We start from the raw sequence: 71,854 nt of genomic DNA on the forward strand, positions 1-71,854 counted from the left end.
TGCCCTCAGATTCCAGTGTGTTGATTTTGCGTCAACACATCTTTTGGCATGCCTGGTGGGACACAGAACATCAAGATGTCAGAGAAGGCAGAAGTGTCGGCGATCGATAAAGAGAAGTTGAAGGAAGAACACAAGGCAGAACTTAAAGCAATCACAGATGCCTTTGAGCAGCAGTGCCTTTTGTCCTTCAGCACCAACAGAAGTGGAGAGGTGATTAAAAAGTTCAATTTTCCCACTTTTGTACCATATGAGGAAGCACAGAAGGAGGATAGGATGATTCATCAGATGAATCAGGCGATTGGACATTCTTTTATAAATCATGCTCCACTCATGGCCAATCATATCCATAATGCTGTGGTCAAGACGCTACAAGATAGAGGGACACCTGGCTTTGTGGGACCAGCTTACTATCAAGGTAGTCAGATGGTCTTCTCTCCTATTGGATCGGCTCCTGGGACGTCACAGATCCATCCTCAAGCCCCAGCTGATGAGGGTGTCATAGATGCACAGCCAATCAGTACTGTAGCGTCAACTCAGGTTCCTCCTGTGTACACTAATTCTACACCAATGTCTACATATGCACAGGGAAACTTCATGACAGGATACCCAGTGGGTTGGAATCCGACTACTGGACTTGGTATGCCTCCGGAATTCATGATTCCATCTCCATCGAAGCAGACAAGTACATCGGCTTCTCAGCCGATGAATCAGCAAGACAGTGCGTTGGCTCCACAGCCGACCCAACCTCAAGATACCGCACCAACGTCACAACTAGCAGTTACACCGACTACAGTACCTTCACCAGCAAGCCCAAGCAACGTGTCGGCTCCATGGCCGACACCTCAACAATAGTATCTGGCGATGATGCTGCGACCCAAGTCTCCAACAGAAGTTCTGGCAAACAGATTCCCTCATGCCAACGGGGTCACATGGGTTTTCCAAGATCTTGCGACTGGTATGATGCGCCATGTGGATGTGCCTAATGTACCTAGCTTTGCACAGCAACAGCTTAGTCAGAAGATGGAGCAGAACAGTCATAGCAATGAGATGGTGCTGTACCAATCACCATCTAATCAATCCCCTCAGCAACCTACACAAGATCCATCGGCTGCTCAGCCGATGACCTTGCCAAACGTCCAGCCAGCATCGGCAACCTTGCTGTTGATTCCATCAACACCACAGGCAGCATCGGCTGGTGGCCAACAGATCGACTGGACATCCAAGATTGCTGAGGTTATGAGAGATCGGTTTGGTTTGAAGCCAAAGCAGCAGAATCTAATGTACAGAACTCCATATCCAGCTGCTTATGATCAACTACCATTGCCCCACAAGTACAAGCTTCTAGATTTCACCAAGTTTTCTGGACAGGAGAAAGTCTCCACAGTGGAACATATCAACAGATTCATTGTGCAGTGTGGAGAAGCAGCTCAACACGATGCATTAAAAGTGCGTTTGTTTTCCATGTCTTTGTCTGGATCGGCCTTCACGTGATTCACTACATTGCCAGCCAATTCCATCATATATTGGGCCGATTTGTAGAAGCAATTTCACCGGTTCTTCTATTCTGGTGTAGAGGATATGAAGCTGACCGATCTAACCAACTTGAGGCAAAGGAATGATGAATAGTAGGACATGCTCCGGGGCTTGCCTGAGAATAACACTAGGTCAGTGTTAGTTAGAGGCTTCTGGAGTCGGGTTCGGATTCTCAACAGCGTCTGCGAAATTCACTTGAGCTTCTCCGGGACCTGCTTCGGCTTCGGACACCAACTTGTATGTTCCGTCTGGTAGGTTCTTCGGCTCTATATGAATACATATGTATGAGACGAATATAATGCATTTATTTCTTGACATAGATGGAGATCAACCAAACTCAAGTTGGAGGGTGCTACTACTTTCTTTTTCATCCAGTTGGGCAGTCATTTATAAAGTAGGAATTTTATCTATATTACTCATAAAAGAGCTGGGGGTACTGCTTTTCTTTTATATTAGAACTGAAAAAGCATTTCTAATCAAAAAATAAATAATCCTCTAGGCTAGGGAATGTACGTGCTGGTAATGAAATTTTACCAGTAGGTTAGATTCCTTAAGATGAGCTTGTGGTAAAGTTTTCATAATTTATTGACCTATACAGCAAGCGCAAGAACTTAGATTCCTTTCCTAGGCATTTATCTAACTAAAAATCTACAGAGTAAACTACTTAGTTTCAGTGATTAAAATTTTATAGACATGTTCATGTACTGAAAACCAAGCGCTAGTAAAAATATGAGATTTTTCTAATGAAGGAAACTAGGGCTTTCGATTTACAAACTTTATTCATGAATAAATCAAAAGGACTAGTTATAAATTACTAAAAATTCCCAACATTTTTCTATAGCATCTATAAACAAAGTTAAGACTTTCATAAAAATTTCAGCTCAAGAAAACTAGTATAGAATCTTGTGGATTTAACTCTATTTAACACAAGCATAAACAAAGATCTAATGAAATATATAGCTCGACTTATCAAAATGTACTCGAATTTTTACAGTAATCTATTCATCTATGGTGTAGCACACTATCCAAAAACTAGCCTTATTTAATGGTTAGAACTTGAGATACATACAAATGTGGATTAAACTAATATTTAATCTAGAGATAAAACTGTTTGCCAAATGCAAAAGTGGATGTAACAAACGTGGTAGGTATTGTTGCAAGGATTCCAAAACATTTTAGTTTGCATTTTTCTGATTTTTGTACGATTTTATACGGAATTTACAAGTTTGCTGTTTTTTGAAAACAAAAGAAAAAGGAAATGAACTCTTGCATTTAGGCCCCTGGAAGTTTTGGTTCTTCTAACTAGAGGTCCCTGGCGGACATTGAAGAATAGAGGAGGGATTTCGGCCTGGTTTCCGGCGAGGTTTGGCCCTGGGGGCGAGGGGAAAGTTGGGGAAAAGAGAGAGGGGACTGAGCCGCACCTCTGGGTGTCCTTGGTTCGCGGGAAGAAGGTCCGAGGCGTCGGCTCCACAGGCGCCGGCAGACAGCGGCGGTCTGCTCCGGCGCTGCGGCATTCCGGTGGGCGAGGGCGAGTGGTGGAGGGGTCGGTGAGCTTCAGGGGGAGGTCGTGGAGCGATTCCCGGGCTAAGTTTAGACGAAGGGAGACCGGAGGTGGGAGCTCCGCGGGAGCAGGGCGACGGCGGCCATGGGGTGCCGCCGCGGCAGTGGTCTGGTGGCTCTGGGCGGTGGCAAGCGGTTCGGGGAGCACCGGTGGAGGCCAAGGAAGCTAGCTACGGGGACGTTTGGGCGCGAGGAAGGGTGGAGGAGGGGGCTCCGCGGCGGCCTAGAAGACGGCGGCGCCCATGGTGGCGGCGGCGGCCGTTTCCAGCAGAGGGGGCGCGCGGAGCATGTCGCTCGAGCTCAGGAACGAAGGAGAGAAGGGTGAGGATGGCTCGGAGCTCGCGGGAATGGTCTAGGCGAGTCAAGGGCGAGGTGCGGTCGGTCGGAGCGACACAACGTCGCCGTGGCGCTTCGGCGGCCATTCTCGACGTGCGCGCCAGGGATGGTGCCGCGTGGCGAGGCCGAGATGCTTCAGGAGAAACAGGGATGGGGCGAGGGCCGGGGCTCGGCGCGTGGCTGACGGTGCTGACGTGCGGCGGCGAACGGCGTCGGCACGGCGTCACGGCCAAAACAGAGAGGGAGGAGATGGAGTGAGGGCAAAACTGTAATTAACTCAAAGTTCTAAAGTTCAGTTTGTAAATTCAATTTTTCTCCTTCTTTCTGGCCTCAAATGAAAAACTTTTGAATACCAAAGTTGTTCAAAATTTCGAGATCTACAACTTTCGTTTTAGGCACTTTTTCATTTGCACACTGGTTTGAAAGATAAAAATTTAAACTTGAGTACATTTGAAAACATCGTATACGCTTCGGAAATCACATTTTTCTCCCATTTTTGTGTAGCAACTAAAAAAAAACTTTGAACACGAAAATTGTTTGTCTTTTGAAAACCTACAACTTTGGTTTTGAGCAAAAGTTCGTTTGAGCAATGTTTTAGAAATTATTTTTCTAAGAATATTTGTTTAAAATTTGAAAAGAATATAGTTTAAACCTTTAAAAACCTTGATCCAAAGGACTCATCATTTCATGAGCAAAAATTTCATTTAATGCTGCATGATTTGATTTTAATAACCCTGGATTAGCTAATTAAACACCTGGGGTGTTACAACCTACCCCCCTTAAAAAGAATCTCGACCCGAGATTCCGATGAAGGGGTACCTTAAAATTGGCACAAGTGAGGTCCGGTTCTACTAACATTTCCGTTTGTTCAACGATCTCGGTGGGAATCATCAATGTGAAGTACTCAACTGAATAGTTATGCCGGCACATGCATAACATGGAAAATAAATGGCAGGATCAATTTTACTACAACAGGAGGTTTTTCTTTCCTAGGCTTGAGATCTTATTCTCTAGCACAATAAAGTTTTCTCAAGATATTCTTGCGCAAGATTACTTTTATTTGAAGAAGTTGGTATTTGAAAGATGCACACTTGTTCAATGCCATGATGCATTATAGAAATGCATTCGTGCCACGAGACTGATGATGCAATATAACGACTTATGGTGCAGATGTGTTGTTGCATTTAGTTAATGCACCAATTGGATGTACATTTGCGATAATGCAATATGCGGATGAGATGACCCATGCATTGATAAATGATGCATATGGCGTGATACATTTGTCATGATGCCTGTTGAATAATGATAATGCACATGGTTATATGTTTGGTGTGCATATGGGCATATGGTGCACATATTGCAATGCAGGTTAGTGACCCAGAAGGATATATCAATAACTCACGGTTTTTGTTAGCCGAATCAGAACCCCAAGTCAACACAATATTCAGGTCACGAAAAAAATGGATTGTCGTGGTATTTCTTACACGTACCAAGATACCAGCGCGCTCCTAGTGGCACAAACGTATGGCTGCAGCACACACGAGGACCTAGGTCCCGTCGCGGCACCATTGGTCAGTGACAGACACCACGACAAGGTAAAAATATAGCAACCTAATAATGTGCATGGCTAGAAGGAAAGACGGAGGGCTAGGTGATAAACGCAAAACCTTTACCAGATGCATATGATGTTAATTGTAATTGAGCCCCATGATGCACAGGTTAAGTAATGGCCATGCAACAACCATGCAAGTAGTGATCCTACGTGTTATTCTAGTATTCTTGATTGCTGCTCTTTTTAGTTTTCAAGGAGAGTTATACGAGCAAGGAGGGTAATGAGATTTCCCTTTGATATGCAAAATAGGGGCTAGATGGTTTAGGAATAGAGAAAATACCCGTCATATCCGGTGCACCTTCAGGAAGATCGACAAGTGGGGTGCTTCTAACCCTTCCTTGTAAACTAGCCTGTCTCTTGCCCTTATTTTTGTTGTTCTGCATAGAATCTTGACCCTGTTTTGGTTGTCTAGGCTGGGAGCAGTCTCGAGCGAAGTGGTTAGGATTCCCACAATTGAAGCAACGTTTTATTTTGCCTGAACCACCGGGCGATTTAATAACTAAGGGTGCAATGACTGGCACACCTACTGAACCTTTCATGGGTGTAGTGCATCTACCAGGGTTCATCGGTTCCCGGACAGGCGAGCGAGTTCTTGCTCGTAAGATTGTATTGGCATTGATAGTTTTGCTAGTCTGCCTTCTATCACGTGGGACGAATTCTGTACAGGTAATTTCCCATCCAGTCAAGTCTATGTCGCTTGGGCCTTGCTTGAGAATCCGACGCTTTGCTTGGTGAGCCTTAAGTTTCATCGGAAGTTGTGATGGTGGCGTTAGGGAGTCTAAGTAAACATCACGTGTCTCCTTTATTTCTTCATTGAGCTCTTGATATTCTGTAACTAGAGGTTGGGGGACATTATACCCATCCCCTAGCTGGTGTTGTTGCTGTAGGAGTTGATAAATCTCTTGCTGTCTCTGAGCAAGTTGCTGGAGTAGTTCGGTCTGGGCAGCCACGAGTTCAGCCAGGTTGGACAGTAGTGGCTGTCCGCTATCACTAGCACTTCCCAACCCTGCAGGAGCATGGTGTGTCCCTTGCACCATCTGCAATGTATAATTTTTTTTTATTAACTAGAGAAATTTAATAGCAGCTAGAAAACACATTTTCGAACAAAACTTTCCACAGGATCAACTATAGATCAGGCCAATAAATTTTGTCTTTCCCAGATACAACAGAAAGGCAGATTTCTGGATAGATCTTAGGCGATCGAATGGACAGTGCTCTTGTGCAACCCTAGAATTTCCAACTGTCCGTACTCAATTTTTGGTTTAGTTTCAGTTTATGATCATGATGCATGCACGTCCTATATGTCCTCACAAAACAAAACAACTGCCAAATAGCTTTGGACTTGCGGGGTTAACGCTGGTGGATTGGCACAAATTACGTCTCTCCCTATATATATTTAACCGAATTCTATTCGTTCTTAACCTATCGAAATCGGGGTTAGCGTACCTGCAGGAAATTGACAACATATAAATATATAAATATTCACTACTGGACCCTTCGTGCCAGCACTCACGAACGGCCCCCATGTGTCCTACGCCACATAGGTAACACATATGTAGTTGCCCACATATTCACCCATACATTACCGTTCACTATAGAAACGGCAGCCATACAATTTTCCGCCGTATGGCCAACGTTAACATACGCCACCGAGATAGCGTATTCACGAGTTCCTTTACTCCCAATATAATCGACTGATGGTCGGTATATTGGCAGCAGCTCAAGTAGGCCACTGCTTGAGCACAGCGTTCGGTTCGCATCACCGACGGGAAGGTCAGTCTCCCTCAGCTGACTGAGTATACTTTACTCCCAATATAGTCAACCTGATAGTTGATATATTGGCAGCACCTCAAGTAAACCACTGCTTGAGGGCAGCGTTCGGCTCGCATCACCGACGGGAAGGTCAGACTCTCCAAGCTGACTGAGGATCCTTACCTTCTTACCTTAGCCTAGGTACGTCGTTACAGAATTTAAGGGTTGCTTGTGCACAAAAGTAAGGTTTGACATAAATATATTGTGCTGGAAGTCAGATATAAATAAACCATAAATAGATAGCCACCTAACAAAACTCCCATAATTCCCCTAGGGCTTTACGAACTATGCACAATCCTTAACGAACCAACGTATTTACAATTGCGATTTTTGTGATCAAGTTTTAAGAAAACAGGACTTTAAGGTTTGTCACACTCTCGGAACTATGCTTTGCAGCTCTGATACCAGCTGTGGCAACCCCGCCCAAATTAATCCGACTTAAGTGCGCTAACCATTACCGAAACAGTAACTAGGGTTAACACGCACTTAAAACGGAGTAATCCGGCAGTGCTGTCGGGTAAAATCCCGATTAAACCACTTGAACAAGATCGACAAAGCAGTCCAGAGAATGCAACATTCCACAAATTTTACAGCATAGAGTATGAAATTAAATTATTATTACAAACCAAGTTTGAATTCATAAAAAGACAATAGAGTTTAAGTGCGGCGGAGAAATGAAAGATATTCTACCGACGAATCAAGACGTCATGATGAAGCCCGTACATGACGTCAACCACATCCTCAGATGTACCACCTGAAAAACAAAGCCACAAGCAAGGCTGAGTATACTAATACTCAGCAAGGCTTACCCGACTAAGGGTATACTTACCCCTTTATCTAGACATGCAAGGCTCTTGGCTTGAGGGGTTTGTTTGCCGAAAAGCAGTAAAGAGTAGATCCTTAACTTCATATTTTAACTTTCAGTTTCTAGTTCAATTAACCATTCTAGGTGAGCATCTATCCAATAACATACATGGTGGAAAACAATTATCTTTCATCAATCATCCATATTCATCATCATCATGTTCCACATCTTACTCTATGTGGAAAAAGGGTTAAGCAGTCCCAAACCATGAGAAGTGGACGATTCGAATCGAATTTGTTAACCTGGCCAGGCAGACCTAACACACACGTATGGGAACCAAGTCACCCACACGACTTTTCCCCTTTCTTTCCGGGTTGTGGATTAGGGTCACCGTCCTCGACTACAGAGTACGACGACTCTGCACCCGCATGTGCGCGCATGAGAAACGACATTCAAAGAAGGTAGACCTAACACACACGTATGGGAACCAAGTCACCCACACGACTTTTCCCCTTTCTTTCCGGGTTGTGGATCAGGGTCACCGTCCTCGACTACAGAGTACGACGACTCTGCACCCGCATGTGCGCGCATGAGAAACGACATTCAAAGAAGGTGAGGGAGAAGTCCACTCGCCGGTCCAATCAGGTACTTAAGCTTACCGATTACTATATTTCTCGGCATGTGGTTAGTACTTTCAAAAGCTTAACCACCACTACCACACCCTAAGGCCTTATCCATTGTCACTAAACAGACGGGGCATCACAAGTACCACAGCCCCGCCCGTAGGCCTTATAGTTGTAGCAGGTATTAAACAACCAACTCCTATAATTCTTGCGAGTGACAGGAAATCACTCGACTTCTACCGAACAATTAGCATAGCCAACTAGCGACCTACACATACTAGTGATTAAGCATAGGTACCTAGGATCATGCAACTAAGGTTCCAATCAACTCCTGTAACTTAAATGCACAAGTATATCGGAACAATAATAAGTTGCATAAATTTAGAATAGTAGGACATGCTCCGGGGCTTGCCTGAGAATAACACTAGGTCAGTGTTAGTTAGAGGCTTCTGGACTCGGGTTCGGATTCTCAACGGCGTCTGCGAAATTCACTTGAGCTTCTCCGGGACCTGCTTCGGCTTCATACACCAACTTGTACGTTCCGTCTGGTAGGTTCTTCGGCTCTATATGAATGCATATGTATGAGACGAATATAATGCATTTATTTCTTGACATAGATGGAGATCAACCAAACTCAAGTTGCAGGGTGCTACTACTTTCTTTTTCATCCAGTTGGGCAATAATTTATAGAGTTGGAATTTTATCTATATTACTCATAAAAGAGCTGGGGGTACTGCTTTTCTTTTATATTAGAACTGAAAAAGCATTTCTACTCAAAAATAAATAATTCTCTAGGCTAGGGAATGTACGTGCTGGTAATGAAATTTTACCAGTAGGTTAGATTCCTTAAGATGAGCTTGTGGTAAAGTTTTCATAATTTATTGAGCTATACAGCAAGCACAAGAACTTAGATTCCTTTCCTAGGCATTTATCTAACTAAAAATCTACAGAGTAAACTACTTAGTTTCAGTGACTAAATATTAAAAACATGTTCATGTACTGAAAACCAAGCTCTAGTAAAAATATGAGATTTTTATAATGAAGGAAACTAGGGCTTTCGATTTACAAAGTTTATTCATGAATAAATCAAAAGGACTAGTTATACATTACTAAAAATTCCCAACATTTTTCTATAGCATCTATAAACAAAGTTAAGACTGTCATAAAAATGTTAGCTCAAGAAAACTAGTATAGAACCTTGTGGATTTAACTCTATTTAACACAAGCATAAACAAAGATCTAATGAAATATATAGCTAGATTTATCAAAATGGACTCGAATTTTTACAGTAATCTATTCATCTATGGTGTAGCATACAATCCAAAAACTAGCCTTATTTAATGGTTAGAACTTGAGATACATACAAATGTTTATTAAACTAATATTTAATCTAGAGATAAAGCTGTTGGTCAAATGCAAAAGTGGATGTAACAAAAGTGGTAGGTATTGTTGCAAGGATTCCAAAACATTTTAGTTTGCATTTTTCTGATTTTTCTACGATTTTATACGGAATTTACAAGTTTGCTGTTTTTTGAAAACAAAAGAAAAAGGAAATGAACTCTTGCATTTAGGCCCTTGGAAGTTTTGGTTCTTCTAACTAGAGGTCCCTAGCGGACATTGAAGAACAGAGGAGGGATTTCGGCCTGGTTTCCGGCGAGGTTTGGCCCTGGGGGGCGAGGGGAAAGTTGGGGAAAAGAGAGAGGGGACTGAGCCGCACCTCTGGGTGTCCTTGGTTCGCGGGAAGAAGGTCCGAGGCGTCGGCTCCACAGGCGCCGGCGGACAGCGGCGGTCTGCTCCGGCGCTGCGGCAGTTCCGGTGGGCGAGGGCGAGCGGTGGAGGGGTCGGTGAGCTTCAGGGGGAGGTCGTGGAGCGATTCCCGGGCTAAGTTTGGACGAAGGGAGACCGGAGGTGGGAGCTCCGCGGGAGCAGGGCGACGGCGGCCATGGGGTGCCGCGGCGGCAGTGGTCTGGTGGCTCTGGGCGGTGGCAAGCGGTTCGGGGAGCACCGGTGGAGGCCAAGGAAGCTAGCTACGGGGTCGTTTGGGCGCGAGGAAGGGTGGAGGAGGGGGCTCCGCGGCGGCCTAGAAGACGGCGGCGCCGATGGTGGCGGCGGCGGCCGTTTCCAGCAGAGGAGGCGCGCGGAGCATGTCGCTCGAGCTCAGGACCGAAGGAGAGAAGGGTGAGGACGGCTCAGAGCTCGCGGGAATGGTCTAGGCGAGTCAAGGGCGAGGGTAGGGCGAGGTGCGGTCGGTCGGAGCGACACAACGTCGCCGTGGCGCTTCGGCGGCCATTCTCGACGTGCGCGCCAGGGATGGTGCCGCGTGGCGAGGCCGAGATGCTTCAGGAGAAACAGGGACGGGGCGAGGGCCGGGGCTCGGCGCGTGGCTGACGGCGCCGGCGTGCGGCGGCGAACGGCGCTGGCACGGCGTCACGGCCAAAACAGAGAGGGAGGAGATGGAGTGAGGGCAAAACTGTAATTAACTCGAAGTTCTAAAGTTCAGTTTGTAAATTCAATTTTTCTCCTTCTTTCTGGCCTCAAATGAAAAACTTTTGAATACCAAAGTTGTTCAAAATTTCGAGATCTACAACTTTCGTTTTAGGCACTTTTTCATTTGCACAATGGTTTGAAAGATAAAAATTGAAACTTGAGTATATTTGAAAACATCGTATACGCTTCGGAAATCACATTTTTCTCCCATTTTTGTGTAGCAACTAAAAAAAACTTTGAACACGAAAATTGTTTGTCTTTTGAAAACCTACTACTTTGGTTTTGAGCAAAATTTGTTTGAGCAATGTTTTAGAAATTATTTTTCTAAGAATATTTGTTTAAAATTTGAAAAGAATATAGTTTAAACCTTTAAAAACCTTGATCCAAAGGACTCATCATTTCATGTGCAAAAATTTCATTTAATGCTGCATGATTTGATTTTAATAACCCTGGATTAGCTAATTAAACACCTGGGGTGTTACAGTCACTGCCTTCATTCAGAGATTCAGAGATGTCAAGAACCGGTGCTTTAATCTAGTTCTATCTGATCAACAGCTAGCAGAGGTTGCCTTCCAAGGACTCCTGCCACGCATCAAGGAGAAGTATGCTTCTCAAGAGTTCTACAACATCAGTCAGATGGCTAACAGGATGATAGGGGAGGCAAGACCATATGAGCAGATGAGGAGCAACTTCCAGAAAAAGGTTAACTTTGTTGACTGCTCAGATTCTTCTGATTCAAATGATGATCAGATGGTGGGATCGGCTGAATGGGTTCAGAACAATAAGAAACCAATCTCATGTCCTTTCGGTAATAAAGAACCTGAGAAGTATGGGTTCGATATTACCAAGGCTGACAAGATCTTCGACTTGTTGTTGTCAGAGGGATAGACCAAGCTGAAACCATATCATAAGATCCCGACAGATCAGGAGTTGAAGAATATCAAGTACTGCAAGTGGCACAATGCAACATCTCATGACACCAATGAGTGCAAGGTATTCCGTCAGCAGATACAATCGGCTATAGAGCAAGGTAGGCTCAAGTTTGAGACTCCTAAAAAGCCGATGAAGATTGATGGGCATCCGTTTCCAGCAAACATGGTAGATGTTGGAAGGAAGGGTAATGCTTTACAAACAAAGATGCTCACATCAAAATCTGCCAAGGAGTCTGGTGTTGTTGATCCCAAAGCACAGATAACGGCCGATGAAGCTAAAGGCAAAGAGCCGCAATAGAAAGAAGAATCGGCGGTGCCTAAGAAGAAGGTCACGTCTCAGATGCTGTTGAACAAATTCCAGCATGATCAGTACCGGGAAGAATCTGCCAGACGACATGAAGGATATTGGAAGTGTCCTTTCTTTGTGTACTGTTGGGAAGAAGGGTTGACTTTGCCGACAGTTGATAATTGTCCAGAGTGCAACGGCTTCTATCGTGGAGACCGATCGTACAAGAGGCCACGTTTCGACTAGAGGCCTTGAGAGCCAATCATTAGAGAGAGAGATGATAGACGCATCTCTATACATGATCGGCTGGGGGGAAGGACCATGCTACGTGATCCTGCAGGAGGAAGGATTTCTGCTAATGAGCGGGTTGAACAAGCTGCTACTGCTCAGGTTCCTGATGAGTACCCACACTGCAGAGATCCAGAGAGAGAGCCTGTTCATGATAATATTGATCGGCCTCGATGGTGCCCAGGAGGTTTGACCAGATCACAGAAGAGACGAGTTCAGAGATTGCGTCAGACAGAGGCACTGGAGGAAGAGGAAAGAAGAGAGGCTCCTAGGAGGGGAGTCAGATCTGAAGTCTGGCCTGTCAAGCCAAAGGCCGATGGAGGACAACAATCAGAGTCATCGGCTACATCTATCAATGTATCCTCCATGCTTCTACCGATCCAAGCAGTCGGTTCTCTCAACCGTTCCTATTGGATGAGTTCCTAGAAGATGAAGGGAAGTTGGGGCACGGGTTCACGTCGGTCGATGCATTGGAGGAAGTAGACATTGGAGATGGAGATAGAACAAGGCCGACATTTATTAGTGCTAGATTAGATCCTGAGTATAAACAAGAGTTGGTAAAGCTGTTAAAAGAATACAAAGATTGTTTTGCTTGGGAATATTATTAAATGCCAGGTTTGGATCGGTCTATTGTTGAACATCGTTTGCCTATCAAACCTGGATATTGGCCACATCAACAAGGGTCAAGATAGTGCAATCTGAAGATCTTACCAGACATAAAGGCCGAGATCACAAAGTTGATAGAAGCAAAGTTTATCAGGCAATGCAGATATGCTGAATGGATATCCAATGTGGTTCCTGTGTATAAAAAGAATGGGAAGCTACGTGTCTGCATCGACTTCAGAAATATCAACAAAGCTACGCCGATGGATGGTTACCCGATGTCAGTTGCCGATATGTTAGTGGATGCTGTTGCAGGGCATAAAGTGATCAGTTTCATGGATGGGAATGCTGGGTACAATCAAATATTCATGGCTGAGGAGGATATTCATAAAACTGCATTCAGATGTCCAGGGCATGTTGGTTTGTTTGAATAGATTGTCATGACTTTTGGTTTGAAGAACGCTGGAGCAACATACCAAAGAGCCATGAATTACATCTTCCATGAAATCATAGGCAAGATTGTTGAAATTTATATTAATGATGTCGTGGTGAAGTCCAATGGGTACCAAGAGCATTTAGCCGACCTACGCAAAGCTTTGGAATGTACCAGAAGATATGGATTGAAGATGAATCCTAACAAGTGTGCATTTGGTGTGTCGGCTGGTCAGTTCCTTGGGTTCATGGTACATGAAAGAGGAATCGAGATTAGTCAGAAGACTATCACAGCCATTAATAAAGTAGTGGCTCCAGAGACAAAAATTGAACTTCAATTGCTGATCGACAAGATTAATTTTATTCGGAGGTTTATTGCTAATCTATCCGGTAAAATACAGCCGTTCAGTCCTTTATTGAAGTTGAAGGCCGATCAGGAATTTGTGTGGGGAGAAACGCAGCAAAAGGCGTTGGATGAAATCAAGCAATATCTAACATCGCCTCCTGTGTTGGTTCCACCGCAGAAGCACAAGCCGTTTAAATTATATTTATCGGCTGATGAGCGTGCTATCGGATCGGCCCTTATTCAAGAGTTTGAAGGAAAAGAGTGCGTGATTTATTTCATTAGTAGAAGACTCTTGGAAAAACCAGGTATTCTCCTGTTGAAAGATTATGTCTTTGCTTATACTTTTCTTGTACCAAGCTTAGACATTATCTATTATCGGCTAAGTGTATTGTGGTAAGCAAAGATGATGTTATCAAATATATGCTCTCTTTGCCGATTCTGAGTGGGAGAATTGGAAAGTGGATTCTGGCCTTATCTGAATTTGATTTAAGATATGAATCGGCTAAAGCAGTTAAAGGACAAGTTATGGGCGATTTTGTTGTTCAACATTGTGGGCCAGAATTGGGAGTTGTTGATCTAGTTCCATGGACATTATTCTTTGATGGTTCATCATGTGGGGTTGGATCTGGTATTGGCATTGTTTTGGTGTCGCCTCGGGGGGCAACTTTTGAGTTGTCTTTTCCAATAGAAGCTACTGCTACCAATAATCAGGCTGAGTACCAGACTTTGCTTAAAGAAATTTGGCTGTTATAAGAGATAGGAGCTTATGCAGTTGAGATATTTGGGGATTCCATGCTGGTGGTTAATCAGTTGATCGGCATATATGAGTGCAAAGATGATATCCTGTGAGTTTATCATGAAGAATGCTGCCAATTGTTGAAAGAATTCAAGAAAGTAACCATCGAGTATGTACCCAAACTTTACAATGAAGATGCCAATCGACTGGCACAACACGCTTCTAGTTATCGGCCGATCGAAGGTGTGATGACTTTGGACTTGCCTACCGATGATTGGAGGAAAGAGATTGTGGAATATTTGAAAGATCCCTCCAAGAAAGTAAGCCAAAGAATCATATTTCAGGCGACTAAATATGTGTTGCTTGAGGGAGAGTTGTATTATCGGACGATTGATGGAGTTTTACTCAGATGCCTTGACAAAGAAGAAGCTAAAGTCTTGATGGGAGAGATACATAAGGGTGTATGCGGTTCACATCAATCGGCATATAAGATGAAATGGGTAATCAGATGAAATGGGTAATCAGAAGAAATGGATACTTTTGGCCAACCATGTTAGAAGATTGCTTCACTTATTACAAAGGTTGTCAAGGGTGTCAGAAATTTGGAAATGTGCAGAGAGCACAGGCATCGGCTATGAATCCCATCATTAAGCCGTGGCCATTTAGAGGATGGGGAATTGATTTGATTGGGCAGATATACCCACCATCCAGCAAAAATCACAAGTTCATACTGGTGGCAACAGATTATTTCACCAAATGGGTTAAATCAATTCCTCTGAAGACGGTGACATCCAAAGAGATGATTGAATTTGTGAAGGAACATATTATTTATCGGTTTGGTACTCCACAGACTATCAGAGGATTTTGAGAATTTGCTGTAAGTATGGGAATTTAACTATTAAATTCTTCTCTTTATTATGCTCAAGCCAATGGCCAGGCAGAGGCTTCTAATAAAGGGATCATCAAGTTGATTAAGAGGAAAAATTGAAGAACAGCCAAAGAGGTGGCATACGACTCTTAATAAAGCTTTGTGGGCCTACAGAATGTCTTGCCATGGGGCTACTAAAGTGTCTCTGTATCAACTAGTCTATGGACATGAAGTTGTACTTCCTTGGGAAACTAGACTTGGTTCCAGACGGGTTATGTTTCAAGATCAGTTGACAGCCGATGATTATACTGCACTGATGAAGGATGAGTTGGAAGACTTGGCTGGACATCGGCTGAACGCTCTCATCAGCATTGAAGCTAATAAAGCTAGAGTAGGCCGATGGTATAACAAGAAAGTTAAGGCCAAATCTTTTGACCAGGGAGACTTGGTGTGGAAACTAGTCCTGCCGATAGGAACAAAAGATCCCAAATTCGGTAAATGGTCTCCAACATGGGAGGGGCCCTACAAGATTAGTAGATGTGTTCCTGGGAATGCATACATTCTGGAGACTTTGTAAGGAGAGGGGTTTTTCAGTGCGCTTAATGGCAAATATTTGAAGAAGTATTACCCAAGTGTTTGGGTAGATGTGTGACTGATTGCATGAGGAGATCGGTTGGATTCAAAATAGCCGATACAGAAAGTGTATCTCCTTTAGCGCAAAAGTAAGAAAAGGCTTGATCGTGTTGCAATGCGTTCAAGAGTTTCCGTGGCCGATATGACATACATCGCCCTTAAATCAAAAAATCTAATCCAAAAATATATGGTTTAGGTTTGACTTGGTTTTCTGTTTGATTTTGAATCGCAAGAGGGTGTTGGTTTGTTCGGTGCGATTGCGAGAAAGAAATCAGTACAGAATTCAATGAAGACAAAAGGCAGGGGTCAACGGGGGAAGCCGATTCATTAATTGTATTTACAAAGAGTCAGAAAAGGCTATTACATGCTACAACCTAATCTGACTCGCATCCGAAGAGGTTGCTGATGACCCCCTCCAAGCTCACATCGACGACAATGGCATCGGCGCGAAGGCTGACATTGTCAACTAGTTCGTCGAAGGCGTTCCGCGCCTCTCCCTGCTCGGGGAAGACCGGCTCCCATTGCCGGTAGTCCGCTTCGGACATGTGGGAGATGACGGCGATGGCCCTGGCGGCGCCCGTGTGGACCCCATGTTCGGCGAGATCCGTAACACGGGCCAGGACATTCTGGAGGCGTGCGGCGACGGTGTTCCCCTGGCATTCACCGAGTCGATGGCGACTCGAGTGGCGTCCAGGAGATTCGGGACCTACGACTCCAGGTCTGAGAGGAAACAGATTAGAAGCCTGTAGAAGATTACTGTGGAAAAACGTGGTTGGAGAACTTACTGGCAGCCTTGGTGTCGGCATTGGTGAGTTGGCCGCGGATCACGACCTGATCCGTCTGCGCTCGGTCAAGGTCACGGCGGACCTCGTTGAGCTGGCGGAGGAGGTCACGGATGTAGTCCTGGGTACCCTCATCCAGGACCCGGAAGTTGGGGGGAGCTCCATGGCGGCGTACCTGCAGAGAAGAACAGATGGTCAAAGGCAAATTGGAAATACAACATTGGCGGAAAAGAGGACAATGTCTTACCCCAGACGGGGATGAAGCGGCGGAGGAGTGTTGGAGGAACCCTTGCCGACACGCTTGTTGTTGGCCATCTGACTCGAAGAAGGAGAGGAGGCTAGGGTTTTTGGAGCGTGAAGAATAGAAAGGCAAAGAGAGCGCTGGTCGATGAGGAGACTACAGTGCCGATGGGGCGATCTATAGCCCAAGGTGGGGAAGATGAATCGGTTGCGTGCACCGGCATGGTCTTTACTCTTGGGTCTAATCGAGGGACGCATGGGTAAAAAGACGGAAGATGAATTGGCAGATTCTCGTTGTGCGGACGAGAAGGTGAAAGGTCGAGGGCAAAGAAGACATTTTCACTTGCCACCCGCACGGGAAGCGAGACGGCAGTAAGTGAGAGGACCGTTCGGAAGCGTAATCATGACAAGGTTTAATTTCAAAGTAAAAAGGACGTTTTTACTCCGAAATTGGGGGCATGTGTTGACACCAGATTTTGGCACATGTCAAGGAAGCGTGTTGCAAAGGAGAAAAGGTTCCACACTGCACGATCGGTGCATTTGGAAGGACGGTCGTATGCCACGGTCAAAGATCTTGCTGACTGGAGAGGGAAGAATTGATCAGATAGTTTGACTTCGGTTTGGCAAGAGTTATCTTATTTTTAGAAGTAGTTTTTATTTCCTAGAATAGAACTATGCTTTGCCGTAATCGGCTAGGATTGTGTTAGCGTGGGGTATAAATATGAACCCCCGGACTATTGTAAAGATTGATACACATCCAACAAACAAAACTTCACTAATTGCAATTTACATTCTCGTCGGCGACTTTGCCATCTTTTTTCTTTCTGCGAGCTCTTTCAAGCTAATCAAGGACGTCTCACATTCGAGCGACTTGGTTTGCTGGTAAGTTTTCGTTTACCGAGTAAATCTGAGCTTTAGCTTCCGGGCGCATCGCTGTCGCTTCGTTCAGATCTATTCAAAATTTATCAAATTTATCTAAGCTTTGATCTCTGGGTGCATCGCTGTTTTCTCGTTTAGATTAATTCACAAACTACCCGGCTTAGTGATCTGTTTAATCAGCTGTAAGCTCCTTGTTTATCACGATAAACCTTGTAAAGCCGATTAGATTGAATCATAAGCTTAGCTTTGCCTAGATCCATACATTCGTGGGTTTGTACATTGTTACTTGGCACGTGTCGCTTTAGATCTAGCCGTCTAGTTGCTCATCGGCATCGGCAGCTCATTGTTGATCCGTAGTAGATCGCTTTTATTACACGCTCATCTTATACGATCTTTTGTCGCCTTTTGTATCGGCAGAGCCTTGCCGATACCCTGCGTAAGAGTGGTTCGGAAATCCAGTCAATACACTCTTGAATTTGACGGTTTGCTATTTCCTTATCAATTTACAGGTCAAATTGACTGGCACGCTTGGTCTGCATTCTGAGATTTGGCGAACGATGCCCTCAGATTCCAGTGTGTTGATTTTGCGTCAACAGCATGGTGACTTAGGTAGATTAGTTTCATGATTAATATATCTTTTCTGTAATTTAGCCGACCTCTGCATCGAATACAAGCCAATCAAAAGGGAAACGCCGGCTGACCAAGAAAATGGAGGGAAGACAGTTCGTCACAGAAGTGGATGCAGAGGGCTGTCCAAGTACTCCAGAGGCTGCTAGCACGAAATTTGTCAACCAATGTGGGGTTATTGTTTGGGTAAGAATTCCGATGACCAAAAGACTCTGGAAATCGAGCAAACTAGAAGAACAGCAACATGCCATGGCCCCACATCAGAAGGAAATGCTATGGACAGAACTCAAGGATATGTTCACTCTTCTTGAAGGAGTTGATCAAGAACTTGTGAAGAAATATGCCTTGAAAAAGATGGCCCTTGCATTTGCAACTTTCAAGAAGAAGTTGTTCACCAATTACATCAAGAAGGATAAGGAGCCAAACTGGGACGATCTTCCTCGGGTTAAACCTTACTAGGAGGAGTTCAAACAATACAAACTATCAGAGGAAGCCCAAGAAAAATCTGAACAGGCCAAAACGAATGCATCAAAGAAGAAGTACAGCCACCACCTTGGGGCTGGAGGGTATAAAAAGACAGTTAAAAAATGGCAGAAGATGGAGCAGGACCTTATGGATAGAGGCATCTGGACAACAACTTGGGAATGACTAGATAGATCCAAGTGGTGGTTATTTGCTAACGGCGTGACACTAAACCAATTGGATGGAACTTTGGTCGTGCCAGAGCATATGCAAAAAGTGTTCCGCGATCTGGTCACAGCAATAGATGAGGCCCAACAAGGAACATTCCGGCCTCAAAGGGAGAATGATGAACTGACCAGGGCATTAAAGAATCCAGAACACCCTAGACGAGCATGCGGCATCAGCGTGATCCCATGGAAAGTTGCTTGGGCCAGAGATAGCTCTTACAAGACTCATCGAAAGAGCAAAGCAGAACAGGAAGAGAAATTCCATGCCTTACAAGAAGAGATGAACAGGAAGGTTGCATCCTTGAAATCTCAGATGGACGCCAGGGTCAATATGGCAGTGCAGCTTGCTCTGAGCCAACAAAGGGGCACTGCTGGTCGCACCCGGATGTTGTGATAAGCCCGGCCTCTCAGCGAAGTAGCAGCTGTGCATCCACGGCGGCGCCCGACGTACAAGCTGAGCACCCCTAGATTGAGACACCGATGGTAGATGACCAGAGGTATCCAGTGGATGATGTCACCATGCCGACAGCATGCGAGCTACATGTGCGAGCAAAGAATATATCTGTTGATGTAGTATACGGGTCAGCCCTGCCACTGAGTCCTTCTACAACAATTCATGGAAGGCCGATACCCCCTGGCTACGCCTCCGTCACAGTTTAGAAGATAGTTGGTAACAATAAGGATCTTGAGCTCGACTTCATTGGAGGGGATGGAGAGAAGACATTGGGAGACGCACTCTATGGGATCGTTCTATGGCGCAAGGCCGACATCAAACTTATTGCAAATACAACGGCTCTCATGGATCCCAATGATCGTCCGCCTCCGCATCCTCCCTCACCATCGTCTCCGCCTGAGCAAAGGGCCACGAGTACTCCAACTCCTCCAGCACTGGAAAAACGAAAGAAAAAGAATTCATCCCTCCCAGCGGCTGGACCCAAAACCAAGAAGCAGAAAACGGTCCAGAAGAATACACCACCGCGGAAAAAATTAACCTACGAGAAGACCGCCGAGGAGTTGGAAGAGGAAACTGCTTGCTATATAAAAGAACAGTTGAAGCCTAAAGTCCCCAAGAAGAGGGAACCAATACATCTAGATGTCGCAAAAAAAGGTTCTCGGAGCCCTAGACAACCCACCGAAACCAAAAACTGTACCCTCGGACTACGATCGGACTCTGTTTAAAGCCCACAAGCAGATAAACAAGAAATGTGGCAAGACCATTCCTCAGCTTGCCACACAACAAAAAGTACTCTATCCCCTCCAGTTGCCGAGGATGCCAGACCTACACGAGGCGGAATTGCTTGCCGAAACAGAATTAACGCTAGAAGGGGGTTGAGGAGGGTATCCCTATCACTCCCATTGTTTCTCCATACGAGCATGGAAAACCTTTTGTCACTGAGGAAGAGGAGATGACTCTAGGTACGCAGATGTTCAATTTGCATAAATGATACCTACGAATGTCGAATGACGAAATGAAAATATTTTGAGTCAAGTATCGTGACCATGATTTCTTCCGCGGGGGAGGACGATTTCTGGGTGTACTTCGAAAATCTACATCACATATACCATCGACAAGCCCTCGACGCCTCTATCATCACCATTTGGGTTCTGTAAGTATCACTTCCTCTACATTAATATGTTTTGTTAATAAGCAAAATAAATATCTATGTGCACTATACAATTTCTATTGTATCGTTTAGTATGGAGATTCAAAGATGCCGAAAAGAAGGATGGCAACATCAGATCGGCTTCATGTCTCCATTGCTAGTCAACCAGAAAATGCTCAACGAAAATTACAAGGAAACGTGTCAAAACATGTATGATTCGCTGACTAGACAAAATTACAAATCCTATATAATGATACCCTACAACTATGAGTAAGTCCTGGTCAACTCAATCTCTTCTATATTTCTAAATAAATACTAAGTCTAATGTATGTATATATGCTATCTATATCTGCAGTTATCATTGGATTTTTCTCATACTTGCCGTAGAGAGCGGCAATCTTGTAGTATTCGACTCTATGAGAAAACAAAAGTCCGCAATCCAACATATCATAGACCCCTTGAAAAGGTAAGTTCAGTTTGCACAATCAAATTCTTTTTAAGTTTATAGCAATTATTGAATATGAAACTTAACTTTGAGCGCAGGGTGTGGAAAAAATTGTGAAAATGAAGAAAGGACGTGGTCAATGGAGGGAGAAACTGAACGTTAGAATGAACTATCTGGTATGTTGATTCACGAACCTTTTTCTAATTAAATAATCCCAAATTGTTCTGTGTAGGCATACACTAATATTTAGAAATATTGACTAATCTCAAATTTTTCTCATTATGTGTGCGAGACAAAAAACAAGGAACTGATTGGTGCGGGTACTATGTATGCGACTTCTTGCACATTATGACTCCATGTGGAAAGTCTACTACGAAGGAGCTACGAGTACGTACAAACCATTCGCAAGTACATTTTTCTAATTATACTAACGCGATGAAATTAATATAGCAATCCATTTTTTTCAAAATGATATATGAGTCGAATCACGAATGAAGTTTACTCTACCGATCGGATTAACGCCGTGTGCGAGCATCTCGCTGGATTCATTTTGAGGGAGATCCCAGATCCTAGAGGCAAGTTCTACCACGACGGTCACATCCATAGAGGATTCACATCGACGTCCTGAGAGGCCCAACAGTTGGACTATAAACATGACTTTTACATTTGTAAATATTTCTAAACATGATGCCCTGTTCTTTGTATATTTATAAATATATTAGTGTAGCCAATTAGCTTAATTATATGCTTGCATTTGACTTTTAGTTAGTTTCAAATATTCTATGAAACTCGAACACGACCAATGGATGTATAGTACTGTAGAGATCGGGTATGCTTAGCAATTATAAAAGAATAAATAATAATAAATAAAACAAACAAAACTGGATTGGTTAAAATAGAGATAACTCATTGGTACCGATTGGTCTGGTTCGAAAGACCAACCGGTACCAAAGGGCTGCCAGCTTGCGTCAGCGTGGCAGCCTCTGTGGTACTAGTTGGTCTTTCCAACCGGTACAAATGAGTGACTAAGGCACCAGATGAAAAACCCGGTGCCGTAAGCCGACCACATTGGTCTCAGTTTGCGAAAACCGGTTGGAAAACCGGTGCCTAAGACCCTTTCCAATCGGTTCCCATAGCCCGTTTTTCAGTAGTGAGCTACTATTTTGGTGTATATAATGCCACTCTTCTTATGTTTCTACAAAGTTGGGTTACATTTTTTTTGAAAAGGGAAGTTTTATTGGTCTTAGACAATTACATCAAGATGATACAATTATATAAGATCCATCCCGGACTTTGCATAACTACGAAATTGGGTTACATGATAGTTGCAATGCTAAATGCGCCTCCTATGAAATATATTTATATATTAATATATGGAACCATGAATTACTATGAACGTTGATATATATATATATATTCCAATTGTACTTCTTGTCATGCCTATGATGTTCAGACACCCCAAAACAAATGGACCAGCACTGGCCCAGCGCGCGGCAACGTCGCGCGTTCTTTCTAGTGACTACCGCAACGTCGATAGCAGGACGGCGGCCACGAGCAGAGAAGTCCAGAGCGCCCTCTAGAGGAACAAGAAAGAAGGGGATGACACGTGGAATATTTGTAGAATGAGTATATTAGAGTAAGCAAGCCAATATGAAGAGAAATTTTTTACAGAGTTAAAAGAAGAGTTAAATAAAGAGTGAAAAATAGTAACTCTTTTGAAAATGCTCCAAGTCAGAATCACTAATCAATTTAAAAAGGGAGAGGCTATGGAGGAGATCAGGAGAAGCAGCTGGGGGGACAGGATCGAAAAAGAAGATAAGAGATAAAAGGATGGATGCTGCATCATAAGAACTTAGACCATTTCCTTTCATATTTTTTCCAGAGCTTCCTGATGGGCTATGTTACGATGCCCCATACATACACTATTTTCACTTTTTCTTTGTTCATCCAATTTTTTATTGTCCCCATGACCAAAAAGAATATTATATATTAAAATTTTTATTTGGAAATTTGATTTCTCTGTGGGGAACATTTAAAACTCTGAATTTCTTTTCTCGATCTGAAAAAATGCAAATCTGAAATATCTTTGTAAAAGATATGTGCATTTCTCAATTTAATTTTGAAAAATAATAACAATAAGTTGCACATTGGACATACTAGGACATATTTTTTGACAAGGCAATTAGGTAGTCCATTAAGAGTTTAAGACATGACTTTTTATTATTGATGATAAATTATATGTGCGTTTAAACTTTTTCAAAGGGTGAGTGTTGAGGTCGTGTAAGAGCTTCTCCAAAAGATTAGCCAAAAAGACTATCCAAGTTTACCCTCTAAAATAGATTTGACAAAAAAAAATACTTGATTAGTTCAATGGACTCTGTAGACCAAAAGGTTGGATGGCTAGTGAGATGGACTATGTAAAAATAGAGAGCAAATGAGGTGGGATGGAGAGCCACTAAATTTGAAGAGTCATTTGGAAAGCTGTTGGATATATTTTTTTCTTAACAATAGTTAAATTTATCTTTAAAAATGATTTGACTAGTTTTTTTGGAGAAACTTTAAGAAAATGATCGCAAGTTCGCAACACACATCCTGACTTTTCTTAGCAAAAAAAGGGCATCCTGACCGTAAACCCCTGCGACGACAGAACAGCCGGAGGCGGCTGTGGGGAGCGGCGCGAGGATGCTGCGCTGCGCGTACACGCCGCGGCGGTGGGCGCACCGCCGCGGCGGCTTCGTGACCGGGGGCACCGGCTGGTCCAGGCCGCCGCCGCCGGGCCTCGGTCCCGCCGCGGGGGCGGGCGCCAAGAAGTCGGAGTGGTGGGCGGTGGACGGGGAGATGCACGAGATCGGGGACGGCGTGCCGCACCGCGAGCGCTTCGCCATCCCGCGGGATAACCTCCCCAACCGCCGCCGCAAGCAGATGCGGGAGCAGTTCATGCGCCGCACGCGCCTCGTCCTCAAGGACTCGGTAAGCCTCCCGAGCGCGCCTGACAGCGCTTCCGCACGCTCGGCCTCTTTTTCCTTTAAACCCTAGGACTTGCCGCAGTTTGTTGTCTGCCTACTTATTGAGTAGTTAGTTTATATGGGGAATTTAATCTAGGTTACCTTGACGCACTGATGAATCATGATTCAAGGTTATCTGGCGAAATGGGATCAATATGGGATTTACCCGTAGCTTCTCCATTTGTTTTAGCTTGGGTACAACGGGTGTACCCTTTAATTTCCTGAAACGATTTGAAGTCAATTGTTTCGGATTTTTTCCTTGCTCTTTTCTATAGAGTTTTTTTGTGGAGTTACAATGAATTCTGCTAGTTCGATTGCATTCTCCCGTGGCAAATTCACGGGGTATCAGTGATTGCATTGAATTTGGGGTATATCCTGTCACTTTGGAATGAACTAAATCAGTGCATCTTAGTGTTTTAGATGATGTGACCATGCTGGCAAGCGTTCTATAAAAGTTTGGAATCATAAGACATGCAAATTTTTGAGGCATGTCAACCGTGTTGCTTAATTGGGCAATGCATAGAATGAAAAGAACACAATGCGCTTCAATATTGAGAAACAATGGCCTTTTGTTAGAAACTCGACAAATAAGTTTACTACAATTCGTACTGTGCTTTAGTAGGAAATTATCAACCTGTTAGCGCATATTGTACAGCAAAAATAATGATGCTTTATTCATACAAGGGAAAGTGCAAACTGAAAAACATATTGTGGTTAAAACTCTGGGATAAGTTCATGCTTCATAGGTGGAAAAATCAAACTGATACATTAATTGCTTTGCTCTAATGCTAGAATTTATTGTTTTGGTGGCCTTTAACTATAAGCTCAAAATGGTGATCTTTGATGAGGAACCTAACCAGTGAGCACAAAAAATTTTCAGGAACACGAAACATGGTGCAGAAAGTACATGGAGCTGTACCAAGAACTTAGAGAAAACTGGGAAAGGTTGTATTGGGATGAAGGTTATTCAAAAAAGATTGCTGAATCTCATGCTAATTATGACTCTGCTGAAGAAGATGATCTTGACTTCTCACCATACAGGTAGCAAATTGTCAATAGATCTCTTTTGTTTTCCTTGCTTATAGTTTAGTTTGATTGGTTACCTTTTATATACCATAAACATGATTTCAGTTTCCACTGTAATCTTTTGATCATATCTGGTAGACTGTGCCCTCACAATTGTTTGTTGAATTGTTGCCAACTTCTGAATGTTTATGGATGTTTTTAGTTTGTTGCCCATCTGATTGGGTAATGCTATATGAAAAAATTAGTGCCAAGAGGATATTACATGCTTTGATGCTAATTCCAGAAATAGTCTCATTAGTGTTTTTATATTGCAGCAGGAGAAGGCAGTCCAATGTAGAACCAAACAAGGTACTTTCTCTCTGTAGTACTGATACATTTCATATTTCATTTCTTTATGCTTAGCGCCTGAGGGTTTTGTATCTTGTGCTATGGACTAAATATGCTGATGCTCGGGCTCTGGTCACATCCTTTGCTTATTGCTCACCATTTGTACATAAGCTGACTGAACTGTAGAAGAATACTAAGGGCCTACCTGGTGTTGCTTTTCTGTACTACAAAACTCGTGTGCGAAATCAGTTGTGAAAAAACTGGCACCCTATTTCGTAAATCGGACTATTGGTTTACAAATTCAATAGTTATTCTTTTTTTCTGTCACCTGTCTATTTTATTTAGCATCTACTCTCATACTTATAATGCAACTGATCTTTTGCAACGGGGCTTAGAGAAAATAGCTAATGGAAAACCATATACATCTAAAAGATGTTCGACCAACGATGTCATCGTAATCAATTACACTGCTATATGGAGCTGAAGTAATGTCTCATGCAATTATGGGGGACATTGATTATGGCGTCAAGTATAAGTTAACATAATTTACATAATGAATAGCATCAACAATAGCCGAGAGTTGTCTCTCTTCCATGAGTATCTAGGTCAACTACTGGCTACAGGCTACAAAGGATCAGGGTAGGTAGTTTACCTTTCCATGACTATTCAAGGCAGGAATTCACCACAAATTCTTAGCTCTTATACTTATCTCCTTGTTGACTAATAGACAGCAGGTACGGAGAAGGAAACATCATATGTGTTGTCTATCTGTTGAGTCTTGATCATGTATTAAAGGGTTTTAGTCTTACTGACCCATAGTTTCGCATTTCCAGATGTTAATTTTAGATAATTCTTGCTATTGCTTCTGATGCGTCATCATTTTGTTCTTTTAGAGATAGAAAATGCAGTCAACCTTCTCTGATAGTCTGGTGTTTTCTGGTATATAGCTTTATTAGTAAAAACCGGCAGCAAGCTTGACCATACAAACTAACATGTGGCATGCATCTTCCTCATTTAAGGTCTTAAGGATCGTTAGTGCAGCATTCCGAAGAAACAACATTTGACACATTGTTGCAGTATTCTTATGAGGTTTACCTAGTTAGAATTATGGAAATGAAGTAGTTGGGATACATGGGATTGCTCTCATTTTATGGCATATTGGGCCTAAGTTGGTTATGTACAGGGCCACACCCACATGATGGAAGTAAATGAATTATCATATGTATTCAGTGAATGAAATAGAGTCTGAATGAAGCGGATTCATTGAAAGCTCAGTTCATGAGAAAAAGAGAGAAAACACTGCCTTCGTTCCTATATCTTGTATTCATCATACTTCAGCCCCGAGGACTCTTTCCCTTTTAACAAATGTCTAAAACTTTGGATTAAGAATTGGTGGAAGCCCAGGCAATCCGAAACTTCCTTAAATGGCATTTGGGAGAAAAAGGATGAATATTAAAATTAGGGATGGATTTTAAAATTATGCAGGACATTGTACTTTCTGTTAAGCTTTATAGTGCTACTACCTGAACTGGATCGCAATCTGTTGTCAGTTCTCCAGTATCAGAGCTGTTTTCTTCTGTTGCATCAATCATGTTTGATACCAACAATAGATCAACTAGCTAGTTACTAGCAACTATCAAAAAGTGTTGTTAGCTATGAATTTGTACTGCAGGACCTTGGCTTCGGGGTGAACAAACAAGGTGAAACGTGGGAAAGGGTTACTCAAATTCGTGACAAATTTGAATATGATAGAGAAAGGAGAATGAGAGAACGGGGTAAGTTCATGATTGGTGCCTAATGATTTTTGTCTAATTTATTTTTTGTTTTTAAGGTTATGCATATAAAGCTGCTATGAGGTATTTGTACATTGTCATTAGTTTCATTAATGGCTTATGGTATTGTTTCTTGCAATAAAGTTAGTCGTGTTAAATGTGTTCTCCACAATGAATGGCAGTTCACACCCTTTTGACAACTAGGCCAAATGTGCTGTTATATGTAGTTCTGCATTTTATGTTCAAGTGGTGTTGCTTCCATTGAGCCTTCATCTGTTTGTGTTTTCACATTTTCTCATCTACTATCTCCCCATGTCTTGCAGCATTTGCTCCCATGAACATGGAGAGCAATTTTGGTCGGCATGACCCAAGATTTAGACGCCAGGATGATTCAAATTTTGCCCCCACAAACATCACTGCCAATCTTGGCTCACATGGCCAAACTTTTGGAAACCGCTCCGATCGAAGTTTCCAAAACAATCCAAGTTTCAGGAACCAGCGAGATTCAAGTTTCCAAAATGAATCAAGTTTCAGAAGCCACCGCAATTCAGATTTCCAAAACGAGTCAAGTTTCAGAAAGAACCATTTTCCAGATTTCCAAAACCAACATGACACAAGAAGCCAGAAATTTGATGACTAGATGATTGTAGTTGCCGTGAGCAAAGTGGGTGTTGATTTGCTGGCAACTTGAGCATGCTGATTTTCTTGGTTTTTGTGGTGGCCTGTGAGATATAGTAATTTATCTAAAATGGCTTGTGTGACATAAAGTATCTTCTATGGTAGTGCCTTGCATCAAAATAGAAAGGAAAAGATCTGTTGTAAACTTGTAATGTAGTGTGCTTAGGCAAAGCAGTAGCCTTTACATTGATACCATTTACAAGAAAAATAACTGCTTGAATATGATGCATTAGCGCATACTGCTCTATTCTTCTCTTCAGGTCTTCACGGGATCAGGACTATTCGGATTGGCGAACGGCAAGTCCTGTCCGCGGGAGCTATACATCACCTATGCTACAAAATTTGGATCCATTGCCTATGCGACAAAATCAGGATCCATCACTTGAAGAGCTCGAGTTGGTAATTTCGGCCCTTTAAACAGAATCAGGGCCATTAAACAGAATCAGCCCAGTAAGCTTCTTCCTCCTTGCGCTTGTGTCACCTTGCTTGCCGCTAATTAGGGTTTGGGAGGTTCGGGGTTGGGATTAGGGGTCCTTGGTTGCTGAGGTGGATTGTCTCCGGTGTGGCCGGTTGTAGAGAGGTTGCTGGCGGCAGGGTCATGGATGGAGGTGGTGGGGTTGTGGGCGGGGCGGTGAGGTGGCGGGAGCGGCGGGCTATGGAGGACAACCGGTGGCCTATGGTTGAGGTGGGGGAGTCAAGGCGAGCTAGGGGCGGGCCCAGAAATCGAGAGGTGGGTATTCAAGATTTTAAAAGGTACAGCTAAAGTTTGTAAATTACAATTATAATTTTCAAAATAAAGATCAAATTTATCACCAATCAGCTCATCTTGTGCTCAGCTAGATTTCGCTTAGACCTGCTTCTGCTTGCTCGCCCATGCACCACAAGGCACGGACTATTGGAGCGTCAGAGCTTTGAATGCCATGTCGTTCTAGCGAAGCAGCGACGCCTTGCCCTAGCCGTGTGCGCGCCACACCGTGCACGCTCGAGCCCTGCATCCTGCCTAGCTGAGGCACTGGCCTGGCCGCTACTCGCATCTCGTGCCCCGCCCAATTGCCAAGCCCATGACGCCGTCTATCTGCCCGGCCGCGAAACCATGTCCATTCTCGCGGCTGACGAGTGCCTGCTTTTGTCTGTTTGTTTGGTTTTGTCGTGCCCTCACCGCCGGGATCACTGATTCGAGGAGCTAGGATTGTGGTCTTGCAATTCGGGATTCGGAATCGAAGGATCGAGGGGACGCACAGGCGCTTGGTCTGCCTGTCAGGCTGGCTCACTAGCTACCTGATCGCTAATGGACCTGTGGACCGTCGGGTGGGGAGGGGTGTGACGTGAGCTGCTAGGATTTTTTAGCACGAAACAGAAACTAGAAGTTTGGAAACATATTATATTGTGTAATATTTGTATTTTTGAATACCCTTGATACAACATGGGCCTGCCCTGAGGGACGAGCAGGGTCGGCGCCCACAGCAGCCCCGAGGCCAGGAGCCCTCGAAGGTGGAGGTGGCTGGCGGCGCGAGGCCGAGCAAGGTGGTCAATGGTAGCAGCGGTAGCGGCTCCGAGGGTGGGAGTCCTCGGAGGTGGAGGTGGCTGATGGTGTGGGGGTGAGCTCTTCCGACGGTGGCAGTTGGAAGCACTAACAGAGGAGGAAGAAGGCGATGGATCCGGATTTCATCACCTTAAGTGATGTATTTTTTTTGAACGAACGGCACTCGACGAGTGCGTTTCTATTGATATAGCAGCAAATACAAGACTACGGCCCTGGGAGGCCATAGGCAGGAAACCAAAAAAGAAAAGAAAAACAACAAAAACTCGCCCGGTTGGATTGGGGCGTCAACACGGGTAACCGCTCAAATATACTCACTGGCCGGTTGGATTGGGACATCAACACAGCCCAACTCTACCCACAAGACGACAGAGAGACAAGGCTCAACCGCAGTTTCCACCCATCATCACAATCATGTGGTTATCGAACCACTGAAGTGTTCCGGCATTGATAGAGGAGCAGAAGGGGCAGACACCATCGCACCAAGAGGCCACTGCCGTGCAGGACCCAACGCCGCGGTGCTGCTGCACCCAACTCAGCCGCCCGACGACAAGAAAAACACCAAGTCCGGAGCAACTCAACGCGCGGGGGCCTCGCCACTTCCGCCGTTGGACGCCTCTCTCGCGTGCGCGGGGACCCGACCCGCCACTCAGCACGCCTCTCCCATGTGCGGGGCCTCCAACCCGCCACACGGCACCACGCACCGGACTCGTCTTAGGAATTGCCGTCGAGGCAGCAAGAAGAAGTGCCCCGCCCCCCTGGACCTGGACCAAGCCGCCAGACCACCGCCGTGGTTCGAAATCATCTCGTTTCTTTCCCCCTCGCACGAAGACGCCGCCCGCAAGCCAGAAGACCGAAAAAGTCACCCGTGCCGTCTTCCGACGTTGTACCGCACCGGTAGGCTCAGCTGCGCTGAACAAACCGCCGCGATCTGCTGCGGGCCAAGCCATCACCGGCTGTAGTCGCCACAAGCGCCGTCCTTCAACGCTGTCCCACACCGCACTGAGGTTGCCACGCAACACTAGGCGCCGCGGAACGCTGCAAGCAGCCGAACAACTGCCAGAGATGACATTCGGCCACCAACAGGGGAGCAGACATCTTGGCGTGAGGTAGACAACCCCCATTTCGCATGTCCAGCGACAAAATTGTCACCGCCGATCGAGGTAGCCGCGAGCAGCAGGCCAGCCATGCCGCCGAACGAACAGTGTCTCTAGAGACGACGCCTCCAAGGAGGTCACGACGCCCGCAGGCGCCGCCGTCGCTCATCCAGGAGCTGGACCGGGTTTTCACCCAGAGACTTGTGCAACAGGAATCTTGCTCCAGAATGACGCCCTCAACAGGGAGAGCGACGCCCGAAGGCGCCGCCGCCATTCCACCAGAAAGGATCTGGCGAGGGCTTTCGCCCGGAGCTCCGAAACCCCGCTGCACGCGTTCGCCGTAGCGAGCCGACACCATTGCCACGGCGTTCCCAACCGGGAGGGGTGGCGGCGGCGGCCGGGGTCGGAACCGCCCGAGTCGCCCTACGCGGGGGCGACGCGGGGGCTGACTAGGAGTTTTGAAGGGGACAATACGAATCTGCTCAATTTGTCAAGAAAGAAAGGGCCTTTAAGTGATGTATAATCACTCCCAATTCCTGTCAGTCCCACAAAACCATGCTGCAACTTGCTCCCAACATTGCATTTTGTCTTAGTATAATTGCTTTTTCCGGTGCCAGGTTACACCGGAGTTAAATATCCAATTCGTGTAAATAGATAGACTTCTTCAAGCTCCCATTTTTGTTCTTCAAATCGAAATATATGAGTTGAACATAATCAACCAAATAAAAATTTATCGTTGATAACAAAGTTTTATCCAAATATCCCTCCCATATCGTTGAACGCTCACAACACGCACGTATACTCACTCCTATGAACACATATACGCAAACTCTATCACTATGAGCATTTTCAAAGGACTGAGCACCGGCAGATCTGAATATTCCTGAAATCACCACTGGCACTTCGTTATTGTGTTTCCTCTTGCAAGTGGAATTCTAGCCCAACTCACATCAGGCGTAGCCCAACAATCCAACTCACTTAACATGCCTATTTTTCATTTTTATATTTTAAAAAAAGGACAGACCCAGTGCTGGTAGCTCGCACGTGAGTGGGGTCTGGGGAAGGAATAACCAAGGCAAGCCTTTCCCCTGCATGCAGAGAGGCTGACTCGAACCCAGGACCTTTTGGCTCAGTGGGGTGACTTTAACCACTGCGCCAGGCCTGTCCTTCTAAAATATATGCCGAATAGGGAAATTTTCAAAAATAGGTGCATGTCGCCCCCCTAATGGGCGACAAGGGGCTGTCGCCCATCCAGTTGGCGACAGGACTTTTACATTTAGTTCCTGGCGCCCAGGGCGCATTAAATAGTGAATTTGTAAAATTGATATAAAATCGTAGACAAATCAGAAAAATACAAACTCAACTGTTCTAGATTCTATGAAATAAGATCTACAACTTTTGTTACATAAAGTTTTTTATTTGATCAATGTATCTTGCTCTATTTTAAATACCAGTTTAATGCACTTTTATTTAAATATCAAGATCTATCCTTTGGATGCATGTCATCTTTGGCCAGAGTGTTGCATGTGGTGAGTATAGGCTTGTGTAAAATTGGTAGGGCCAAAAAAACACTTCTAGCATAAGTTTTTAAATTAGATCTTGCAATATATCTAGTTTAAATGAGTTATTTATCCATGCTGGTATGCTGAGTTTTAGGAGCCATAACTTTTACAGTAGCCTTATTTTATTTCCTAAGAGCTATAGAAAAAGTTTGGTAAATTTTAGATAAGCACAACTAGACCAAATGAATTATGACTAAGGTAAATGCACTAAATCAAGAAAAATAGTTCTTATACCTAGAAAAATCTGAAATAATTCATTTGGTCTAGTTGTGCTTATCTAAAATTTACCAAACTTTTTTTATAGCTCTTAGGAAATAAAATAATGGTACTGTAAAAGTTATGGCTTCTAAAACTCAGTATAGCAGTATGGATAAATAACCCATTTAAACTATACATATTGCAAGATCTAATTTAAAAACTTATTCTAGAAATGTTTTCTGGGCCTACCAATTTTGTACAAGCCTATGCTCACCATATGCAACACTCTAGCCAAAGATGACATGCATCCAAAGGATGGATCTTGAGATTTAAATAAAAGTGCATTAAACTGATATTTAAAATAGAGCAAGATACATTGATCAAATGAAAAACTTTATGTAACAAAAGTTGTAGATCTTGTTTCAAAGAATCCAGAACAGTTGAGTTTTGTATTTTTCTGATTTTTTTACGATTTTATATCGATTTTACAAGTTCACTGTTTAATGCGCCCTAGGCGCCCATTTAGATCCTGTCGCCAATTGGATGGGCGACAGGCACCCCGCCCTAGGGGGCGACAGGCACTCATTTTTTAAAATTTCTCAATTAGGCATATATTTTTGAAATTTTGTTTTTTAAAATAAAAAAATAAAAAAAGCCCACTAAACAGCCCATCGCGCAATGCGTTGGTCCAGATGTGAGTTGGGAAATAAACTTAGCAGGCCGTAACTGATAATAAGTTGCTCCTGCTGATCGGGCGAGCCAATACGATCGAACGGCCCAGAATCACCAGATCTCACTATAAAATGACAACCACGCGCTCCGCCCAAAACCCTTCCCGGCTCAGCCTCTTCCGTTGCAGCGCCGCCGCCGCCTCCATCTCGGGCGCATTCCCCACTCCTCTCCGCCGCCGCCGAGCTCGAGCAAGCCCTGCAAGATGGTACGCTCCGATCTCCTCTTGTTCCACCCCTCCGAGATCCGAATTTGTTCCTCCTTTCGTCGCCAGCGACCTCGATCTGATTACGCGATTGATTCCTTGCGCAGGTGCTCCAGAACGATATCGACCTGCTCAACCCCCCGGCTGAGCTCGAGAAGCTCAAGCACAAGAAGAAGCGCCTCGTGCAGTCCCCGAACTCTTTCTTCATGGTACGTCTTCTTATATCTAATTTGCTCCCGTCTCTGGTGAAAGCTAGCCCTTTTTTGTTCACCCTTTTTCTTGTTTCTCCGTGTATTAACTGTGAAATCTTCTTGTCGTGTTGCAGGACGTCAAGTGCCAGGGATGCTTCAGCATGTAAGTATGCACTGCGCGGTCATTGATTGTTGTACTCTTGTCGCTGTGGATTAATGGTAGTCTTCGTTGATTGAGTCTATTATACTAACTAGACCTACTCTGATGCTTGCAATTGTGTAATCCTGTCCATTCGAAATTTATTATTGTTATTGGCATAGATTTCTCCAAGCATAGATAGAGTGCTATCACAGTGAGATTTGGTGAAAGCTAAGTGACCTTGATACGTAAGGGCAAACGGCCTACATTTTTCTTCTTTTTTCAGCTTCTAAACTTGTGCATTTAGTGTTGGTATGGTTTGGCTAATTGGTATTGCTAGTCACTATTTTCTTATGTGCTAGTATAGGATCTGGCAGGGGTGATAATTATCCCTGTTTCACGTGATAAGTTGCTCCTGCTGATAGTAGCAAGCTCCTCTAGTTCTGTTTTTATTTGAGAAAAGTTGCATAGTATTTTTTTTGTTTATACTGACTTTTTTGAGCAAAGAAGCATTTTGTATGAGCATGTACTGTTTTGCTCTTAGGGGCTTGCATGTTGAAATTAGTTGGATATTGGCATCGATGTATGCTAAGTAGAACTTTCCTCATGATGTGCTAAATGTTCATGAATCTTGTTTTCGCTTCCAAACATGATTGCTTTCAGATCTCATGATTTTAACATTCATTTTGCAGAACCACTGTTTTCAGCCACTCCCAGACTGTTGTGGTGTGCCCGGGCTGCCAAACTGTCCTCTGCCAGCCCACTGGAGGAAAGGCTAGGCTCACGGAGGGCTGCTCCTTCCGCCGGAAGGGAGACTAGAATGTACTCTGGAAGATGATGTTTGTACTGAGCCAAGTTTTTCACTTGAGTATGTAGCCTTCAAATTTTGCGCTATGTGAAATGTTAGGGTCCTGAACTGCTGCTTAGGCTTTCAATATCTATTCCAATGTTATGTGCTGGATGCTACTCAATGTTCTGTTTGACACCTCCTTTGTCTAATTAGCTGGGGTTGTTTTGGATTATAATGAACACAAGTGGTGAAATTGTTAAATTATTGCTCTCGGTTGGCTTGCAGATATCTCCCTTGGTAAGCTAAAACTCTTTTCCTGGCTTTCCATTATTTGAATGCAATGTTTAGTTTAATTAATTTATGTTAGGTTATGCCTGTACTTTGCCTGATCATATCATACTTATAATAATGCAGCTATAATGGATGTTTGGTTTTAAATTTGTCTGATAGTTCTGATTGGAGATATAAGTTTCTAGGGTCTTGGAACTCTGTTATTTGAAACAAAAAAAATTAATGGATTCTGAGTTTGGCATTAATGGAATGCCAAACTTTATGGTGAAAAAATAATAATTGATTATTATTGTCAATGTTCAATGTTCAAAAAGTAACTGGCATTTGAAAACTGATGTGAGTTTGCTATCTTGGGGAGCATAGTCTTGTTGAACTGAAGTTATGTGATGTACAATCAAGGTTGGGCAAAGAGGATATTCCTTCGTGGTAGAAAAATGTATTGTTTTATCTGTCCTGAACTTTTTAATGCAAGTGCTAGAGCCTGTAGTGTCTGGAAATGTTTGACGCGGCACCCGGAAAGACATTTATTGAAAGTTGAAACTGAATGCTTTCGATGGTCGTCAATATGTCTTAAGATTTTGGTGTGCCCTAGCAACTGAAGGGCGAATGGGTGATGTTAGGACTAACAACTTCATCCAAGTTTTTGCAATCCACATTCCGTGACTGGAGGAAGGACGTCTTGACATCAAAAGGTTTGGTTAGCGTTGCAGCGAGTGATTTCATTTCAGTAACCAAAGGTTGGGAGAAGGGCGAGGTGGTGCCGAGGCTCATAAAGGTTGGGAGAAGGGCGAGGTGGTGCCGAGGCTCATAAAGGTTGGGAGAAGGGCGAGGTGGTGCCGAGGCTCATAAAGGTTGGGAGAAGGGCGAGGTGGTGCCGAGGCTCATAGGATCGACAGGATGAAGGACGAGTTGGGATGTTGGATTGAAATGGAGGGGAGGCTGGATCGTTTGTTTTGGTCAGTCCTCTTTGCCTGAATATCGAGATGACAAGATGGATTCCAATTCGCTTTTCCAAAAGAAGTTCTTTGCACAGGTTGCCAAGTAACCAGTGGGTCCTGATTGGTTGGTGCCATTTAGATGGCCGTCCATGGCTGCATGCAAGCTTATGAAACAGACCCGGTTCTTTGCGTTGATGAGCGGGTTCGTCAGTGCCTAAATCGCACGCAACACATCACAATTGTTCCTTGCTTCGTCGCCAATACAGGCACAAATCCATTCCGATCCTCGTGCCTCAAAACGACCTGCACGTACATGCTTCCTGCACTACCGCACTGGAATCTAAGCCAGCCGGCATGGCGTCACGGCCGTTGTCATCCGGGGGCGACGCCGAGGCGCCCCGCTGCTGGCGGCCAGCGGCCGCGGCAATGGCGCGCAGACGGCCGCGGCTCCGCCGACAACTGTCGTCGGCAAGGCGCTGAGCAGCACGGCCGACCTCGCCAAGCACCTCCCCACCGGCGCCGTGCTCGCCTTCGAGATGCTCTCGCCGTCCTTCACCGCCGACGGCGCCTGCAACGCCGCCAACCGCGCGCTCACAGGCTGCCTCATCGGCGACCCGGCGCCGCGGGACGAGAGGTACCAGCTGACGGCGCGCGACGTCCTGCACGGGCTGCTCTCGTTCGCGGTGTTCCTGGCCGTCGCCATGGTGGACCGCAGCGTGGTGGCCTGCTTCTACCCCGTCGAGTCCGCCTCCACGAGGCAGCTGCTTGCGGCCGTGCCCGTCGCCGGGGGATCGGTTTCCCCGTGGGCTCGTCGTCGGGTCGGGTTGGGTTGGTGGTGATCATGGCGTCGGGCAGCACTTCATTCGCCTGAAATCTCTGATGAGATGATCATCTCGAATATTTTTTACCGCTGGTGGCGGTACATCTGAAATATCTGTTTTACCGCTGGTGCCGGTACATCTGAATTCTGAAATTGATCTCTCTGTCTTGATGAAACTGAGTAATGTGTTTATGATGTGCACATGCTTTGAGATCCATTTTAATCATACCAAGATGTCATATATATGCATATTCATTTCAAAATGTATATGCTGAAAATTATACTTGGCCGTGTCTTTGGCATCAATAGAATAATTGTGCACATGGACTTGTAAGGACTCACATATGCCTTGGTTCTTATAAATAGTAGGCACCTTTCTCAGTAGCTAGTCACGACACCTACCCATTCACGATAGCCACTAGTATTTTTGCCTATTTTGATGGATGACGGACACAGAGCACAACTAACTCCATATGCATTTTGGACTGAGAGTGATCAGCAAAACATCTTTGGCATGGTTACGCTCTCGCGAGAGATGCGGTTCTATGTCTTGCGCAAGGTCGGGCGGGATAGGGTACTGCAGCATCACTGTAGCAAATCATCAATTAATTACCGTCATTAGATTCGTCGTGAAAAGTTACACCCATCCCTAAAAAGATTTTGCAAATAGACTTCATTTAGCACACCATGCATATAAGATTCTCTTTGTAGCGCTAGCTAGCGCTGCGGAAACAAACAAGGCCAATGTATTGGAAGATCCGGCATCTAATCGGAAGATCTGACAATTTAACATGTGATGCATGTTGTTTTACTGATACAGCCTATTCACCCTCCTCTGACATCCTATTTCATCGATTTCTCTCTCTTTTCCATCTTCCTCACCTAATCCAAATTGACCTGGTGTGGAGGTGGGGCGAGCAGTGGCACGCCCATATCCTGCAAGGGGCAGATACCTCTATTATGTAAGAAATAAATAACGAAGACATCGAAAATAGTGTTGCGAAAATAAAAACACCAATGATTTGAGATTAGTAATGGGTGCAGTAGCAAAGCGTCACTAATGTCTTCATTATGACCTTGTGCAAATATGTCCGAGATGTGTCTATACACAACACGTCACTAATCATAATCACTAGTTCACTACTACATTAGTGATGGTTCTAATTAAGACACGTCACCAACGTTGGAGCAAAACAGTGACACATATTGTTACCCTTGTCACTCTAACAGAGCTTGCCATCTAGCGATGCGGTTGCTTTAGCCACGTCTTCAATATTTGCCACTACTTGCATCGTGCTCTACCAATGGGCCCATCTCATCCATCCTCTCAGTCTCACCCACACCTCTAGGCCATGTTTGGTTAAAACCACGAAAACTTTTGCACAAAAAGACGAATGCATGCATGAAGTACTAAACGAAATTTATTTGCAAAACTTTTTTAGAAATGGGTGTAATTTTTCGAGACGAATCTAATGAGCCAAGTTTCATCATGATTGGCTACAGTGATGCTACAGTAACCGCGCTCAATCATCCTCTAATCGTATGGTCAAAAGTCTCATTAGCTAGAGCAACTGCTACAGTACCGCAGTTGTGGAGGTAATTTTGTAATTAGACTTTATTTAATACCACTAATTAGTGGTCAAAGCTTCATTTCTCTCTCATTAAAACTTTTCTACACTCTAACCAAACATGGCCCTATATAATCACCCCCACGCACCCACCTGCTGGTGCTGGTGGTGGTACATTTGAAATTTATTCATATTTATGTTCTGATGCATCTTGTAATGTGTTTGCGATGCACACATGCAAAGAAAATCTTTTTTAATCATAACAAGATATCTTATTGAAAATTCTTTTCAAAATTTACATTTTACCAGACCTTTTGGTTAAAAATTATACTCCATATCCCTGGCCATCAATAAAATAATTGTGCAATGTGTGTATGTTTCACCTACTAGTACTTCCATAAATGGACTTGAGAGGACTCATATATACCTTCGTTCTTATAATTAGACTCACAAGCTAGTCACCTCACCTCTTTCTCTACACATCCACGGTAGCGATGCCGGATAGAAAGCCGCACTAACTCCATGCATTTTGGAATGAGAAGGATCAGTAAAAACATTGTGCAATGACTCGCCTTTCTTCTGGGGTGGCAAATTCAAAAATATTCTTGATTTTTCCCGCTCTTTGAGCGGCCCCTATGTGTCGAAGACTATATGATTTCAGGGCCACGTATGGAGTCGTGCATGATTTTGACCTCGCATACGATTTGAGCTGTTTGATGTACTTTTAAGGAGATCGGCAAGTAATTTCCTCCCACTTTTGAAGGATTTCCCCAAAGCGAATCAATGTGTCGCTAGTTGAAAATACAGTGAGCGTCAAGGAATCCTCCTTGCAGTCGTTGCTGTGATTCATATGCAGGCTTTGTGCATATTTAAACGGAATGCCGGAATGGGATCGGCTGGAGGCTTTACGTGGATGGAGACATGGTAGAGCGTGTCGACTGTAAGCGGCCATGATAACTCGGCATGGGATCATGGATCGAAAATGCACTAATGTAAATCACTTGTGTCTTAGCTTTTGTGTGGTCGTGTGCCGCCGTTAGTGCGCTACCGGTTGGTATGACATCCTTCACTTCACTGGCTGATTAGTGACGGTAGATCACTCATTATTGAGACTACTAAAGTGCCCATGCTAACACCACAGATAAATAGCAAATTACGATAAAAACACAAGTTCCAAATATCCAATCGTCAACACCCACGAGTCCACAACTAGCAAAAAAGGTTAGCATTATTACAGTTGAAAGCTATAAACAAAACTGCAATATAAGTCAATTAGTCTAGTCTCTTCCTATAAGTGAAACACACGGACCATGATCGACATCACCCACGATTATCCATAACTGGAGTTTTTACAAGAATCATCAAACCAAGCCATACACAGGAGTTTAGGACATGAAAGGCTAATACCATCTACTTTTCATCTTAAATATTACATCTCTTGCTCGTCCAACAAAAAGAAATGCAGACTGTAAATTGAAAGAAAATTTGTTCATATAGATATATCTATATTTTTTTTCCATTTAAGCATTCAAGCATCATGTTCATGGCAGTACCAATATATAAATAAAGCCCATGTGTAACAAATTGCCCTTCAAATTGTAGGGCACAATTTCAGTAGTATTTGTTTGTCTTCAACTCATGTATGCATAAGCCTCAGGTCTAATTAGCTACCACATTGTTTCTTGTAAACTAAATATAGATTAACTTAATTATTTTTCCAACTCAATTACAGAGAATAAAATCTATTAGTACCTGCTTCACTGGCAACCATAGCAAACCATATACAAGAAAATACCAGCATGTTAGTTCTGAAGATTACTTCAATCTCTAAGCTGCATCCTTCTTCTTAAATGACATAGCGGTGCTCCCGCAAACCCTTCAAAAAAAAAAGAAAGGTTAGTTGTTCTGAATATTCTTGCAGTCTTGTGGGCGAAATGCAATAGAAGAGAACAAAACAAAGTTAGACACAGGGTTAACTCATGTTTGAGCTGTAACCTAGTTTTGAAATATAACAACCTATATGCTAGCCAATAGAACAGCCTTTCCATCGTCTAGTCAATACAATGGCTGATTATGACCTATATGCTATGGATGTAGAGCCCATCGCCCCCATACACAAAAAAAAAAGATTAAACAAATCCTCAAGAAATGCGATCACCTGACTTCCCCTTTTCCCATATGTACTCACCCACCAATACAGTAAGGGTACTGAGCCTCTTGCAGGATATACACAGAAGAAGTTTGGATTGTAGCAAGGCAGTGAACTCCCTAACCCCTTCCAAGTATGCTTCAGCAAATCCCATCATAGAAAGATGATACAGGAAGAAGTTTCAGCAGGCCATTGATCTGGAAAAAAAATTCCATGAAAGATCACTGGTCACAGCTCGTATGGCAATCATGAATGATACACAGGTTGTCAGTTTCAGGTCATAGTGAATCACATTTATGGAATGCATGAACCTGCAAACAGAAATGAAATGGCCATTCTTCAAAATATCAGGAAAAATGCGCACGATATCACTGGTCACAGGCTCACAGCCCTCACCACCTAAAAAAAGTTCATGCTAACAGATTACTGAACCAAGGGGAATATATCATCTACATGAGCAATTCCCAATTCATCCAGGACAACATGCATATTTGAACAAGGTTATGAGTCGTAAAATCAAAAGGCCTAAACAATGGAGCATGATAAATTGATAATGAAAGTAAAAACTGATGTTTGTTCTGATATACAGTACGTACCTGAGCAGCTACATAGATGAAGGCCTTTTATGATCTGAAAGTAAAAAAAGGTTAGGTAGTATGATCTAGTGCATAAAAAAATAACAGCAAAGTTCACTATCAGAGAAAAAAATAGATTAAGTATATACCCTGTAAGTGAGTGGGTGGCTGTTGGATATTCCAAGCACTTATCACCTCCTTTCATGGCCACATCATATTTGACTACTGCAGCTATTTTCTTATATAGTTGCTGTTTGACACCCAAAACAAAAAAAATAAAAAGAACACAAGCGATAAAGATTCACTCAGAATAACCACAAAGTAATAAGCGAATCAGGTTCCATGGCAAAACTTAGCTAGCAAAAACATTTGAAGATATCGATAACAGTTCTTTTTGCTGCTTCACAGAGGAGTACTCATGCCTAGCAGGTTCACCATGGAGTAAGGTCAAAAGGCCTTGACACTCTAGAGCTGATTAAGTGTGAAATATATAACACCACACATTTGCACTTCCCCAACCATAATACTACCCTGGTACAGGTTCCTGAGTAGGAGCTGAATAACTTCTCCTGGAGATCCTATCATACCCATGTTTATAAGCACCATGCACCTGCAACTCCTTTATCCTACATCCTTAGTGTCATACAAACTGCTATGTTTCAAGCCAGTTACTCCAACACACACCAATCTCCTGTAACTGATACATATGTCCATGCAAAAAAAAAAGATATAAAAATCATAAATCATACAATATGATAAGATGTCATCAATGTCAGATAGTATGTGTTATATGCCGTTAATTTGCAGGTTTCATCCCATGATCTATTTCTATACTCTTGCATCATGTCCTGTTAAAAAAGTGAGCATTAAGCATAAAGAACGACAAGATTAGAGATTCATAGGAGACCTGCAGGTGAGAAAGACATGTATGCATGCCTTCATAAGCCCTCTCCCATCTCAGTCCTGTAACTTTCCAAACCACAAATTGCGCAGTCGTCGATCCTCAGACCTTGCAGCTTGTGGCCGTCAATTAACTTTAAAAAAATGAGCAGGAATTAAATGGCAAGTGCAAAGAGAGGATTCAAACCGAATTGGCCCAGCTACTGCTGTAGACCTGCTCCTGCTTGCACCGCCGGCCTGGCCGCAGCACCCCCAAGCTGCTGGCCACCTTGGGCTGAGTGCCCTTGCTGGCCCAGGCCTCCTGCGTTGCTGCTTGCTCAGCTGCGAGCACGCTGCGTGCGCGCCTGTTCCCCGCGCTGGCCGCTGTGACTGGCTGCCTGACACGCGTGCCGAAGGCCGTGCGGCTGGTTGCCCGCTCGCCTGGCAGCGCTCGAGCGCCGCGAGTGCAGGCCGCTAGGCGACCGCATGCGCTAGCCCGCCGTCTCGGCACTAGAGGGAGCCTGGGGCCGACGCCGCACCAGCACGCCACCGGGGGCCGACGGCTTCCCCCTCCGGCGGTGGTAGCAAGGCCGGCCAAGAGGCCAGCAAGGCCGCCACTACAATGGGGCGGAGCCAGGCAGCCAGCTGTGCACCAGAGGGGGAGGGGAGCAGCCAGGAAGCCGACGGAGCACCAGAACGTGACTGGCTGCCGGCGACCGCACACCGGTGAAGAAGGCTGGCTCCCCGGTGACGCCAGCCGAGAGATGAGCGCCCCGACCAGATCAGGCAAGGGGGCGACCGGATTTGGCCCCAGGCCGGATCCGTACAGTACTGCCGCGCTTTCCGGCGGCGGCGGCGGCCGAGCCGGTAGCAGCCGCGCGTCCCGGCGGCGGCGGCGGCGGCCGAGGCGGGAGCAGCCGCGCGTCCCGGCGGCGGCGGCGGCCGAGCTGGTAGCCGTGCGTCCCGGCGGCGGCGGCCGAGCCGCTACCCGGCGGAGCAGGGCGCCGGCGCGCGTTGCAGGGGGGGTTCGGCGAGGGGGCCGGCGCAGGGTAGCCTTCGGTGCTGGACGCGGCCGCCGGCGCAGTGGGGGTTCGGTTGGGGTCGCGGCGGCTGGCGCTGGGTGCTGTCCGCGGGAGGCGAGGTTCCGGAGAGGCGCGCGGAGGGAAAATTTTTCTTGCTAAGTTCGCTGCGGTTCGAACTTTGGCTGGAGATTGGAGGTCGGAGCGTGCGTTGAAGCCGCGGATCCATATAACGTGGACCGTCAGATCGCGTCGAGTCTGGCTAGATGAATTTTGAGCCATCAATTTCAATGGTGTAGGAAATCTGGGTACATTTTTGTGGGTGAAGTGTCTCACAGCTCTCTCAGCGGGAGGTATTTTAGTGGGTGGCGCTAGCATAGATTATTTGGTGCTTTAGGAGATAGAAGATAGAAGATGTTAGTGAGCAGGGGAATCAAAATCATGCATGGTTTGTTTTCAATACATAGTTTTGAAAAGTCGTATGTGGAGTTATCTTTGAAGATAACGGGCATCTACTCAACTCGGCTGCTTTAGTTCTCTTGAGAGAGCACGTTTAATTTTTTTTTTGCCAATGAGTGCTGAGTTTGATGGACATAATATTATCCCATTTCTATCTGGTACATATGGAAGTTGATTTATTTTTTATATTTTGGTGTATCTCGAACCCGTGAAACTAGAAAGTGTTTGCGGTGTGCATGTGCTTTGGAATCCATTGATTTACTTAAAAACATAAGTTATTTCAAATTTGTTTCAAATTTAAAGTTATATTTTACTAGAAATTTTGGCTAAAAAAGTTCATATTTCATTTACAGTGGCCTCAAGTAATTTTATTTATCAATAGAGAAATGCACCTCGTCTTTTAACATCGATAAAATAACTATGTCACATAAATATGTGCTCAGGCACTGTCCTGAAAAATTAATTGCACCACGTGTCACTTTTCACATAGAGTACTATAATACATATGTGAACACGAGAGGACTAGTCAAATATAAGTATTAGGTACTTTTTTTGTCACTAGCTAGTCATGTGGCATATATATAGCTCACTATATATTTCTTTTACCTATTTTGGTGGGTCAGCGAGCTACATTAAGGACTCAACTCCATGTGACATCGTTGCATCTTGGAACGAGAGGCATCAGAGAAGCATACTAAGCTCAGATCTCCAGTTGCGCGTCCTCGGAACATGGTGCACTTTGCAATGCTTCATATTCCACCAGCTCCAACAAACCCGTGCACAAAGTTGCTCGTAACCATCTTAATGGGCCCTCACGGGCTTTTTTTCTTGGCGACCGTGCCTGACCTAGTTTTTCATTAAGAGGGAAGAAGAAATAGTCACTGATACATGAGTTTAGGCGTAGGGGTCCTAGACTCACTAAGAAAAACTCCTAGGATTTATATATTACAAGGCCAACAGTTGGTGACCAGACCATCTACCAGAAGCCACAACAAAGGCATGAACCTGCTTAAAACCGGCAAGATCCCCAGGCAATAGCTTCATCCTGGATGCAAGACCAGAGCACGAGAAATGTTTTTAACCCGGGAATCAAACGTCCTCCGATTGCGCTCATTCCAGATCATCCATGAGTGAGAATGACCAAAGTATCAAAATCCTCAACCTTGGCTAGTTTCTTGTGAGAAGAAGTCCACCAAGCAGCAAGATCAAAGCAGCGACCGTCCGGGGTGAGCGCATGCCACCGAAGTCTTTGCAGTACACGGGGCCATATCTGCCTTGCAAAAGAACAATTGAGCAACAAATGTGAAATGAACTCTGTTTGGGAGCAAAGCGTGCAGGTATCAACATCCTGTAAATTATGACTCTTTCTTCTCTCCGCGGTCCAACAACAATCGTGGAGGATCAACCAAATAAAAAATTTGCATTTGCTCGGGGCGTGATTTTTCTCACGGCCTTTTCTCAGCAAAACATCGACGGTAAACCCATCCACCAATAATGGAGGGAGTTTTCTTTAAAAAAAATCCAATAATGGAGGTAGTTATCGGGTTTCCGCTGCGATCTATGCCATTTTGTCTCCTGTGAGAGTATTTTGAGGCGTATATGATTTGTTTTTGCAAAAGTGTCGGCCACATTGTTCATTGGAGAGGATGGAAATTAACATAATTAAAGTTACATCTATTCTGGAGCACCTGGCACGTACGTACCCTTACAAGACTGTGGAGGGCCATGCGCACTGGGACTGGGAACACATGGATTCGTCTAACAAATTGTGTGTGTGCTATCCTATATGAGCTGTCTGCTGCATGCTTTCCGTTAATTTTTATGTTGTAGATGCTTGGTAGAGGAGTACATTAGTTAATAATTGGATATCTACAATTTAGTTATGTAATAAAAATATTGATTTTAAATAATGACAATGGCTCAGCCTCACAATCAGTCTTTCACATCAACGTTGAACATGAATGGACAGATTCGGAACCTCACCATCTTAATGTTGTTTTGATATATAATTAACTCAGTACCATTTGAAATCGTGGCACCGCGTATGATGTGCCAATAAATCCCTCCTCTTTCTCCGGTGTCACCATCTCTACACAAGTGCAATGATACTTGATAAATAAATATGCTATGAATGATTGTAACAATATGAGAATGAAATGAGAAAATATGTTTTAACATTGCAAAACTATGGTAAAAGCAGCTAGATATATAGTACATAGGTGGATTATTTATAGGTAAGTGCAAGAGTATTAATCGAATAAAGATGGACCTTCCGGCTCTAAATGGCGGACCATTTTGTGGATGTCCGCCTTGTCAACCGTGGGCCATTCTGGCAGAGAAACATGGTTTCTGCACAGTACTGAAAAATGACCTACGGAACATCCGCCCCTAGGTGGGAGACCGTTCGTAGTACAAATTTCTAGGAGATCTAAAAATTTATTGAAGCTCTCATGGACATGTCAGGTGACTAGCTTGGAGGAGGGGATGATGTTGAGGAAAAAGCTTGGGGAAGCTCCTCTCCAAGGAAGAGGTGGTGCAGCTGTTGGTGTTACTCCGGTGAGCCTCCAGCGAAGCTCCGGCAAGGTGAAGGAGCTTTAATGGTGGGGGAGATGATGGAACTTCTCCATGGCTTCGGGTTTGAGAGAGAGAGAGAAATTTTAGTGTGTGTGTGGGTGTGTGTGTGAGGTGGGGGGAGGGGGAGAGGGGAAGCAGGAGAGGCTACGGTGGAAGTGGAGTTCGGCTGAGGGTACGTGTCACCAAGTTCTGCACGCTCGACACACCAAAGTTCTGCGCGCTCGACACACACCGGGGAGTGATTGACCGTCTGCCGTCTCAGGGTGTTGACGTGGCGAAAAATTAACTTGGTCGCGGATGGCTGAAATCTGTCATGCTGATGAGCTGAGGACAGTCCACAATATACGAGCAGACCGTCCGTCTCTATAAGTTTGACCAGACTTAGCCCTATAATTTCACCATCCCTAAGTGCATTCTAATCATGATTAATGCTTGATGATGTTTATTATGAATATTATTATCATTTTAATTAGCATATGATTGTTACAAGAGACATGGTTGATGTTGTTAGATATTTAGGCAATTTCGGGCACAATTTAATTCCAAAATTAAATGTATAAACTAGCAATATTTCTATGACTTTAAGGAGTAAAATAAAACATGTGAACATGTTTATACTTATCACACATATAAGCATAAACAATATAAATAACCAAAGTTTCAGGGAGTACCCTGAAGCCGGGCCGTTGCCGGAGGCATTGGCTGCGCTGTTACCAACTGGAGTAGACATCTACTCGGTTGGCCTCAGTCGAAGTAGTCGAACTAAATCGGTGCACGAAGAAGTTCGCAGTGCAGTCCCGCGAACGGTCACCAAGATGTAGTCGACGTAGTCGTTCGGCCACCAGTAGTCGTTCGGCTCGTCCACCAGGAAGTAGTCGTTCAATCGGGCAAAGCCTTAGTATTTTTGAGCAGTCACGCTAAAGCGTTACCCAAAAACCTGATTGCCCGCCTATCCCGTGCAGGATCTCAAGGCGAGCAAGGTTTCGGAGGCCTGCTCACGCTAATTCTGTGCGCGCAGAAATTAGCGTTGGGGAACTCAGTTGTTGCAACTGGAGAGGGAGAAGAGAGGAGCCGAGTTGCCTCAGTGCTCTGGTGCAGAATGGATGAGGGGAATGGCACTCCTTTTATAGTGACTCAGGTGCTCAGGATCGTTGAACCTGGACACCATCAGAGTCATTTAGGTGATGCGGTTATGGCCATTAATTACAGATTTAATTGCACGTTTAATCGCACGATTAATTGCACGTTTACAGTCCTTTGTCTCTTGCTCTTTCTCGGAGCATCATTGTTATCCTCCTCAGGATTTTCTACAAGTGTATGTTCATTGTGTTCTATTGGCTCAGTAGAGCCATCATCCTTGATGAACTCTTGCCTAGATGAACTTGTTTCATCTCTCATGGAAAAAATGTTTTCAAAAAACATAGCATCTCTGGACTCCATTATAGTACCAACATGCATTTCAGGTACTCCAGATTTCACTATTAAAAATCTATATCCAACGCTGTGAATAGCATAACCTAGAAAGATACAATCCACAGTTTTAGGTCCAAGCTTACGTTTCTTGGTTATTGGCACACTCACTTTTGCCAAACAACCCCATGTACGTAAGTATGACAGTGTTGGCATTTTCTTCTCCCATTCCTCGAATGGAGTTATCTCTTTATTCTTTGTAGGAACACGGTTTAGGACATGACATGCAGTCAATATAGCCTCACCCCACCATTCCTTGGAAAGTCCCGCTGTATCTAACATGGCGTTAACTAAATCCGTTAGAGTGCGGTTCCTTCTTTCGGCAACCCCATTTGACTGAGGTGAATAGGGAGGCGTCCTCTCATGAATAATACCATGTTCCTCGCAGAATAAAGTAAATAAATTTGAGAAATACTCGCCACCACGATCTGACCTAACTCTTTTGATTTTTCTCTCAAGTTGGTTTTCTACTTCAGCTTTATAGATTTTAAAGTAGTGTAAAGCTTCATCTTTTGACTTCAACAAATAGATGTAACAAAATCTAGTACTATCATCAATCAAAGTCATGAAATATTTTTTATCACCTTTTGTCAACACTCCATTCATTTCGCACAAATCGGAATGAATTAATTCTAAGGGTGCCAAGCTCCTTGCCTCCGCGGTCTTATGAGGCTTACGAGTTTGTTTTGATTCAACACATACATGACACTTAGAATTTTTGACAAAAGTAAACTTTGGAATTAAGCTCAAATTAGCTAAGCGCATCATACAACCAAAATTAACATGACAAAGCCTCGAATGCCAAACATTTGTTTCATCAACGTTAATAACATTGTATGCAATTTTATTACAAACATCTGACAAAGAAAGACGGAACAAACCCCCGCTTTCATAACCTTTTCCATCAAAAGTACTAAACTTAGACAAGATACATTTATTGGACTCAAAGACTAATTTGAAACCATCTCTACACAGTAGAGAGCCGCTGACTAAATTCTTCTTGATGGTGGGGACATGCTGCACGTTCTTCAGCTGCACGGTCTTCCCCGAAGTAAACTTCAGATTTACCGTACTAACACCAAGAACACGCGCATGTGATCCGTTCCCCATCAGCAAGGAGGAAGTCCCGCCGGTCTGGTAAGAAGAGAACAAAGAAGCATCAGCACAAACATGAATATTAGCACCAGTGTCAACCCACCACTCGGGTGAACCAAAGACTGAAAGAACAGTAGGTAATAAATTACCGTACCCCGAAGTTCCTCCAGGCTCGCTAATAACCATGTTGGCGGAGTCGTTGCCTTTGCGGTTCGGACACTTTGCAGCAAAGTGATCCGTACTAGCGCACACATAGCAAGCTCCCGTCTTCTTCTTCTTCTTAAAAGTGGTTGTCTTCTTAGTCTTTGGTTGGTTCTGCGGTGGCTTTTTCTTGTTCTTATGGGAGTTGTTCTTCTGAACAAGATTGGCACTTGAAGCACCAACAACTCCTTTCCCACGTATGTCCTTTGCTCTCGCCTTCTCTTCAACATCAAGAGTCCCTATGAGTCCATCTATTGTGAACTCCTGTCTCTTGTGTTTTAGAGAAGTAGCAAAGTCCCTCCAAGAAGGTGGCAGCTTAGAGATTATACCTCCAGCCACAAACTTATTGGGTAACACACATGGGGACTCTTTGCTGCAATTTTTGAGATCTTTTGCCAGAGTATGTATTTCATGAGCCTGTTCCACTACAGAACGGTCTTCGACCATCCTGTACTCAAGGAACTGCTCCATGATATACAACTCACTCCCGGCGTCAGATACTCCATATTGAGCCTCAAGAGCATCCCACAATGCTTTGCCAGTGGGCAGCCGGATATAAGAATCCACCAGGTTTTCACCGAGAACACTAATGATCAAACCTCGAAAGAGGATATCAGCCTCATCGAACGCACTCCCTTCCTCTGGAGAGAATTGTTCAGGCTTACCCTCTTTCACATGGATCACTCTCGATAGTGTTAACCACAGTATAAGCCGCTCTTGCCAACGTTTGTAATTTGTACCATCAAAAGGTGGTGGTTTAATTGATGCAGCAAAGCTAGATACCGAAAGCCTATTAACGCAATCAGGTTTTTGGATTGTTAGATATTTAGGCAATTTCGGGCACAATTTAATTCCAAAATGAAATGTATAAACTAGCAATATTTCTATGACTTTAAGGAGTAAAATAAAACATGTGAACATGTTTATACTTATCACACATATAAGCATAAACAATATAAATAACCAAAGTTTCAGGGAGTACCCTGAAGCCGGGCCGTTGCCGGAGGCATTGGCTGCGCTGTTACCAACTGGAGTAGACATCTACTCGGTTGGCCTCAGTCGAAGTAGTCGAACTAAATCGGTGCACGAAGAAGTTCGCAGTGCAGTCCCGCGAACGGTCACCAAGATGTAGTCGACGTAGTCGTTCGGCCACCAGTAGTCGTTCGGCTCGTCCACCAGGAAGTAGTCGTTCAATCGGGCAAAGCCTTAGTATTTTTGAGCAGTCACGCTAAAGCGTTACCCAAAAACCTGATTGCCCGCCTATCCCGTGCAGGATCTCAAGGCGAGCAAGGTTTCGGAGGCCTGCTCACGCTAATTCTGTGCGCGCAGAAATTAGCGTTGGGGAACTCAGTTGTTGCAACTGGAGAGGGAGAAGAGAGGAGCCGAGTTGCCTCAGTGCTCTGGTGCAGAATGGATGAGGGGAATGTCACTCCTTTTATAGTGACTCAGGTGCTCAGGATCGTTGAACCTGGACACCATCAGAGTCATTTAGGTGATGCGGTTATGGCCATTAATTACAGATTTAATTGCACGTTTAATCGCACGATTAATTGCTGTCAACGGCGTCATTTAGGTGATGCGGTTATGGCCATTAATTACAGATTTAATTGCACGTTTAATCGCACGATTAATTGCTGTCAACGGCAAAATAGCCATCACATCGCGCCGCACCTGCACGTCACGTCCGGCCGCGCATGCGCACGCGCACGCGCACGCGCACCGCCCGTCCGCGCCTCGGCACGGCCCGGCGAGGCGAGCGAGCGCGCGCGCGTGTGGTTCACCGTCCTCCTCTTACCGGCTTCACAAGTGGTGTACACGAAGTCCACCTTTTAAGTCGGTTGAGATCTTCCTCAATTCCCGGTACGGAATTAAGTATTGATTCCCTAACATTAATAGTGGGCTTTAAATTCTTTTAATGCTTTAGAATAAATGGGCCAAGCCCATTACTCCAACAGATGTTGGAGCCGGAATGCCCGCAGCATGGTGTTTCTTTTGTACGGACATGTTCCCCTAACCTCGCATATTCCGAAAGGCCGTTTAGTTTGTGCATGCAAGCACAGGTGATCTCAATTCGATTCTCAAAAAAAAAAAGTGATCTCAATTCCCAGCCAACTACAAGAGTTAGTGCTGGAGGAGTGCGAGGCCGCCAGCTACAGCAGGCCAAGAGTTTGTCTATGTATGCACACACATAAAATTGATCCTTTGGTGGCATAAATAGCTAACACCCATCTACCAATTATCTGAGCAACGCAAGTTCTCTGGTTCTCCAATTGTTTCAAATTGTTTTTTTGGGGAGAATGAGAATATATAGGCAGAAAGTTTTGGGAAACAGTGTGTAGCCACTAGCCAGAGAAATACTACTTCATTTCTCCCTTTCCTTCTATAAAAAGGATGGTTTTGCATATGGCAATGTTCTGGCTGGGGATCACTACTTATGGATAAAGTACGGACCATTCAAACTTATTGATGCCGAGTACCAAACTCGTGTTTGCATGCACAGTAGGCGTTCTGGAATGAGCGGAGACATGGAAATACCTATGAGCAACAGATGGGACACATATCCACGCAACCAAATTTTGGATCTGTGATCAAGTAAAGAATTGGCTGATGGAGGATTCAAGTTTGAAAGCTAAAGAATTGCAGCGGAGGATCAAAGACAAGCACAAGGTTGAGGTGCCCTACAAGAGAGTGCATGCTGGTAAGGAACTGGCACACAACATATTGTTTGGTAGTTGGGACAGCAGCTTCAATAACCTGTATAGGTTTAAGGCAGAGTTTGAAAGGGTATCTCCTGGCAGCTTTGTAGTTATAGATCATCACACAATAGCAGGGCAAATCAGATTTAATAGGCTATTTTTTGCTATGAAACCTTGCATTGATGGTTTTCTCAATGGATGTAGACCATATTTGGCAATAGATAGCACATTTTTGACAGGAAGGTTTAGGGGGCAGCTAGCATGTGCAGTGGCTGTAGATGGACACAATTGGATGTATCTAGTTGCTGTTGGAGTGTTTGACTCGAAAACAAATGAGAACTAGATCTGGTTTATGGAGAGGCTTCGAGAAGCAATTGGATCACCACAAGGCCTATCTATATGTACAGATTCTGGGCAAGTAGTGATGGCAGGGGTTAAGGATGTATTTCCAACTACAGAGCATAGGGAATGCATGTTACATTTAGTTAAGAACTTCAAAAAAAGATATTCAGGGCAGATATTTGAAGAAAACCTCTGGCCAGCAGCATATTCTTGGAGCCCATACTTCTTTGAGAAGCATTGGAAACTAATGGAAGAAGCAGTTCCAGAATCAATGGATTATATAAGGCAAAATCATACCAAGATATGGTCAAGAAGTCAATTCTCAACCCATTGCAAGGTTGACTATGTCACAAATAACTTGGCAGAGTGTTTTAACAATTGGATAAAGAAGATCAAGGGCTTGAATTTAGATGACTTGTTGGACAATTTCAGGCAACTTATTATGGACAAGTGGGATATTAGAAGGGACATATCAAATAAGATGGAAGGAGCCATTTTGCCACACATCATCAAAGATTTGAGGGAGAAAAGTAGGAATTTGGATATGAATGTACAGAGAAGTGGGGACATTCTTGGAGAGGTTTCTGTGAAAGGTGGCAGTGGCTATAAATGTGTTGTCAACCTACAAGAAAGGACTTGTTCTTGCAGAAAATGGGATGTTACAGGCATTCCTTGCAAACATGCCATTGCATTTATCACATTTCTTAGAGAACCTTTGGAGAAATATGTTGACACATATTACTCGGTTGAGAAATTCAAAACTGCATATGGGGCTCTAATCCCTGCCATGACTGACAAGGCACAATGGGCACAATCTGACCATGATTTCTTCATGTATCCATGTAACGACCCGGCCCGGGATAACGGTTAAGATCTACTCTTCAAGTTGAGTAAACCACACCTACTAATTAATCCTCTTGCGCTTTCGTCCTCGCTTCGCGCAAAAAAGATCGATCCGGAATTAATTAGCTTCCCGCGACCGGCTATTTAAGCTGGTCTGCTCCTTCCTCCGATTCCAGTATGGGATTATCCCACTTAAGGCTAGGATGTCACAATCCACCACTCATCAAGTCTACAGCGGGTAGAAGGCAGACCAAGAGGTTCAAAGGCTGTACGGAGACTAGTGAAGGCACAAGGCCCAAAGGTAAACATAAGTGCCCTATTTGCAAGGGATATGGCCATCACTAGTATAAGTGCAAGGATGGTGATCCTGATGACATTGCAGCTCTTCTAGCTGAAAAGTACGCATTACAATATTGATTTAGTCTTTCCATCATATGTTATCTACAATTGCTTTTTGTTAACATTATTTAATTGTTGTTCATGGTATATAGGGGTCCACCAAAAAAGAAGAAGAAAACTACAGCCCCATCAAGTGAGAGCAGCATTGTACCTATTGGCTCGACACAAAAAACAATGCAATTTCCACCTAGGTAAGAATCTGAACACTTACATTGTACATTAGTTTTCTGAAAATTTTCATAACTTCCTGAGATCTTATATATTTGTATGACAGCCAAAGTGCCTCAGCTAGCTTAGGTTCTGGACACTCTCTCAGGTACATGTGCACCACTTAATTATTCAATACCATTTAGGTCATATCACAATCATAATCTGTCCTCATCCATGACATGTGCAGGTCTGGAAGTGGCTCAAACCAGATAGAGCAACTTTGCATTGAGTACCCAATGCTACCTACACATGAAAGCACTCCACCAGCAGCTATTTTGAAGCCTACAAAACAGAAGAAAGCAAAAGGGAAGGCAAAGACTGAAGTGAAGGCAGCAACAAAGAAAAAGAAGAAGAAGAATCAAGTTCCAGTGCTGCATGATAGTCCAGCGATGGATAGGATACTAGAAGCAAGACAACCCCCCACAAGGATAGCCCTGCCTCACATACTAGAAGCAAAAGAAAGCTTTCCCTACCAGATCTGAATGTCTAGTTGATGCAATTCATTGTGTAAGGGCTGCAAGTTGATGTGATATATTTTGCTTCCTCTTCTGTGGAACCTAGTCTATGCACTGTTATTTTGCTGGAACCTTGTGGAGCTGAACCTTGTGAGGTTGCTGCTACTAGTTTGAGGCCTGTACTACTTTTGGCATGTATGGATAACACTGGTTGCTTGTAATTATGCATGTTTAGGCATCAAAAACTAGTTGCTGGTTGCTTCTAATTATGCATGTTTAGGCATCACAAACTAGTTGTATGAACACCACTGGCAGCTTGCAATGAATTGTGTATGGGTTGTTCGGTCATTATGTTTGCCCTCCATCTCTTGATAAAATAACTAGGTCAATATATACTATTCTTGTTTCTAATGGCATGGAAGGAATGAAGGTAAGAAATATGCTTCATCCTATGTAGAGGTATTTTGGTCTTTTCGTCATAAGCTTTAACGGATCTGTTAGGAAGAGTTAACAGCAATGGCATGGAGGGGATGAGAAATTATAAATGATGGCATAGAAGGGATGAGCTAATTTTCAATGGCACATAAGGGATAAACTCAATTTTACAATGGCGTAGAGGGAATTTACTCTTACCATATTGTTGGAATTGATCTTTGGCTCGACCCAACGGACGAGTCGGACCCTTGGTCCATGCCCTGATCGGGGGCGCTCAACCAGCCCATGGGCTGGCGGCCCCTGTCGCACAGCACCGTATAAAAGGGATGTAAGGAACATGACCCTATTAGGCCATTGTTTGTGATTTTGGTGATTATGTGACAACATAATCAATGGGACTAACAAGTTTGTGAGATCATATTCGTAGTTTTTTAGGTTCCATGGATGATGTCCAAACCATCTCCAGGACGTCCAATTTACCGCAGAGATGTGTCCAATCCACCGCTGAGATGACAAGTCGCAGTGAAAAAGCAGAGATAGCAAAGTCAGCTGCACCGGTTTAACCGACGGCCCAGCATCGGTGCAACCGAGGATCACCAGATAAACCGATGCTGAGGCACCGGTGCATTTGGTCTGTGCAGAGATGAGCCAAGTGAAGAAGCCCAAGTGGCACCGGTTAAACCGGCGGTGCCAAATTGAAGCACCGGTGCAAGCACCATACTATTGACCAGAGAGCAAGTCAAGTGGTCAGGACGCAATTCTTCAGCACCGGTTGAACCGACGAGGCATCGGTGCAATGCATCGGTCTAACCGGTGACTACTGCGTCAGCATGTCAGGAGGCCAATGGCAAGCTCAGAGTCGTGAGTGACCGGTTACACCGGTGCCCTATCACCGGTGCAACCGGTGCCTTGCGCAGAAAAGGCTCAATGGCTACAAACGGCTCTATGGAATGGTGGGCTATATATATGCCATCCCCCGGGCATTTCAAGGTTGCTGGAATTCAGAGACATCACACCCACATCCAAGAACACCTCCAAGCCATCCAAAAGCTTAGTGATCATATCTTTAGTCCTTAGCACACATTGAGAGTGTTAGTGCTAGGTTAGCTCTTTAAAGAGTGAGAGAGCAAGGCTTTGAGCCTTTGTGCTGTGGTTCTTTAGTGAACCAACAAGATATCTTGGTGCGCCGACCCCTTGGAGCATTGAGGCTCGCCGGCAACGTCAACGACCCTCTGACTTGGTGTGGAGCGGCATGGACGACCTTGTGCGGGGGACGTGGAGACCCCCATCATTTGTGGAGATGCTCCTTAGTGGAAATCGGGATCAAGGTGATCGTGGTTTTGTCCACGGAAGAGACTTGATTGCCGAGAAGCAATACTCTTAGTGAGTGCTTCAATAACGTGGATGTAGGTGTGCCTTTGTGGCTAATCGAACCACGAGATAAACACCCGCATCGAGAGTTTGCTTCCTCATATCCCACTCTTTATGTTTTCGCATTTTATACTAGCTTCCTTGTGTGCCTTTACTTTTGTAGAGTAGTATTTTGATAGGAAAGGCAATAGGTTGCTAAACTCTTTTGGGATAGAAGTTTCACACTAGAAAAACCATAGGTGCACATATAGATAGCATATTTTAGTTTAGTATTGTGTAATTTAGTTGGAGCCATAGGTTAAGGTTTTAAGTTAAATAATTCACCCCCTCCCTCTCATAGGCTAGAGCACACGATCACTTTCAAGGGAGGTGGGGGCCTGGGCCCGAGGAATGAGGTTCACTGCCGCAACAAACCCCACCGAGAGTCCCTAGCCCTAACCCGATCTAGAGGGGAAGCTCCGCCACCGTCGCTTCTAGACCACATCGTGGCCGTCTTCGCCGGAGGACCGCCGTCCCTGCGCAAGTTGTCCCCGAGGTCGCCTCCGCCAGGATCTGCACCGAACCATCCCCGGGCGACGGTGTGCACCTCCCACTCATCTCTCTCTCTCTCTTTCCCTCTCTTGTATTAGATCAGGCATGAAGCCCTTGTAATATATTCAGAATATATTTCCCCATACGCGATTTGTATGACTAGATTGATCCTTGCAAAGAAATCGAGAAGAAAAGAATCTAACATCGGTATCATTCGCCGATCTGGTTGTCGATCGGGTATTTGGGGTGGAAAGAAAGAAAGAAACACAGAATCGTTCTCAAATCGAAGCAACAGAACCGAAAGAAAATAGGATTCGATCTCAAATCAAACAAGAACACCAAGAACCCTAACCCTAGATTCCAAGAACCCTAACCCTAGCAGATATGGCCGCGGGACTCACCTGGTCCCTGCGCCATCACCGGCTGCCCTCGTGCGGCACAAATCCATGCCACCGGCCCGCATGTACACACGCGGGCTCGCGAGAAAGGGCGCTGCCTACGGCCCGCTCGACGGCGGCGCGTTCACTGTACGACGAGCGCGTTCACTGTACGGCAAGCGCGTTCACTGTACGGCGAGAGCGCGCCCCGCCGAGAGAGCCGCGGCAGCACCGCCGTCTTCCTCCCGCACGGTCGCCGACCGGCCGCCGCTCAGATTCCAGAAAAAGGGATAGGAAGAAACAAGAATGAGCTAGGGTTTTGGGGCTCCCAGCAGCCGGCCGGTTTTTGTTCGCGCGAGATCCACGCTCAGCCGTTGGATTTGATCCAACGGCTGGGGGCGCGCCGCCGGCTAAGCGGGCCGATTACGGCCCAGGTGGGAGCCGCGGCCAGGCCGAATTCGCGGCCCAGGCTCAGGTTGGGCCAGGGCGCGTGGAGGAGCGCCGTGCGCGTTAATGGGCCTCGGGCCGGAAGTGGCATTTGGCCAAATGAACAGTATTAATTCAGAAATTTCTTTATCATTTCCAGAAACATTTTTGAACATGATTTTGATTAGAATTTGCTTAGAATTCAAATCTAAATAAATAATGCACCAACGCATATTATTTTAAGATCAAAAAAGTACAGAGAGATGTTTGTGAATATTTTAAATTTTTTTTGATGTTTCCGCTGCGAAGAATTGTGATTTTTTTCTCTGTGTTCATTTGAACCAACGGGATAATTAATACAAAGGAATATATAATTTTGACTTGAATACATAATTTTGTGAATTATAATATTGTAATTTCTGACCAAAGTTGATGTTACAATATTATAATCTTGTCCAGAAATTTTTATGCATTTTCTCTATCTCTGCCTAAAGGTGATTTAGACTTAATGCATAGAATATTGTATATTTAAATTTTGAATATAGAATTTTTACTTGAATACAAAATTTTGTGAATTATGACATTGTAATTTCTGACCAAAGTTGATGTTACAATATTATAATCTTGTCCAGAAATTTTATGTGTCTAAAGGTGATTTAGACTTGATGCACAGAATATTGTATGTTTGAATTTTGACCAAAGTTAAATTTAATCATGCCATTATTGTTATCTTGAATTTGTACTCAAATTTTCGAATTTTGTGATCCAGTGCTATGTCATATGTGAGTGCCATTCCAAATTAAATGGCCAGAACTATGGGAAATGGTTTTCAGAAGTTACAAATTGCTCTAGCGATGAATAATATAGATTTGACCATCATAATGCCAGCTCCAGAAGAACCAAAAAATCTCGTAAGGGCTCAGAACAAAGCAGACGATGCATGGGCTATTCGAAAGAAAGCCCATGACATTGCTTGGACCAAATAGGAAATTCAGCAGGCACATTGGAATATTTCAAACCGCAAGTGCCTGATGATCATCCGAGGTTCCATTTCAGATGGTCTTACTAGTCTTGTTTGCATGGTGACATATTAGTGCTTTTTAATTACTTTGAGATGGCTTTGCTGCATGTTTTAGTTATTATCTAATCTCTGTAAGTTATTATCTAATCAAATAGTTAGGCGTGGAGGATGTTTAAATGGGACGGGAATCAAGGGCCGCTGCATGCCTTCATGCAAAACTCAGCTAACGTGGCATAAATGCCGGCGCATGCCCTCAGCTTTGTCTTGGTCTTTCGAGTATGAGCTCATCCGCCCTATAAATCATAAGTGATATAATATTTGATAAATATTATAGTGGCCCATTTGTAAGGCGGGGGGCCTGAATGAAGAGCGGACCAGACTCTTCTTTGTTTCAGCTGCTCCCACGCACGCAGACCGGAAGATCTCAGTTGTCCTGGACTAGACAAGTACGTAGAGATCTTCGTGGAACCGGGGAGGGAGTCTCAATCAATCTTTTCTAGGATTCCAACTCACGCCATGCACGAAGATTTATCTATTGATAGAGTTAAGGGCTCGGCTCCCCCGACTCTAAAAGGTTAGGTTACTACTAGCTTGCCTCTACGGAAGAGGTGTACTTTGTACTGTCTGGAGGTCATATAGATGGGAACCCGGAGCGAGTTGAACGAAAGCCTTACCCACTGCTACAACTACTGGCGCTTCAAAGGGCTTAGATTCTAAGGTAGGGGTGTCAGCCGTGAAAGCCTTTGGTACTTTAGTAATAAGAATGGCAATTCCAAAATGAGCCACCGCTACTGAGTATCTAGCAATTGTGAAGAGTCAGTTCACTGATTCTTCCAAGCTTATGCTGCCACTTTGGCTGAGTAGCATATGACCATGAAATATACTGACGGTGGAATAAGATAACAGATTCTAGAAATGAGCCACATGGAAAACAAACTTAAGACAATGAGCATGCCTCTTCCAGATCCCTTCATTGTTAAGCTGGTGTCCAAATCTATTCCCAAGGACTTTTCGACTTTTCATGTCAATTAGAATACTCAGCTAGAAAATAGGAATGTTGAGAAACTGTTTATCATGTGCAGACAAAAATAGGATAGACTCAAGGCCGCTAATGGAGGTGAGCTTGTCTGCCATGTTCAGCAGAGAAACAAGAACTATTAGAACAATAAGAAACTTTTCCCACCTAGTACAAATCAGAAGGAATATGATAAGTGTGTCACAATCAGATGATGACTCTATTAATTGTCGTTTTGGTGATGGCAAGTGTGCAATACAGTTTAATAAAGAATGTGTTGGTCTTGCCTCTCGACAAGACATGTCATATTTGCTATCACTGCTTGAGAATAAGAATGCCTCCTCATATGAGAATGTTACTAAGAAACACAAACGATTTGATGCAATCTCATCAAAATTATGGCACAGTCGTTTAGCTCATATTTCGAGGGGGAGAATAGAGCGCTCAGTGAAAGCATCAATTCTTCTGCATTAGAATTTTTAGAATTAGAACAATGTATTGATTGTATTAAAGGAAAATTTGCTAAGAAAATAAAGAACGATCGAAAGCATTGGATAAATTCGAGATATTTAAAGCAGAAGTAGAAAATCAACATGATTTAAAGATCAAGATAGTAAGATTCGACCATGGGGGGAGTACTACGGTCGGCACACCCCTTATGACCAAGTTCCTGGACCTTGTGCGAGGTTCCTTATGGAAATGGCATAGTTGCCCAGTATTCGGCACCGGGCGAGCCTCAGCAGAATGGAGTAGCAGAAAGAAGAAACCGTACCCTGATGGATATGGTCAGAAGTATGAATTATGAACAGAAAGAGAACCCTCGCTTAATCCCTTTCGTGTGTGGGGCTGTCCAGCTGAGGCTAAGGTATTTAATCCGAACACAGGGAAATTAGATCCCAAGACAGTCAGTTGCCATTTTATTTCCTATCCAGAAAAGTTTAAGGGATATCGATTCTACTGTCCCGACAGACACACGAAGTTTATAGAAACAGGACACGCTGCCTTCTTAGAAGATCAGATGATCAGGGTAAGCATGGTAGCCAGAGAAATTGATCTTGAAGAGAAGCGGGTTTTCGTTCCCACTTTGATGACTCAAGATCCTTATTTCTCGTTGCCTGTTGTTGTGGCACCGATAAAGCAGGAAACTGCAATGCCAACGCCTGTTGTCAGTTCTCCTGACATGGCAGCAAATGGAAATGAGGAACCTATTTTTCAAGATCCAATAGAACCCGTTGCCACGGATGAGGGGGAGCAGCTGCAGCCTCCTGTTCAAGAAATGCCAGTCGCAGTGGACCCGAGTAGGCCACAAAGAATCAGAAGACTAGCTATTTCTGATGACTATTAAGTCTATAATAGCGAAGAAATTCAAATGGAGGATGATCCAACTCTTTTGAAGAAGCTATGAGAAGCATGAATTCATCCAAGTGGACTGCAGCCATGGAAGATAAAATGAAATCTATGGGTGTCAATAAAGTTTGAGACTTAGAAGAAATTCCTAAAGGAGCCAAAAGAGTAGGCTGCAAGTGGGTCTACAATACGAAATGTGACTCCAAAGGGAACGTAGAAATATTTAAAGCGCGACTTGTGGCGAAAGCCGTTACGCAAAGAGAAGGGATATATTACAATGAGACATTTTCCCATGTCTCATGTAAAGATTCTTTTAGAATAATAATGGTCTTAGTGACACATTATGATCAAGAATTTCATCAGATGGATGTGAAGATGGCATTCCTGAACGAGGATTTGTATGAAGATGTCTATATGGCACAACCAAAAGGTTTTGTTGTGGAAGGCAAAGAAAATTTAAGGTGCCGCCTGAAGAAATCGATTTATGGCTTAAAGCAAGCCTCAAGGCAGTGGTATTTGAAATTTAATAAAACAATAAGAAACTTTGAATTTAAAGAAAATAAAGAGGACAATTGCATTTATGCAAAGTTCAAGAACATGAAATTTATTTTTCTCATCCTTTATGTGGATGACATTCTGCTAGCTAGTAGTGATGTTGATCTACTACTGGAGACAAAGAAATTCTTGTCCTTGAAGTTTTATATAAAAGATCTTGATGAAGCTTCATTTGTTTTAAGAATTGAGATTCATCGAGACTGAAGAAATGGGGTCTTAGCATTATCACAAAAGGCGTATCTAGAAAAGATATTGAAGAAATATGGTATGCATATGAGCAAGCCCACACCTGCTCCAATAGTCAAGGGCGATAGTTTCGGGAAACATCAGTGCCCCAAGAATAAGTATGAGCTCGAACAAATGAAGGCAGTGCCTTATACTTCAGCAGTCGGAAGCTTACAACATGCACAAGTGTGCACACGCCCTGACTTAAGTTTTGTTACCGGGGTACTTGATAGATACCAGAGTAATCCAGGCATAGAGCACTGGAAAATGGTGAAGAAAGCATTGCGCTATGTGAGGGGTACAACAGGCCTCATGCTGACATACAGAAAATCAAAATCTTTAGAAATAGAAGAATATTCAGATTCAGATTTTGCAGGAGATGTGGATGACAGAAAATCCACGTCTTGTTGTATCTTCACTCTTGCAAAGGGAGCGATATCGTGGAAAAGCTCTAGGCAGTCAGTCACAGCATCATCCACGATGTATGCTGAGTTTGTAGCATGTTATGAGGCCTCGGGGCAAGTCACATGGCTTAAGAAATTAGTATCCGGATAGAAAGTGGTCGATCGACAGCGTAGAAAAACCACTGAAATTATACTGCGACTATGAGCCAGCAGTATTATTTGCTCATAACAACAAGTTGAGTGGTGCTGCCAAACACATCGACATTAAATTTTATGTTGTTAAGGAGTAAGTCCAGGATCAAACGATTTGTCTAGAACATGTCAGAACAAACAAGATGTTAGTGGATCTGCTTACAAAAGGCCTACAACCCAATGTGTTCAGAGAACACTTAGCCGGCATGGGTTTAAGGGAAAGCCTATGATTCCTGGACAAAGAGGGCCCAAGAATAAGACTCCGTTTCAAAACGGAAAGGTGATTGTGGCTGTTAATCAGACGGTAATAATTGTCATGACGACGCACGCCCTATACACTGATATATGATGGGATGGACCAAGCTCAGAAAAAGAACAAGAATAAGAAACAAGAAGAGATCAAGGGGGAGAATGTTGGAATTGATCTCTGGCTCGACCCAACGGACGAGTCGGACCGTTGGTCCCCGCCCTGATCGGGGCGCTCAACTAGCACATGGGCTGGCGGGCCCCTGTCGCACAGCACCGTATAAAAGGGATGTAAGGAACATGGCCATATTAGGCCATTGTTTGTGATTTTGGTGATTGTGTGACAACATAATCAATGGGACTGTAAGGTTCCATGGATGATGTCCAAACCATCTCCAAGATGTCCAATTTACCGCAGAGATGTGTCCAATCCACCGCTGAGATGACAAGTCGTAGTGAAAAAGCAGAGATAGCAAAGTCAGCTGCACCGGTTTAACTGACGGCCCAGCACCGGTGCAACCGGTGATCACCGGATAAACCGATGCTGAGGCACCGGTGCATTTGGTCTGTGCAGTGATGAGCCAAGTGAAGAAGCCCAAGTGGCACCGGTTAAACTGGTGGTGCCAAATTGTAGCACCGGTGCAAGCACCATACTATTGACCAGAGAGCATGTCAAATGGCAAGGACGTAATTCTTCAGCACTGGTTGAACCGACGAGGCGTCGGTGCAATGCACCGGTCTAACCGGTGACTACTGCGTCAGCATGTCAGGAGGCCAATAGCTACCTCAGAGCCGTGAGTGACCGGTTACACCGGTGCCCTATCACCGGTGCAACCGGTGCCCTGTGCAAAAAAGGCCCAATGGCTACAAACGGCTCTACGGACTTGGTGAGCTATATATATGCCATTCCCCGGGCATTTCAAGGTTGCTGGAGTTAAGAGACATCACACCCATATCCAAGAACACCTCCAAGCCATCCAATAGCTTAGTGATCATATCTTTAGTCCTTAGCACACATTTGAGAGTGTTAGTGCTAGGTTATCTCTTTAGAGAGTGAGAGAGCAAGGCTTTGAGCCTTTGTGCTGTGGTTCTTTAGTGAACCAACAAGATATCTTGGTGCGCCGACCCCTTGGAGCTTTGAGGCTCGCCGGCAACGTCAACGACCCTCCGACTTGGTGTGGAGCGGCGTGGACGACCTTGTGCGGGGGATGTGGAGACCCCCATCCTTTATGGAGAAGCTCCTTAGTGGAAATCGGGATCAAGGTGACCGTGGTTTTGTCCACGAAAGAGACTTGATTGCCGAGAAGCGATACTCTTAGTGAGTGCTTCAATAACATGGATGTAGATGTGCCATTGTGGCTAACTGAACCACGGGATAAATACCCGCGTCGAGAGTTTGCTTCCTCCTATCCCACTCTTTACGTTTCCGCATTTTATACTAGCTTCCTTGTGTACCTTTACTTTTGTAGAGTAGTATTTTGATAGGAAAGGCAATATGTTGCTAAACTCTTTTGGGATTGGAGTTTCACACTAGAAAATCCATAGTTGCACATATAGATTGCATGTTTTAGTTTAACATTGTGCAATTTAGTTGGAACCATGGGTTAAGGTTTTAAGTTGCCTAATTCATCCCTCCCTCTCTTAGGGTAGAGCACACAATCACTTTCAAGGGAGGTGGGGGCCTGGACCCGAGGGATGAGGTTCACTGCCACCACAAACCCCACCGAGAGTCCCTAGCCCTAACCCGATCTAAAGGGGTGCTGCCAGCGACGGGAAGCTCCACCACCGTCACTTCTGGACCATGCCATGGCCGTCTTCGCCGGAGGACCGCCGTCCTTGCGCAAGTTGTCCTTGATGTCGCCTCCACCAGGATCTGCACCAAACCATCCCCGGGCGACGGTCTGCACCTCCCACTCATCTCTCTCTCTCTCTTTCCCTCTCTTGTATTAGATCAAGCATGAAGCCCTTGTAATCTATTCAGAATATATTTCCCCAAACCCGATTTGTATGCCAAGATTGATCCTTGTACAGAAATAGAGAAGAAAAGAATCTAACACATATTACATGCATGTTGCCATGCATGTTGCTCAACATTTCGCGATATCCACTCAGGACATGTTCTATCCGACACTGATCCTAGCTCGCTGACTTTGGGTCAGTCTCATAAGTAGTTCCGGCGGTGAGATTAAGTGTTGGTAAATAGAGATTGCATGTCCGGATTCAGATACCTATTTCCCACTCTGGACATTCGTGGCCATGATTTATTAAGCTAGTGTTGTTGTAACGCCCCAAGTAACGACATACCTGGAGGTTACTACTAAAGACATTAAATTACACTAAAAACGAAAATTCTAGTAAATTTCGACAGTCTTCTTTGTAAATTCTAACATTCGCGGGCACACAAGTCATATAATAGCAAGATGATTTAACTAAACAATATTAAAAACTCCACATCGACTAAGATGATCGAATAAACTTAAGCGACGTCCAAACGGCCACATGACAGTTCTCAATATCAAAAGAATTATTCAGCCTAGGGATTTGTTTAATGAATCGCAAAAAGTGTGCATGCTCATCATGAAGTGGCTACTTCCATCCCATGCAACTTGGTCATCGAGTACCTAAAAGCCAAATAAATACAAGAGTGAGTAAAGATACTCAGCAAGCACAACTCAGAACCAGAAGAATGACTGCAAGTATAAGAACAACGGAAATTCCATAACCAATGAAACAGTAGTTTCCGTCTGAAACGGACGTCACCTGAAACTTCCTTTGTATTTACCGGTAAAGACGAATAAGTGAGGCCAGCACTTATTCACAGGAACCTGAACATAATAATCAAATTGCACAATCGGTGTTTATACAAACCTCCGGCACTTGAATGATATGAAAGACAACACACGAATCTTGAACATTTGACAGAACCAGAAAATTATAACATGATTCTTAAAGAAATTGACATATAAAATAAAGACATTGAGTAAACGTCGTCCAAGGGCAGCAAGAAAGCTACAAACATAATCACACATCGAGAGGTTCGTCATTGCACTTGCCTTAACCTTGTCGGGAATCCGACGCCACACGCTCGCCACTAGAATTTATCAAACCTGTGGAATAAACCACCCTTAAGAACTAGATCATATCGACCGAAAGCCTATATACTCGAAGAAATCCCGAACTAAAAGCCTAAGCCATTAACTCTCGCAATTTCTGAAAATTCGACTAATTCTTTGAGTTACTCGCTGTTTGGCCCATAACTTTTGATTCTCTTAACCAGATGCAGTAAATAAATACATCTTGAACATCTATAGAAAATTTTCTACAACTTTTCTTACAGCGTCCAGGGGAAATTCGGCCTCTAAATAAGTCGAAACTATAAAAATAGTTTCTGCGCACAGATTTTCTAAATAGAACAGCAGCACCGTTTCATTGATATCTCCTAAACCGCTAATCCAAATTGAACAAAACTAGCGCCATTGGAAAGATATCGACGAAACCTACAACTTTCGTTATTGGGCTGACTTGAGATTCCTTGCCAATTAATTCCAAAAATTTGTTCGAAGAAATCTGCCTAATTCATTTGACATAACCACGATCGAATTGTCAGTTACTTGAATCTCTACCCCAAACCTTGCGGCCATGTTTAATCAGGGATCAGCACCGTGGTATAACCTCACCAATTTGCAAAAGTTTAGAGTCAATTAAGAAATTCTATCCTTCCTCTTGGTTCCCCTCCTGCGGACTCCCTCTCCTTTGTTCCCTTCCGTGTGCTGCTACTCCTTTTCTCCCTCGCTTCATCCCTGAATTTTCCCCCACGTTGGAGGAGAGGCAAGGCAGCACATTGGAATGGCGTTGACCGCGTGGTGGCAGGGCAAGGGGCGGTACGATAGGAGCAGAGGAGGCGGCGGCACACCGATAGGGGTCGGGCACGAGAAGCTGTCGAGAGAGATTAAACATAAACCTAATGCGTATCCAATTGCCTGGATTCATCGGCCCGCCACGGATTCACCTGTTATCCAAAATTGGCATGTGAGTAGTAAAACGGATTCGGTTCGACGAGCGCAACCATGGTCTCTGATCATTCATCCGACTAATGATTGACAAAGTCAATTTTTGATCAACTCCCTAAATTAAAAAAAAACATCTGAATAATTGGGATATTACATTCCCCCCTTCAACAGAATTCGCCCACGAATTCTTTATGCCTGATGTGAAGAAAAGAATATTGGAAATAATAATATAAACAAGGGCATGGTTACTCACCAGTTGGAAACAACTCAGGGTAATTCTCACGCATCTGTGACTCAAGCTCCCATGTTGCCTCGCGCTCAGTTTGATTAGTCCATAGTACCTCCACATACTTGAATGTCTTACGCCTAAGGACTCTCTCCGATGTTTCCAGAATTCTAACCGGTCGAGACTCCAATGACAGATCTTGCTCAATGGTAACCAGCTCCACAGTAATATGATGTTCTGGGTCCCTTAAATATTTCCTCAGCATCGAGACATGGAGTACATTGTGAACGCCTCTCATCGACTCAGGCAACTCCAATCGATAAGCTAATTTGCCCACACGCTCTTTGATCATGAACGGGCCAATAAATCTTGGACTAAGCTTTCCCTTAGTACCAAATCTCACAACACCCTTGGTAGGAGACACCCTAAGAAGTACCTCATCGCCTTTTCCAAATTCCAGGTCTCGTCTTCTCACATCAGCATAACCTTTTTGTCTACTTTGAGCTGCTAACATGTGTTCTCGAATTTCAGCAACCCGCTCAGTGTTTGCTGAACCCAATCCGGCCCCAAAACAGCCTTCTCACCCACTGCATCCCAGCAAAGTGGTGATCTGCACTTTCTCCTATAGAGAGCCTCATATGGACCACAACGAATACTAGAATGATAACTGTTATTATAGGAAAACTCCACTAATGGTAAATGATCCTCCCAACTCCCTTTCTAAGATAGTACGCATGATCTAAACATATCTTCCATGGTCTGAATCGTCCGTTCAGACTGTCCATCTGTTTGAGGGTGAAAAGCAGTGCTCATCCTCAAGGTAGTGCCCAATGCTTATTGCAAGCTATCCCACAACTTAGAAACAAATTTGGCATCCCTGTCTGAAACAATGGTGCGAGGTACACCATGTAGTCGCACTATCTCCCGCATGTAGATAGGTGCCAAATCACCCGCTGTACTTGTGGACAGAATAGGAATAAAATGAGCCACCTTACTCAGTCGATCAACTACAACCCATATAGTGTCTCGTCCCCTCAGAGAGCGCGGCAGACCAACCACAAAATCCATAGCAATATCATCCCAAGGCCACATAGGAACTTCTAAGGACTGCAACTTTCCCGCGGGACTCTTATGCTCAGCCTTCACCCGCTAGCAAATGCCACATGAAGCCACATACTTGGCCACATCAATCTTCATCCTCTTCCACCAATAAGTTTTCTTCAAATCCTAATACATTTTATTCTGACCAGGGTGGATGGTGTATCGAGTATGATGTGTCTCTTTGAGTATATCCTCCTTGACTTGAGACCTTTGTGGCACACATAGGCGACCACGAAATCGAACAGCCCCAGAAGCATCCAAGGTGAAATCCCCAACCTTCCCTTCATGAATACGTTTCCTAACATCTAGCAATAATCAGTCCTGTTGTTGCGCCTCCAACGTGCGCTCTGGTATGGCTGATGATAGAATCAATTGCGTCTCTGCTTCTGTCACTCCAGCATAGCAGTACGAGATATCCATCCGCTCAAAATCAGCTATTAAAGCATTCAAGGAAGGAGGAGAAGCCTTACGACTCAGGGCATCAGCCACCACATTTGCTTCGCCTGGCATGTACTGAATATTCAGATCATAATCTTTGATTAACTCCAACCACCTTCTTTGCCACAAATTCAGATCCTTCTGAATGAAAATGTACTTTATACTCTTATGATTGGTGAAAATGTCACATGACTCCCCATATAAATAGTGCCCCAAAATATTAAGTGCAAAAACAACCGCAGCAAGCTCTAAATCATGAGTGGGGTAATTCTGCTCATGTGGGTTCAATTGCCTTGATGCATAGGCAATTACCTTTCCATCTTGCATAAGGACACAACCAAGTCCTATGCGAGAAGCATCTGAATAAATAGTGAAATGTTTACCGGGCTCAGGGAGGGTAAGAATAGGAGCAGTCACCAATTTCTCTTTCAACATTTGAAAGCAATGCTCACACTCTTGAGTCCATACGAACTTGACGTTCTTCTGAGTAAGCTTTGTCATAGGCTTAGCAATGATAGAGAAATCTTTTACAAAGCATCGGTAATAACCTGCCATTCCCTAGAAACTTCTGACTTCCTTGACATTCGTTGGCCTTTCCCATTCTACTATAGTAGAAATCTTGCCTAGGTCAACAGAGATGCCATGTTTATTAATCACATGTCCTAGAAAACCAACTTCTGAAAGCCAGAACTCACACTTCTTAAACTTAGCATAGAATTTATGACTCCTTAGAGTTTCTAGAACTCTTCTCAAATGGTTCTCATGCTCTGCTTCAGTTTTGGAGAAGATAAGTATATCATCAATAAACACCACAACAAACTCCTCCAATCCCTGAAGCATGTAATTCATTGTCTCCATGAAGTATGGGGGCGCATTAGTGAGTCCAAAAGACATAACTCTGAACTCATAATGGCCATACATGGTGGAAAAGGGTGTCTTCTCAATGTCCTCTCGAACAGGAATTTGATTATATCCAGACTGAAGATCAATCTTGGAAAATACTCTAGCCCCTTTCAATCGCTCAAACAACACCTCAATATGGCGTAGTGGGTACTTGTTCTTGATTGTCACAGCATTCAAGCCACGATAGTCGATACACATATGCCAACTACCATCTTTCTTCTTAGTAAATAGCACAGGGCCCTCCACGGTGATATGCTTTACTGAATTAATTTCTTCGGCAACAAATCATTCAATTGCTTCCTTAACTCCTCTTGAAAAGGGCGGGACAAATGGTATGGGGCAATAGATACAGGACGAGTGCCAGGTATAAGATCATTACGAAACTCCACTTCACACTTAGGTGGCTTTCCTAGTAGCTCATCTGGAAAGACATTAGGATAGTCTCGTACTACCGGAATTTTCTCAATAATCAATAGCTTGATAGGCATTTCAACTAGGCTCCAAAGAAAGCCTGTCTTGATGGGGCGATGGCCAGGAAAGAGACACACCATCACCAATATAGAAAGGCTAGGTGGATTAGCTTGAAAAGTTATGGTCTTTCCTGATGGCGCCTCAAGGGTAACATTCTTCCAAAAACAAGAGATAACAGCTCGATAGCGATGTAGCCAATCCATGCCAAGAATAACATAAAAAACCGATAAAGGAATCACCATTAGATTAGCCACGAAGTCATCTCCATCTATGGAAATAGTGCAACCCGGGCACACCACTGAACTAGATATCAAGCCCCAGGGAGAACTAACATGAATTGACTCGGAAATCTGTTGGCTAGCAATATTGGCCCTTCTTGCAAAATTAAGTGAAATAAACAAAAAGGTAGCACCCGAATCAAATAAGACATGGGCATCATGTGAATCAACATTAAGAGTACCTGAAACCACATCTGGGCGTCCAAGAGTAGAGGCTATAGGCATAGTATAAACTCCAGTAGGTGCAGTGGAATTAGAACCTCCCACCACATACTGCGAAAGCTGAGCTGTAGGAGCAAGTAGAGCAGGTAACTGTAAAGGAGCACGTGGTGTAGGAAGCTGAGGTGGAGGCCAATAGTAACCCAGTAGAGGATAGTAGTACTGTGGACACGAAGAATATGGAGCTGGTGGGGCACCGGCCATCATCTGAACTGTGCCATGAGGAGCAGCAACTGTAGGAGCCGAACCCCTAGAACTAGCAACTGAGGTGGATCTAGTAGAAGAACGTGAACGTTGCCACTTGATGATACAATTTGGGTTTCTCTTGCAAACCACACTAATGTGCCCCTCCTTGCCACAAGTGTTGCATGTACCCGAAAAACTACACTCTGAAGCACGATGCGACTTCCCGCACTTGAAACAAATTAAACCTTGTCCTGGAACAGGATGCATGAATGAGGAGTTTCCACCGTGTTGCCCTGAAAAAGACTGAGGCCCTGATTGCTTTGACTTGGAAGGCTGCTGAGCCGGTTGATTTCCCTTAAATTTCTTGAAAGAGGGTTGCTGCGAGGGCTCTCCTCCCTCCTGGTGAACCCTCTTATGTTCACCCCCTGTGTTACTCGAATTTCCATTATGCCTCTGCTCGAGCATAGTAAGCTGAAACTGAGTCTCCATACCCCTAGCCTCCTCAACTGCTATGATATAAGTGGTAGGAAGATTTCTTCCCGTCACCTCCATGTACCGAGCATTAAGTCCTGTGAAGAACTTCCGAGCCTTCTCACGCTCATCACTTGCAACACTAGGGACAAAGCAAACAATGTTGCTGAAATCCCTCTATACTCATCCACTGTCTTGTCCACCTGCTAAATGTGGTTCAATGCATCATTCATCTTGTCCCTGAAGGAGTCTGGATAATACTTAGCCCTGAACTGCACCAAGAAAACCTCCCAAGTGATAGCACCTCGAGCAGGAGTCTATGCATCACATACTCCTACCCACCAAATATCAGCCTGGCTCGTCAACAGGTGAGGGATAAACAGGACCAACTCCTCAGCAGTCATCCTACATGCAGCCATGACCTTCTCCATCTTGCGCAGCCAATCGACCTTCTCCATCTTGCGCAGCCAATTGGCAGCATCAGTGGGCGTTCCTGAGCCATCAAAGGTATCCAAGCGCATAGACATCCACCTAGTAAATGTCATTGCCTGGACTGGGGCATTTGCACCCCCACCGACAGTAGCTCCAGTAGCAATTGAGTGTTCCTCCCCCCTTCAACCTCTTCATTGCCCTGGTTCACTTGTTCATTGTTAACTTGCTGGTTAATGTCGCCTCTACCATGACCACGACCTCTCCCACGCGCAGCATTGCGTGCACTCCTTTGCGGCGGCATATTTCTAATAATTTAGAAAGACAATAAGGTACGATTAACAACACATTAACATGGCTGGAATAAGCACATAAAGGAAAATAGGCAGCGAAAGACAAAATGCAGAAAATGCCCATGCAACCCATCCTATTGTGCATAAGTGTGTCAAATTTTAATTGCAGGCCTAAATCAAGTTTCAAATGTTTAGCCTTAAACAATCTAACAAGGAAATAAAATCTGGCTCTGATACCAACTGTAACGCCCCAAGTAACGACATACATGGAGGTTACTACTAAAGACATTAAATTACACTAAGAACGAAAATTCTAATAAATTTCGGTAGAGTCTTCTTTGTAAATTCTAACATTCGCGGGCACACAAGTCATATAATAGCAAAATGATATAACTAAACAGTATTAAGAACTCCACATCAACTAACATGATCAAATAAACTTAAGTGACGTCCAAACGACCACATGACAGTTCTCAATATCAAAAGAATTATTCAGCCTAGGGATTTGTTTAATGAATCGCAAAAAGTGTGCTTGCTCATCATGAAGTGGCTACTCCCATCCCATGCAACTTGGTTAGCGAGTAACTAAAAGCCAAATAAACACAAGAGTGAGTAAAGATACTCAGCAAGCACAACTCAGAACCAGAAGAATGACTGCAAGTATAAGAACAACGGAAATTCCATAACTAATGAAACAGTAGTTTCCGTCTAAAACGGACGTCACCTAAAAATTTCTTTGCATTTACCGGTAAAGCCGAATAAGTGGGGCCAGCACTTATTCACAAGAACCTGAACATAAGAACCAAATTGCACAACCGGTGTTTATACAAACCTCCGGCACTTGAATGATATGAAAGACAACACACGAATCTTGAACATTTGATAGAACCAGAAAATTATGACATGATTCTTAAAGGAATTGACATATAAAATAAAGACTTTGAGTAAACGTCGCCCAAGGGCAGCAAGAAAGCCACAAACATAATCACACATCAAGAGGTTTGTCATTGCACTTGCCTTAACCTTGTCGGGAATCCGGCGCCACACGCTCGCCACTAGAATTTATCAAATCTGTGGAATAAACCACTCTTAAGAACTAGTTCCCGAAAGCCTATATACTCGAAGAAATCCCGAACTAAAGGGTAAGCCATTAACTCTCGCAACTTCTGAAAATTCGACTAATTCTCTGAGTTACTCGCTGTTTGGCACATAACTTTTGATTCTCTTAACCAGATGCTGTGAATAAATACATTTTGAACATCTACAGAAAATTTCCTACAACTT

The 71,854-nt window shown here is 44.1% G+C and overlaps 3 protein-coding genes and 1 long non-coding RNA gene across 6 annotated transcripts; 3 read left to right on the top strand and 1 right to left on the bottom strand.

Moving 5' to 3' along the window:
* Positions 1-23,767: 23,767 nt before the first annotated feature.
* On the top strand, positions 23,768-28,203 carry LOC120655722. Of its 2 annotated transcripts, none has more exons than XM_039933684.1 (5): positions 23,768-24,128; positions 25,044-25,204; positions 25,507-25,537; positions 27,189-27,291; positions 27,612-28,203. In XM_039933684.1, exons 1-5 carry the CDS (start codon positions 23,841-23,843, stop codon positions 27,926-27,928), a joined length of 900 nt encoding a protein of 299 aa, XP_039789618.1. In that variant the 5' UTR covers positions 23,768-23,840; the 3' UTR covers positions 27,929-28,203. The 2 variants fall into 2 exon arrangements, with proteins under 2 accessions (XP_039789618.1, XP_039789617.1); XM_039933683.1 differs by having other exon boundaries at positions 23,770-24,128; positions 25,504-25,537.
* Positions 28,204-33,135: 4,932 nt separating this feature from the next.
* On the top strand, positions 33,136-34,705 carry LOC120655723 (40S ribosomal protein S27). Its single transcript, XM_039933685.1, has 4 exons — positions 33,136-33,300; positions 33,405-33,506; positions 33,623-33,651; positions 34,320-34,705. Exons 1-4 carry the CDS (start codon positions 33,298-33,300, stop codon positions 34,444-34,446), a joined length of 261 nt encoding a protein of 86 aa, XP_039789619.1. The 5' UTR covers positions 33,136-33,297; the 3' UTR covers positions 34,447-34,705.
* A 1,090-nt stretch (positions 34,706-35,795) lies between these two features.
* On the top strand, positions 35,796-36,724 carry LOC120653484 (protein DMP6-like). Its single transcript, XM_039931219.1, has 2 exons — positions 35,796-35,856; positions 35,992-36,724. Exons 1-2 carry the CDS (start codon positions 35,796-35,798, stop codon positions 36,483-36,485), a joined length of 555 nt encoding a protein of 184 aa, XP_039787153.1. The 3' UTR covers positions 36,486-36,724.
* A 3,040-nt stretch (positions 36,725-39,764) lies between these two features.
* On the bottom strand, positions 39,765-42,437 carry LOC120655724. Of its 2 annotated transcripts, XR_005667702.1 has the most exons (5): positions 41,666-42,437; positions 40,908-41,455; positions 40,780-40,813; positions 40,193-40,380; positions 39,765-39,910 (listed from the first exon to the last, which is right to left on the bottom strand). It is a non-coding gene; the product is annotated as an uncharacterized LOC120655724 (long non-coding RNA). The 2 variants fall into 2 exon arrangements; XR_005667701.1 differs by having other exon boundaries at positions 40,908-42,426.
* Positions 42,438-71,854: the final 29,417 nt, after the last annotated feature.

The sequence above is a fragment of the Panicum virgatum genome, chromosome 1N, assembly GCF_016808335.1.
Source record: "Panicum virgatum strain AP13 chromosome 1N, P.virgatum_v5, whole genome shotgun sequence".
Taxonomy (NCBI): Eukaryota; Viridiplantae; Streptophyta; class Magnoliopsida; order Poales; family Poaceae; genus Panicum; species Panicum virgatum.

Excerpts from the sequence above, each read along its gene's own strand:
- LOC120655722 (XM_039933683.1), top strand. The coding sequence starts at position 23,841 with ATGCTGCGCTGCGCGTACACGCCGCGGCGGTGGGCGCACCGCCGCGGC. Across the intron at positions 24,129-25,043 it reads GCCTCGTCCTCAAGGACTCG|GAACACGAAACATGGTGCAG; the intron begins GTAAGCCTCCCG and ends AAAAATTTTCAG. Across the intron at positions 25,538-27,188 it reads CCAATGTAGAACCAAACAAG|GACCTTGGCTTCGGGGTGAA; the intron begins GTACTTTCTCTC and ends TTTGTACTGCAG.
- LOC120655723 (XM_039933685.1), top strand. Across the intron at positions 33,507-33,622 it reads CCCCGAACTCTTTCTTCATG|GACGTCAAGTGCCAGGGATG; the intron begins GTACGTCTTCTT and ends GTCGTGTTGCAG. Across the intron at positions 33,652-34,319 it reads TGCCAGGGATGCTTCAGCAT|AACCACTGTTTTCAGCCACT; the intron begins GTAAGTATGCAC and ends TTCATTTTGCAG.
- LOC120653484 (XM_039931219.1), top strand. The coding sequence starts at position 35,796 with ATGGCTGCATGCAAGCTTATGAAACAGACCCGGTTCTTTGCGTTGATG. Across the intron at positions 35,857-35,991 it reads GTTGATGAGCGGGTTCGTCA|CCAGCCGGCATGGCGTCACG; the intron begins GTGCCTAAATCG and ends CTGGAATCTAAG.